A 71,571-nucleotide genomic window follows, 5' to 3' on the forward strand; every position below is an offset into this window, starting at 1 on the left:
CTGTCAAAATTTTTATAAATGTTTGGAGCACAGAGAAGTGGGAAACAGAGAGAGTCCATGGGGTAGTAGGAATAGAACCAAGGCACCCAGTCTCTACTTTTCTGCACTAGTTAGGTAGATGCAGTCCTTCCATTTAATGTTTTAAACTATGGGCATAACCTCAACCTGATGCACCAGTGAGATAGGACAAGAGGGAGAAAAGTTCCTCTTCTGCCTGTTTAAGCAGAAAGGCAGGATCCTCTTGTTAGGACTTGAGAGACCCAGGGGTTGGGTCCATTTGTACCACATCCCTATATACCACATCCTTTGGCATGTGGTTTGAAGGGCAAGGATACCATCTGTGTTCCCCAGCCAGCTTGGTTTGTGAGTAGATTGTGTTCTCTGGCAACAGCCAGAAGCAGGCAAACTGCTCCTGCACAGAGGAGCTGTAAAAGTACCCAGCAGGGTGTAACAGACCATGGCCTGCCCTGAGCTGGGTCAATGAGGCATTCCTATGCCAGGCACGTAGCCTGCTGCTGTAACAGCACCACTCTCCTTCCTCTCTGCATGGCTTCTTCAGCAGAGGGCAGGATTTTGCACTAACACTTTAAGACACCGCTACAGTGAGCCTCGTCATAGGCAGACCTCACTGGGTCCAGGTTTGATACACAAACCATCTTGATCTGAAAAGTTCACAGCCAAATTCAGATACATTTGGTGGTACCACAGGAAAGTAATTTCTGAGGATGGCTGGATAGCAGGTGTATCATGATGACTGCTACCCATTTGATGTACACTGTGCACATGTTGGTCTGTGCTGAAAACTTCATATGATCATTATTCCTCCATCCCACAACAAAACCTGGCATCATTCTCATTTTGACTTTGGGGGAAAGAGCTTACATCAGTTCTTTGAAGCTAAAAGTCAGCTTCTGCTTTATCCTTTTGTGGGTGCACAGTAAAGGATGAAAAAGCCAGTGAGCTTTTTTTGCTTGCCCAGCCCAGACTTCAGAAAGCCGGAGAAAATTTCGTTACCTGTGTGCTGAGATGTGAATGTCATCCTTGTGCATGGAGCCAATGCAAACACTGACAATGTTTGAATTCAGTTTAATTTTCCAAATAGGGTGTAAGGGATACATGGGCCTTTTGCTGGGCTGGCCTTCTGCTCAGCGGGGTGAACTTTGTAGTGGTGACATGGCAAGAAGCCAATTTAGTTCTCAAGATAGGGCCAAAGTGCTATATAGCTCTGATGCTGGGCTGAGTTCTGCATAGTGTGAAATTTGCCCTTTACATCTATGCATTTCTTTGGTTTGTTTTTTTAAAATTGAAGGGCAGTCACTTTTTTCAGGGGAGGCTCTTGCCAGAAGTTGGTTTGAGGAGCAGTGGGAATGAACTAAGGGTGCATTCCGGGCACATGGTTAAAGCTTAAGGATAATAAGCCAGTGATGTTTATACCTAAAAATAATTCACCTTTGAGAGGAGAGTTTGAGTAGAAACTACTAATGCAAAACCCCAGATGATATTTTAATATTTTATTTCAAAATTTGATTTAGGGTAAAGTTCTATGCTTCTGCCAAGAACTAAAAAATATAGGGTGAATCCTACAGAGTGAAAGATACTCATGAAAACCAATTGTTCTAACAGCTATTGATAGGAGTGACCATGAGGTATTGCTTTGGCACAAAGATTGCTGTTGTGTCTGGGACTGACCTTCAGTAGTTCCAATTGCTCCTGGAAGATAGGAGCCAGCTGGTGTTTCTGCATCACCAGTGAGACATATGGTGTGTAATATCCTTTGTTCAACTCAATAAATAATTTCTGACTTAATCTCAGGTAATCAGTGTCCTGATGATGCACATCTAGATGTCTCCTGAGTTGGCAAACTTGATGGGTGCCTGGAGAATATCTGAACAATTCCTCCATCAGAGCTCTATCTCATTCCCAGTCTTGAGAAGCCAGAAGCCTTGCTGGCTGTCACTGCTATGAGAGGGCTCTTATTTCTGTACTTTGTAGAAGTAAGGTTATTGGTGTATGGTCTCTATGTTATTTCAAGTCACGTGTTGGATATACTGAAATATTATTGTTTGCTTTTTCATGTGAACATGTTGTTCAGGTTACACCCTTACTTTATCCTATAAAACTTTTGCAATATCAACAGAGAAAACTTCCTCCTAGGTTAGGAGTTCTCCAACACCTGCTGCCTGTGTCAAAAGGACAGACCATCTATTCTATGGACAAGATTTTGCCCACTTTGCTTTCACTACCTGGCTGCAGACACGCTGCTGGAATTTTAACCTTCTGATTTTTAAAGCCCTGAATGGTACAGAACTTGCTTCTGTATAAGACTGTCTATTTCAGACACATGCTTATGGATACTTTGACTCTCACCTCACATGCATCTAGGAATTTCCATCACAACTCTGCACAAGGAGACAGGCTACACTTCTGCTGTGTGAGAGGGTGAATGAAGACCTCACTTCCTCTCTTCAGCCATCCCCCCCTTTCTTAGAACAGGCAACTGAAAGTGAAGCTCTGTCAAAGGTGCATATTCACTGATAACCCTTAATGGCTAGGTACAGGCATTCAAAAATCCTGAGGCGGAAGTTATGTGATTTTCTGTAAGTGGCATAGTTTAGATCGGTAGCGGGTTGAGGGGGGCATGTAAATCTTAGATGAGGTTCTGCCATTTTTAAACCAGTCTATGTGTGCTGAACTTCTGTTCTGTTCTAGGTACAGACCAATTTCTGATTACTCGTACTGGTAAATGTGTAATTTCTGTACCTGGCCTTACAGTAGCATAATGGGGACTGGGGGTTGACTTGCGCCCAAGCCCTGGGCACTGAACCCAGTGGTGGGGATTGTAAAAATAGCAGCAGCTGCATTGCTGACCTGGTCACTGTTGCTGCTACCAATAGCACAGCTCTTGATGCTGCCCTGTGCACAGCTGATGCCCAGGACACTCAAGCATCTAGTCATGCCTCTGCCTTTTTAGATAATGCTTTCCCATTGTCCTCCCCCCCACAGTATCTCATCCATTCTCTATACTATCTTGCCCTGATGCCCAGGACACTCAAGCATCTAGTCATGCCTCTGCCTTTTTAGATAATGCTTTCCCATTGTTCCCCCTCAACAGTATCTCATCCATTCTCTATACTATCTTTATTGTGCTTTATAACTTGTAGTAATGCACCCTAAGCATAAGATGCTTAAGGAGGAAGGACACTTTAAAAATACAATTATTATTGCATTGGAGTCATCTTTGGAGACACATCTAAACCAGAACCCTAGATCCATACATTTCTGACAATGTCTCTGTCAGTAGTGGGCTATATCAGAAATCCAAGTCCATATTTTCTGCTCAGGTCACCTTTAACTATACTGTTGTTCAGCTCTGAGTTACTATTTACATTTAGTCATATAGGGGTGAGTGTGTGTGTGCGCACGCATGTGCGTGCACACACACACACAGACACACACACATGGGCTCCTAGCTCACTTATTTAAGATTTGACAATGTTACATGGAAACTTTCCTCTCAACCACAAGTTATTGGGCTGGATACAAAAACAACTGGCACTGACAGATTAAGGCACAGGCATTGAGGACCCTTGCTAAACACCAGTGCTGGACGTCATGCAATTGGAACTCATCTTTTTGGAAAAGTAAGATTCTAGCTGTCATGGCTATGAAGAAAACATCGAGAAGGTGGTTGGAATGTAGCTAGACTGGTGATGCTGCCTGTGTCTGTATACAACCTGAAACAATAGGTCTGTGCAAGGTGAACCATCTCATGGGGGTGCTCGGCTCTGAAGCCTTCCACTCTGGAGTATCACACCAACCATCCCAGCACATACACCTTGGCTGTACCCAATTTCTGCTACTCCTACCACTGTGGTGGGGAGAGTCAGCCCTTGCTAACCTCCAAGGTAAGAGTTATAGGGCATAACCCTAGAGGGGTGGCTTATGTCATGGCATGCTTACAGTCCTGGATGGCTTTAATTTAATCCTAGTCTGTGGCCTGTGTCATACAGAAAGTTAGGCGTAATAAGTTCAGTGGTCTTTCTGCCCCAGGATTCACATCAAAGCAGAGAGAACGATGCTGCTACCCCCTGCACCCCCTGCTGCTGGTGAAGCCTGTTAGATGCACGTACCTAGGAGAGCAGTTGAACAGCAGCACGGGAACTCAAAACAAATGCTTCCAGGAGCCCACCCCCACGCAGAGGTGTTCATGTAGGAAGAATAAGCTTGCCTAGGCAATAACAGTAACCATGACAATGTCAGCAACATGGCCTTAGCTTCAGTGAAGTGTTAGCAAGGATGAATGTGTTTCTGTCTCAAGAGTATTTATCGACAGTCTCTGAAAGGGCTGATGATATGTTAATAAACTCATCCTTCTTTTATCTAGTTCTTCAAAGATTGGTATAAGGCACGACCTATTTTCTTTGGCAAACACTTGAGGGAAAAATTGTCTGTAAAAACCCAGGAAGGTTTGCTAGAGGAAGAACTGTCTCAATGTGCTTGTATAAAACAAAGAGACAGCACATGCACCCCGCATGGCCTGATCTTAGTTGGGACCACCAGATGCTGCTGCTTCATCATGGCCAGAAAACATCTTATCCTCTACTGAGTATATATGAAGAAGCCTTAGCTCCATTAGCACATTGCTAATTATAACTCAGTCTTTCTCCAGCAGATGCCTGCCTGTTTTGCTGAGAAGCAAGATTCAAATGTAATTCATTTAAAAAAAAAAAAATATGTGTTTTACCTCACACCCCAGGGTCTGGCTGCAACATGTGAAGAAAATATCAGGGAGAGTCTTGCCCTGTGCCTGCATGTGTCATACCTATGCCACATGAAAAAAGAGGACCTCATTTTCAAGAGTTGCCAGCTTGACATCTTTTATGAGCCCTACTGTAGATTATAGATGATGATCAAAAGGAAGCGTGCAGAGGGGTAGAGGTGCTGTCTGATAGATGCTCATATAGTTAGAAATTATTGAAGGGAAGGTAGAAGCATTTGGGAACAAAAATAATAAAGTTAAATTAAAATCCAGGGGGCTGTAGGCCTAGATGAACTAGGAGATGCCATGAGGTCAGCCTGCCTGCTCTGGAAGGAAATGACTATCAGGAGATTGGGTCTGACAAATTTCATGTTTGAGGGAGTCTCAGACCAGCAGAGACTCCTTGTGCCTGAAGATGGGTGACTGCATCTGAAAGCTTGCTAAAAACTGTTTTCCAACTACTCAGTTGGTCTAATAAAATATATCACATCTATTCAAAGAACCTTGCCTGCCTACATCCTTAGACCAACACGGCTACAACCAAAAACCCATGTTTGAGGGATACTCTCTCAGTGGAGGCTCCAAGAGGAGATTGGACAGATTAACAACAGACATGGTCCTCACAAGCAAAAAGGGATAGTAAAAACGGCTTGGAAATTTAAGGAAAAGGCCTGAGAAGTGGTGAGTTAAGGGCAGAGAAGATGAAATACAACCCATGGAGGGAGGACAAGAAAGGGATGGAGGAATTGAGGGGAGGGGATTGTTGACTAGAGAGAAGGAAGGAAGTAAGGAATTGGCTGAGTAGAAAAGTCCTTTCTCTGTGTTCCTGCATGGTATTCAATACCTCATGCTGACGTTAGACTAGGGGGATGTTTTCTTTTAAATTAATAGAGTTCATCTTTATTGTTTGCTTGTAATGTGGAATAATGGGTCAATACAGATGGAGTTGCATCAGTCTTTGACTCTAACGAGTATGTTCTTTTGAAACTGATGGCATTACAGTAACCACAGACACAAAGATTACGCTATACTGTTAGGCATTTAGATTGCTCTTAGTTACCAGCCAATATTTAACTTTCCAGGAGAGATTAGATTTAACATTTTATTTAATATAAACATAGGACACAGAGTACAGTACAGTTATTTGGCTGACAAATGTTTATAACCCATTGCAAAATGAAGTTCCTTGAAGTTTAAGGTTTCTCTGTTCCTTTTAAGAGAATAACAATATTATCCAGTGGAGTTCTAAAATCTCAGTCATTGCAGTGATTTTCATTCCACAAGAGCACAGATAAGGTAGGTTTTTTCTGACAGTTCTTCATCATGTATAGAAAAATCACACCTTGTATTTTAAATAATTTCTGCCAAATAGCAAAAATTGTGAGGCAAATGGAATTTTCACAGAAATTTTTAAGATTTAAAAAATGTTTACTTCTCAGCACCAAAAATCAATAGCATTTTCTTAATTCCATGCAATTGTGCAAGCATGACTATAAACACATAAACACGTGTATACATACATACATTTATGTGTTTATACTCATGCTCGCACAATGCATTTGATATGTGTGCATGTTTATAGATATAAATATATCTATGTATGTCATGCTCACACTATTGCACAGGATTAAGAGAATGCTATTGTTTTTTAGTGCTGATAAATATATATGCATAGATCTTTCTCTCTTGCTCTCTTTCTCTCTCTGTCTCTCTCTCACTATATATATAGACTTCTTCCTTGCATCTCTAGAGCCTATTTTAATAACACTTGCAGCAGCAGGACACATACCACTATTGTTCCTTGGCTTTACTTATAGTAGGTTAGGGTCCTATGCCTTGTAGTTATGCAACAAGGTTGACTGTGTAGATTTAGTAATAAATGTAGGTTAGGCGAGGATTTGCTTGGGATAGTTTGGATAGGGATTATCCTGCTTCAGGCATGGCGTTCAACTACATGGCCTCCAAAGGTCCCTTCCAGCCCTACTTTTTTATGATTATGATTCATATATACATGATTGTATATATAATATATGCATATATATGTATATATGTATGTATGTATATGTATGTATGTATGTGTGTGTGTGTGTGCGTGTGTGTATGGATCTCCCAAATAATGAAATACATAACTCTATATACTGAAGAAGCAAATAATTGATGTTAGGAAGTGATTTAATTCATGATAAAAAGGTATAACAAGAATGAGGAGCTGAAAGATGGAGAATTCAAATTGGAAATAAAGTGCAAATTTTTATCAGGAAGGACAATTCAGCTTTGCAGCTGCTCACCAAGCAATATAGTGAATTTATTATCCCTTGAAGCCTTTACATTGAGACTGAGCGGTTTTCTAAAAAATAGATCTACATAGCTCAAACACAGGGTATTGGGCTTGATAGTTTTTGCTCGCATGGCATCAGAAAATAATTTCTTGCACTGAAGGAATCATTGCAGGAAATTCAATCATCTGAAGGTCATGCTGGAGGTTAAACTGGAAGATCATACTTGTCCCGTCTAGACTTAAAAACCTACAGCTGACTAATCCAATCAGAGGTTTTACTTTTATTTTAAATAAGCAAATTCTAGGAAATAAAATGCAGAGATTGAATTGGGTTTTGATTAGCCTTCCTAGAGTTGGTGTGTACTGCAGCAGTCTGCTTGAGGTAGCACACCTCAGTTACCCCACTCAATTTAGTTTAGCTTCAGTGACAGAGACCCTACTGAAAAACAACACTGGAGTTTTGTAATGGTGTTTTAATAGTGTCACAGGAAAACTGACTCCTCAGAGCAATTGATTTAACTATTGCTGAATAGCCATAATGCAAGCAGCCATGTTCCCACTGAACTAGACTGTTAATATCCCTCCCTCTCCCCCCTCTCCCCCCAAAACCATGGGCAGCTAGCCTGCAATTAAAGCCCCTCTTGATTTGTGTGTGGATGGAAGCCAGGTAAGGGGAAAAATGTAGGCTTTATCTCGAGCTAACAATGCAGTGAAACAGGACTTTAGACAAAGGAAATCTAAATGTATGGCTCTGTCTAATCCTGATACAACTGAAATGCACAGATAGAAATGCATTAAACCCAGTGTATTACTCAGTGGTGCCAAATATTACTTAAGCAAAGGGAGGCAAATCCAGCCCCTGACTTGATGACTGCCAAGGCTCTGCTGGTAAGAGAACTGTGGTAATACTAGCATGTAACCGGGGGAGAATTTTACAGGGAGTATCTTTAAAGGTGTGCAACCCATAGTCTTGGTCAGCTGTGCAGCAAGGAAGGGGCAAGTGGGGTTCAGCACAAGAGCAAACTTGAGGATAGTTGGGCTAGAACCAGAAAATATGTTGGTGCACAGATGCTGTTTCCATTTTGTCCCTGCTACTCATGGGAGTTCAAAGACCAGAGAAGCTAGTCCAGATGCTGGGAGGCAATGCCTTCCACTGAGTGCTTTTGTAGATACTTCCTAGCATGGGGATAGGATTCCCTCCTCCTGCCCCTTGCCCATCTTCCTGGCAGTCAGCTACCACTTAGGAGTTGTATGTTTGAATACTATGCACTGGCCCAGGGGTGTCAAACATATGGCCTGCCCACAGAGTCGTGTCATTCTGGTCAGTGAGGCTCCCAGAAACTTGGGGGGAGGCAAGTGGGAGTGGGGCCTCTGCCAAAATCTGGGCCATGAGACCTTACTGGTGATACATATCAGTAGTGGGGGGTCAAGCAATAGCTGTGTTAACTGTTGTCCAAATCCAGTCCACAAAAAGTCCCATGGATCTGACCCGGTGGTGGGGTGCATTTATCACCCCTGCTCTAGCAAATGTGAGTGTGTGTGTATGTACGACTGTGTTTGTGAGTGCATATCCTAAGTTTTTTTTAATGAAGCAAGAACTGCAGGGCCAAATTCTGTGCCAAAACCTGGTGCAATCTCACTGATGTGAATGGGGGCCACTCAATGCATAATCTCACTATTCATATTGGGCCTAGCCCTGAGTGTCTTATTATGTATTAAGTCCTCTCATCAGCAAAGCTCCCACTCTCTTCCTTGAGAGTTTGCCTAAGTACAGAAATTGGTCTGCCTTAGTCACAGTGGACAGATGGGCCATTTCAACTCAGGTGGACTTTTGATCTCAACTGAGCTGAATTAAGAGTTGCGAAAGGACCTCCTTTGTCCTTTGAATATATTGTAAAATTCAGGAACTTGAGGTCAGATCTTCAGGTGGTCTGAACTGGCACTTCATTTTCTATTAGCTGAGCATGTGAATCTTTTCATCATTATGGTAAAGAAATTAAAACAAAAAATCCTTTCATCTTCAGTAGCAGTGAACTGGAAACATGGGTGATATACGAAACTTCACACAGGCATTGGAAAACGTTTTCAAAGAGATATTTCTTAACTACATGAATGGCTGGAGGAACAACATGACAGAAGAACAAGATGCACTACAAGAACGAGTCAACGCTGAAAACTTCAACTATGTTATCTTGTACCTGATGGTGATGATTGGCATGTTCTCCTTCATTATTGTGGCTATCCTGGTCAGCACGGTTAAGTCAAAGAGGCAAGAGCACTCTGATGATCCATATCATCAGTACATTGTGGATGACTGGGGAGAAAAGTATAAGAGCCAGATCCAGAATAGAGAAAACTTTAAGTGTACAATCCATGAAAACCTTGGTGCAAGGGAGAAAATGAGCTCACCTTGACTTATTTGAGACTGTAACAGTGGACAAATCATAAAGTACTGCCTATTGATTTTGTAAGGATTTTAGTTGCCTTTACACTATTAGCTGTGTATACAAAGATATAAAGGCATAAATTGTTCCAGGAAAATAAAGTTTACTGCTGCACTGGGAGATCTTTGGGTGAGACTGCTTAGTGGGTTGTCCAGGAAAGATTCTGTTTTAGATTTCTATTCTGCTTGGTTTAAAGAGGCACTGAAGGCACAATTCCAATGAAAAACTCCCCCAAACTGGAGTGGATTTGAAATCCAGATAAGGATCTGGATCTGAATGGTTTAAATCTAAGTCAGGAGTGTTAAATATTACAGCTTGTGGGCTGGGTCAAGCCTGTGAAACCCTGTCCTTAGGTCTGAGCAGGCCCACATGGGGCATAGGTCTGGCCCATGGACCCCCTTCACTGTCCCTTCTCCCAACATACCAGATCTGGCAGTCACTCCAGCCATTCTGGGACCTGCACTGCATGTGGTACAGATCCCGGAGCAGCCAGAAGCAGCTGTGCATGTAGCACAGTCTAGCCAGGGGTGAATAGTGCAGATCCCAGACTGGCTGGAGCAGGCACCATACTACAGGCAGGGTCTTCTCTGCCTGAACTGAGTTACATGTTGCCTACTCTGGAATACATACTACACAAGGTGCCCACCTTGGCAGCTCCAAGACTGCACTGTGTATGATATTGTTCCCAGATTGGGCACTGTGTGTGGCAGTCTGGCTGGGATGGGCACCATGTGTAGCAGGATGCCCACTCTGGCTGGCCTGGGATCTGTGTTATATGCTTCTGACAGGACTATACCACATGCAGCACCTGTTCTGGCTACTCCAGGTTCTGTGCCACACACAGTGTGGGTACCAGACCAGCTGCAGCAGCTACCAGGTCATATTTCCTGGGGAAAGGGGCAGGGGACTGGGTCTGTGGGCCTGAACTGTCCTGTGGACCCACCCTGTGCCACTTATCTGGCCTGTGGGACCAGAGTTGTTTGACATTCGTGGTCTAAATCCTTAGACCTGAATGCATATGAACTTTGAGGTGATTAAAATTTGGATCATGATCCAAATAGTGTAGTTTGATCCCACCTTTAAAAAACATATGCAAATAAAAATATAAGTATATACACACATGTTTTTAATAATTATTTTACATGTTAAATCATAGCAGGTCATTCATTACACCTATATCCATTAAATATAAATGCTGGCTTTACTGCATATGTTTCCATTAGCTTTTATTTTGTTCTTGTTCCAGATCAACAGCAAGGATTTAAGATATAGCACCTCAAAGGAGTCCAGTTTTAAATGTAACAACAGTACTTTAAAAGTCACCACTGTGACTTAAGTTGGTAGAGAGTGAAACCTTTTCTGATGTGATTTTTGAAATGTAAAACTCTTACCTCTTGAAGATATTCTGCTGGCTAATCCCTCCTTTCTTTTTTTGTCCAGTGGAGAAGTCTGGGATTTGGACACCTGGGATATACTTACCCTGCAATTTGTATATGGCTATTAGGACCCTGGGCACCAATAACATCTGTGTGTGTGTGTGTGTGTGTGTGTGTGTGTGTGTGTGTGCAGGAGATGGTGGAAGGAAGCCAGTATCCTACACATAGGATCCATGCTTCCTGCCTGCCATACAGGTGTGCTTTTTCTTGTCTCAAGTGTAGGCTTCTGCCAATGGGAATGGGTGTTTTTGAGGTCTTGAAGTCGAGGCTGTATCTTCTCCTGTGTTAGTGAAGCACCACAACATGTGCCTAGGTAATACTGGTAATTATAAGCAGAGCTTCTAGGATCATCTGTAGGTCATGTTTCCTGAAGCGTCTCATCTGTTCTCTTACAGTGCCAAGCTTTAACCATTCAAGCTGAAACTGGCCATGCCAGGTGTCTGCCTCAGGGGGATTTTCTTCTTCAGATTTTTCAGGCAAGACCTATCCATTATTTTTGATAAATTTATGCTGAGGGTCAGAGTTTACTGATGTGTGCTCAATTCAACACTAGGGCAGCAAAGCTTTATCCAAGCCAGGTGCACACTCAGTGGGCATGTATACATGTGCAACGGATGCAACTGAATCGACTGTGGAGCAATTTGTACTGCAGTAAACTACTCCCACAGCATTTGCACGTGTGCCCTGGACAGCAGCAAATTGAGCTGGAGAGGAGCAGATTAGGTCATGACTGCTCTTGCCCTGTTTGGTTCTCTCGCCAGTCCTTCCTGCAGCAGCCAGAGGGAGCTCCAGGCTCCAGTCAGAAATGCCTGAGTGCCAGCACTGGGCTGACAGAGAGCATGAATGTGAGCCCCAGGCTCTGGCTGGCTGCAGCAGTGTGGTCCAGGGTCTGGGGGCAAACCTGGGCTGGCAAGGGGCACAGGGGTCATGGGTGACACAGGTGGCTGCATCAGGTGGCAGAGGAGCTGGCTAGGTAATGAGGCTCCTGCAGCTGCTGACCCATGTGGCTAAGCAGCAGGCAGGAGTGTGGATCCTGCTGGCTGTGCTGACTGGGCACAATTTACATCCAGGTCAGCATCTACACATACATTGCTGCACAATAAATAACAAATAGCTCCACAGTAGGACGTTGTTTATATTTATTACAAGTTTACTAGCTTCTGCAACCTAATAGCCCTGCATGTGTAGTTGCAAGATGTTTACCCTGGAGCTAATTAGACAACTCCACAGTAAACACTTCATGTAGATATGCCCAGTATGGTGCTGCCTGGCGCTGTAACTGAGCATTATGGGCATGCCCTCCCATTTAGCCTGAATGTAAGGGCTCATCTCACTCTAATGCAATAGGATTCAGCCCAACAATCCATAATCATAATAAGTTTCATAATTAAAGGGTTTTCCTTTTTCTGGCCTCTCTGAGAACAGGCCCCAGGAGTTGCACCTTTAACTCTCTTGAGGTGGAATTCTACAGTTCTTCTAACACAAGGCTCAAAGTAGAGTATCCTGGGCATGTCTATACGTGCAATTAATGCACATGAATAAACTCCAGAGCTTGTTGCTCCAGAGTTTTTTGCTCCAGATGCACTGTTTGAACATGCACCCAGGAGCAATAAGCTTCGGAGCAATTAGCTCCAGAGTTTATTTGTGCATAGCACATGGAGCCTGGTGGGAGCAATGGCACATTAATGCACATGTAGACACTCCCACTGTGTTTAAAGGAATACTGTTTGGCTGAAACTCAACATATTTAAAATAATATCCCCACTGTGGCACATAACACCAGTTTTATTCACAATGACCTGGGGAAGGGAGGTTATTTATTTATTTATTTATTGAATTCATATCCTATCCTGTACAAAAGGCTCAGAGCGGCTTACAATAAAACAAAACAACCAACCTAAATGAAAAAACAATTCCAGGTGCTTTTTGAAATGGAGAGACAAAGCCATCAACTGGCACAGCTAGAGTAAGTGTAAGTTACTGAGCTCAGTGAAGTTGTGCCCTTTTACTCCACCAAACATCAGGTCGTATCTGCCCAGGCCAATAGCATGGAATTTCTATTAGAGCAAGGACTTAAAAGCTTTTTGAAAAAAAGAAAGAAAGCTGCCTGGATCTTCCTTATGATCAGTTTGTCCTGGATTCATTCTCATCGTTTTCCTCATGCTAAGAAATGGGGTAGGTTTCTGTCTTCTCCCCTAGAGTGATGTTCCAGTGCACTGGACTGGGGCTCAGGAGACAAGGGCTCAATTTCCTGCTCGGTCACCCCCCTGTAGTCACCTGATATGCACTTAGTGGCCACCCAGATTTAAGGAGGGCTATTAGCTTTACTTGGTGGACAAGAGCCCATGCTCTCACTGCACATCAGACAGGCCTGCTCAGTTACACACTTCCCATGTGACCGTGGGCAAATTAACCAGCACCATTTCAGCTTCCCAGTTGTGAGATGGATGTGCTACTTCATCGGGTATTGTAAGGATAAAAAACCACTAAGGATTAGGAGGTGCCCAGATCCCGCAGTTTTTTAAGAAATCAGAGAGTGCTAAACAGGATATTTTTTGGTCTTTTCTTGTTATTCCTGATGTGGGGGAGAGAGAGCAATGAGACAAGTGAGGAACTCAGACCTAGAGTGTTCTTAAATGTCACATGACCTTGGTTTTTAAGGCTCAAAAAGCAGACAGCAGAAACACTTGTAAAAAGGCATTTGTCTTCCTTATTGAGAGGATACACAGGGCTGTTATTAGATTTCATAGACATTCGGGCTGGAAGGGACCCCAGAGGATCATCCAGTCCAGCTCCCTGCCCCAGGGGCAGAAAGTCAGGGGGGATCATAGGATCCCAGCAAGATAAGCAAAGGTTAGAAAGATGTCTGTCTGAAGTGGCTTAAACAGGAGATGTTGTGGGTTTCCTTTCTTTTCAAGAGCCAGAGCCTGAGCTCTATGAGCAACACCTCATCAGTTGTCACTCCATAGGACCAGTCACTCACTGGGTTTGTCTGCGGTGAAACCTGCCCGTGCTCCCAGCCTGCCACTGCTTGCGCTGGAAAGGGAGCTGGGGAATGAAGAGTTACCAGCCTGACTGCGGCCTTCTGGGAGCTGTAGTTTGCACGCCATGAGGCTGCTGGGAACTGTAGTGTGGTTTCGCTTGCCCTGCCTGCGTAATGGCTGCTTACTGGAAGGTATTGTATCGATCTGTTCCTTCGGAAATCTGTGGGGTTTTTGAAATCAGCAAATGACTCAGCAGCCTGGGGTCATCTGGGACTGGATGCTGGCCTCTGAACTGACAGTGCAAGCTCAAAAAGAAGTGTGTTTCGAGGAGAGAGAGTCACTGCTGCTCCTAGGGCAGAATGGGAAACAGGCTGAGCTCCACAATCTGTCACACAAGGAAACAAAGCACCAGTCCCCTCCCTCCCCCATCTGGCAACTGCTAAACAAAGTCGGCTGTCGTTTTAAAATTCAGTGGGAGCCCATTTGGTTGATTTTTTTTCACCCCTCTGCACTGCCAGCAAACCCAGACGGTGCTACCAAGTTCTGGTGCCTGAGACCCTAACCTGACATTGGCCAGAGCCTGCATAGTTTCACTTTTGCTTGGTTTCCCTGGAAGTTGAAGAAGGAAATAAATAGCAGAAATTAGGATTTTAAATGACCGTGTATTGGAGGAAAAAAAAAAGCAGTGTCCCAAACGGTGTGCGTAGAATTCAGAGGGGTGTCCCTACGTGATGAGGAAGGAGGGTGGCTAGGATACAGAGATCTGGGGTTGGGGAGGGAGGGAGGGTTTAAAGTAGGGAGTCCAAGGTGGCCATGGCAGGATAAAACAGCAGAGTAGGTGTGGGTAAGGTAGTCAGTGAGTAGAGGAAATACAAGCAGACTCCTGGAGTCTTAATATCACTGGGAAGATGTGGGAAGCTGGTGGGTGGTAAGAGGACAGGTAGGCCCACAAGACTACGTGATGTGTGCTGTTGCCTTTTGAAGAATGCTGGCTCTCAGTCTCAGCCTCTGTGTCTCTGTCTGACTCTTGGGATATGACAGGCTACTGGGTTTGTATCAGGCAAAAGCAATCTGGCATATGATTGTGAAGCGGTGCCCTGGGACACAGAGGTTAATAAGCTAAAGGGCTACAGGTTTTTGTTGTATGATTTTGACCCAGTTGCCAACTCTTTATATTGCCCTTTGCTCTTTGTTTAATTTCCAGAGCAGGAAATAAAGATCTGCCAGATGGACTTTTATTTCTGCAATTCCAGGTATGCAGATCTTGGTGGTGCTTTATGATGCGAGTAATCCGTTAACATTGACTTTAGGTTAGGGATTATGGGACACATCTGTCAGTTGCATTGCTGTGAACTGGAAGGCCTCCACTGACCTCCCAGTGGAGCGGCACAGCCTAGAGCAGGATGTGCACCTGTGTTTGAGCTGTGGATATATAGAGAGCTGGCTGTCCTGAAGTCTGTCCTCCTGTGTGATACGTGCTTTTGCCTTTTGGTTCACAGTTTCATTGTGTCTCTGTCTGACTCTTGGGATATGACAGGCTTCTGGGTTTGTATCTGGCCACAAGACCCACTGTAGGGTGTCTTGTGATGCATGGTGCAACAAGTGAGCCACAGCAGTGGGTACTTTACCTACTCAACTGATACAAAATATATCAATTGTCTCTTTAAATACATGAATCAGGGAAAGGAGGGGGAGAGGCAAGGACAAAATATGTTTCTGCCCAGATGTAAGGAGGATACACATTGTTCTAGTACAGGTTGTAGCCTGCCATCTTCTAGCTCCTAATACAGCCATATGGAAATGTATTTTGCATTTCTAGAAGCCTGCTGATAATCTTATATGAGCCTTAATGAACAAGTCTTAAAACCCCTTCTGCCTTATAGGTACAGTATGATCAATCCTGTATTTTACTGCTGAATAAGTAGAGGTATCAGCAGGCCAAGCTATTTTCCCCAACCAGGATGACTCAAAATGCTGGTATTTCTGTGCTGCCTTGTATCATGTGTATTTATGTAAATGTGTACACAGCAGGTGTAATGCTTTCTTACTCAGGGAGTGAGCAGATAATGATTTGGCTGTGAAGGTAGACAAGAAGGACAGTCTATTGGATCAGGCCTAGGACTTGAGACACTGACATTGAATTATTTGCGCTGCCACAGACTTCCTGTGGGGACTTGGGCAAATGTTTTAGCCTGTCTGTGCTTCAGTTTATGATATGTAAATGGGGTGGGCAGGACAGAGTCATCTTGCCTCAATGAAAAGTTGCGGGGATAAATTATGTTGAGATGCTGCTGCAGTGATGGAGGCCATATGAGCACCTACGATTTTAAGCCTGCTATGCACTTGTGCATTTTAAGCCTGCTATGCACTTGTGTCAACAAATACCCAAGGTGCACAGCAGTGGAGAGCGTGGCCCAGGTGGTGTTCAGGGTGGAACCTGCTCTCCCCTGCATGCCTTAAGGCAAGACCTTCACAAGTGAAGGTAATGGTGACTTTCCTTATGCTGGGCCCAGGTCTCCTTTTGTTATTGCTGTATTAGTCAAGGGAATTTACGTTTTGAGGGCAACGAATAATCTCTGGGCATAGATGTTTTTAAACTCCGAGCTTTTCCTTATCTGCCTTTGAAAAGGCAAACATGAAACTTTGGCTGTTTACTTGACTGCACACTTTAAAGATACCACAACCTTGAAAGCAGAGTAAGTGAACTTTATTTTTTTTCAGCCAATGAAGTCGTGCTAATAAATGCTTCTTTTGAAAAGAGCAAAAGTGAATCCTCCTTTTCTCTCTCTCTCTCTCTCTCAAACACATATACACATACTCCTTTTTTTTTTCTGCCTGTGGATGCAGCCAACATTCACAAAGTCTGGCTCAAGATAAAGAAAGAGGAGAACCCAAAGGGAGATCAGTGGAGCCACTAGAGAGAATTGGTGTGCGCACTGACATATAGTGATGGCTTCAAAGCTAGTTTGCAACAGGGAATGAAGGTGAGATTCCAAGTAGGAGAGATCCCTGGACATGTGAGTTTCCCTCTCCCCATACACATACTTGCCCTATATGTGACTTCAGTGCAGTTACATTTACATCATTTTGTAAGGAGAATGGACTTTAAACAGTGCAAAAACACCTTGCACTTTATGATATATCACTCAGGCTCCCTACCCAAAAATTCTTCCTGTACCCAGAAATAACTAGATCCCTGCTGCCTAATTGTCTTCAGAATTCAGGGAATTTTTAGAACCTCCAAATTTAGCCCCCTCTCTAGAATATTTAAAAAAAAAAGAAAACCCAAGCTATTGTACTTTAAGTAATTCATGATTATGATGAGGTTAATGTCTGACAAATGCCATCCTGGCCCTGCCGCCATTTTTAAGTGCGGGGATACTGAATGCGCGAGACGCTGTGGGTGCTTTAATTAGAGCGGCTGTCAGGCCACTCTAATTAAAGCACCCCTCTGCCCATCCCCAGAGCAAGTGTAAAGATGCCCTAGCATTTTAAGGTAGACCTCTCTTAATATTCTTTTTTGTGACATGGAGACTTCTTCATTCACAACTGCTACGATACTTTATTAAAGGTAGGAAATATGAAGGGGACACCAGAAATCCTAGCCTGCATACAATACGTGCATGTAGATTGTCAGAAAGGCAGGTCAGGACTGGTATAGCTGGATAACAGAACAGATGGGAAACCAGATATATACTAGAAGCCACTCTCTCCCTTTTTATCTCTGGATTGCTTGTGTCAATCATGTGTCCTGGTCAGTGGAGTGGTTCTGCTCTTCATCACACTGTATAAATTACAATCCTCAGAAATGGGGCCCAATGGAGAAGGCATTTCTTGACCAATCTGAATGGACGAGGGGCTTAGGTATAACAGGCATGCTTATTTTTCCCAACAGTCCAAGTTGTATCAGAGGCAGTCTGGTCTCTCCAGGGCATGACAGCTCAAGCCCCTTGCTACAGAAGGATCTTCTGTGGGAGTTTATCAGTGGTCCATTCCTGCAGCACAGCCAGTGTCCCAGCATCGGTGGTGGGAAGAGAGCAGGCCTTCCTTTTGGTAGGGAAAACTAGGACATTTCTGCAGCTGGGAGGAAGGCAGTTGGCAAGACACTTGGCTCCTTTGTCTTACAGTAAGATCTGAATGGCTGCTGTCAGGAGCTTGTTGTTGTTATTTGTATAGCACTGCAAGAGTACACAGCCCCCTCATAAAGTTCTGACGAAGCTATGGTCTTTTTCCTGAAGATCACACAGTGAGTCTATTGTTGCACAGGCAGACAGCTCAGGGATGGGCAGGGCTTGGGTGGAGAAAGCTGTTTAATGTGGAAGTTTCACAACCAGTGGGAAAGCAGAGGCAGAAACCAAAGTGCAGTATTTCATCTATATGCAGCTGCTTCATGGTCATGTGTGTCCTCTCGGGCATTTCTCAGCCTCAGAGCTGAGCGCTGAGAGTCAAACCAGGCACCTTGGGGAATCATGGCAATTAGTTCTGTTTTCTCCTGCTTTATAACCTTATTCTTATATGGCTTTTTTATTGTCAAAAGAGCCATAGCCACATTTTCATTTCCCCCCAGTTGATACTAAAGACAAGAGACATCCTAGTTTTGGGTATTCAAACTCTGAAAAGGACTGCTTGGATTGGGAACCACGACTGTGCTTTTGATGGGGCTGGTTTTCTCAGCTATAACTCAAGCGTGCAATGAGGCTGCTTAATCTGCACACGTGTGCAGACCTCATGCCTACAAAAGCAACCTGCATCATGTATAATTAGACAGAACAGCTGCAAGGATCCACTGTGCCGAGAAGAGACAGGGCCTCCCACTTGCAAGCATACAACACCTGTTCCAGGCCTGTCAACCTTCTGCTCTGTGCAGCACTGCTACTGGGTGCTGTTCCTGTCACTCGAGCAGCTATGAAATAACCCACTCGCTGCAAGAACCTTCCCGAATGTTTTGGGACTCCTGTAGCAGTAGGCTAATCAGCATGACGGGCTAATGAGCTTGTCAGATGTCTGGACTGTGGATGTGTCAAATGCAAGTGGATTGGCTAAACTGTACTTTTTTTTATATCCTCAGATGAATCCACCCCTATTGGTTTCTTACAGATCTGACAAGCATCTGTAGTGACCTGTGAATTCATCAGTGAAGCAAGATGGTGGCCTTTAACTGGAGGGTGAGGACATTTTTACTTGAAAAACTGTTGTTGTTAGAGAGGGGGGTGTTATGATATAATTGGATGTATTGTATGCCAGTGTGTGTGTTCAGGTTTGAGGAGATTTAACCACAGCTCCATGCCCCTGGAGCATGTACAGCTAATGTTGTTTTCTTTCATATACGTTCAGTGCTGTGCAAGCTTACTTTTTGGGAGTATTGGGAGTGAGGACTGCTGCTATGGGAATCAGAATAATCCAGGACGCAGGCTGTGTCTTGCTTCCGCAGTCACCCACTCCACGTGGTGCTTCTGTTCCCAGGCTCTGCATCTACTCTTTTGTCCATAGGCACCTTTTATCTCTGCACAGCAGATGCCCCACCCTGTTTGTCTGGTTACCTGGGCTATAAATGCTCTGGGTTGGGGACTGGCTTCCCATCTCAATCATATACCTCCATTCATCCTCTGTGTAACAGGTGACATCATGCATAAGTTTGACTCAGTAATTGATCCACATGCACATAGGTACAGCCCAGCACAAAGTATGTTAACAGTTGCAATGTAGGCAATCAAATTATATTTAGCAAAACAGCAGTTCTAACCACCAGGAACATTTATATCTTTATGGACGTTATATAGCTACAGTTTAAACAGTAGCAAAACTTAGGGAGGGCAGTGGGTAAGCAGTGGAGCAGTGACGATGTGTAGGGGGTGCACGTGCACCCCCTGAGAGCACTGGTGCACCCCCTCACAGCAGCGTTCCTGGACGGGGGGGCAGGTGAGAGCACTGGTGCCCCCCTGACAGTGCCAGCTGGGGAGTGCGCCAAGAGAAGCGGTCCCCACGCAGTTGATCCTGCTGATTTGGAAGTGCCAGTGGTACGCTGCTGCCAGTTGTGGATCGGCAGAATCGGTCAGCAGGGGACCCCTGCCACCTCCCCGGTTGCTGACTGCCTGCAAGTTCCCACCCCCCCAACCTGACTCAGGAGGCACCAGTCGCTCATGTGGTGGAGGGTGGGGACAGGGTGATGACCACAGTTACACCACGTTATACCTCTGGGTTTAAAGACAGTATGACTTCTTACAGTTTGGGAGAATAATAGAGGATGAAATTCTTGGTGGGCTTGGGCTGCAGTTGTAGATTGATAGTCTAATTTCAGAGGTAGTATGTGCCACGGAAACTGGTTGGTATTATGAGAATCTTAAACTTGAGCGCTTCCCAGTTCGTACCTTTCTAAATAGCTAACCTTAATGGAATAGTACTATAAGAGTATTTTTGGTATTTAATATTCAGATATTAGCAGTGCTGATTTTCGAGGGACTAGCATTTCCAGTAGGTCTTAACTGTCAAGTTACTTGGCACTGGGGAGCGGAAAGAAAGCACCAATTACATAGGCCTGTTAATGCTTGAAAATAGCAGGCAGGAAATTCTAGCATCCACAATACATTTCTCAAATTGAAATCTCTGTTATTGGTTGTCCAGTCCTCTGCCTTTGTGATTGTTTTAAAGTTCTTTGTTACACAACTCTGTAACATCATTTTTTAATTAGGCTGAAGCGGATGTCAGGTATTGCTGATCCCAACCTCAAAAGTGAATAATGAGCCTGGCTACAAAACAGTCCTGAAATTTAGAGCATGAGATTTTCATGTAAGAAGAGAATTTGGGTTTTTATTTGCATTCTGGTTTCTGAACCTTTCACTTTACTCTTTGAGAAAACTCACTCATACTCTGACTTAGGCAGCTGACTTTTCTTTAAAAATGAAGCCTGAGATTTCCACAGGGTCACATGACTCTAGGAGTTTGGACTTTGAATGAAACATCAGCTAGTGCAAGGCTCACTCATTATCTGTGCCTTGCGGAGGAGGATTTTCCACAAACATTTGTGCACGTGCAGAATATTTGCAGGATTCTGGACTTAATTTGGTTTCCTCTCAAAAATCGAATACTGACCCGTCGCAGAGATTTGATTAAATATCGTTCATTTTTTTACTGTCCCTAGTTATGTAAACTTTTCTTACCTAGGCCCTGTTTCCCTTTGAAGAACAACACATTTTCTGGGAACACAGTTAGTGTTAGTAATATCATGCTGAACCAAGCTGGGCTTTGCCTACACTTGCAGTTATGCTTAGGGCCAGTTCAGGTACACTCACTGCTGAAAATCATCTCACCTTTTCTAGTGTAAACCCACATCTTTAGGGAATTAAAGAGCCAATCCCATATGGTATCCATGTTTTACTGACTTTCAGTGGTAGGCGATGTTGACTAGAGCATTACTGTATTTACTAGAATCCAAGACCATTCAGAATTTAAGACAACCCCTTGAGAATTAGATTTTACACATAGGAAGTTTATAACTTTGTTATAATCTTCCATGTATGAAATCTAATTATTGGAGGATTGTCTTATATTTATCACCCCCACCATGGTAGGCAGGCAATGGAAGAATCAAACAGCCTGACCTCTACCCCTTGTCCCCCTTCATCTTGCCCTCGGTTGCCTGTCCCTCAATCCACTTGCTCCCTTCCGCCTGCACCCCCTTGCTTCTGAACCCACCGTGCGATGCTTGTACCCCATCATACCTGCTGCCCCACCACTTGCTCCCCTGCCAATACCTGCCTTCCACAGTGCCTATGCTCTTGTGGTGCCTGCCTCACTGTCCCTTGCTCCCCTGCTGCTGACCCCCATGCCTATGCTCCCCTGCCACCTGCTCTTCCCTGCTGTTTGTCCCCTCCTTGCAATCTTCCTTCCGCCCCTGCCACTCCTACTCTTAGAGCTGGCCCCGGTCCCAGCCCGAGGTACTAAGCACATACTGGCTCCAGCCCTGGCCTGGCCAGGGAGCAGCAGTTGTGGGGAGGCATAGGTGGCTAGTGGGTGGTGAGAGGCAGGGTGCAGACAGCAGGGGGGAGGCACCTGGGCAGACATAGCCAGGGGGAGGTGGCAGGGGCAGGTAGGGCATGTGCTGGGGGTGGGGCTGTGGCTGTGGGTCTAACCCTGAGTCTGAGTCTGAGTTGGGGTCACACTGCAGCTGCCTGTTCCCAACCAACCTTGTACTAGAATCCAAGATCCATCACATCCTGAAAGGGGAAAACCCAAGTCCTGAAAGGGGAAAAAATAATGTCTTGGATTCTAGTAAATATTGTAGTAATAAGCAACCACTAACTAATTCTATAATGTTTTGCTTGTTTTTCTGTTTTCCAAGATTCAAACATAAGTCAAAATGATTGGCCAGGCAGTTTTTTGTGGAGATAACATATGGTCTGTATCTTATTAACAAGCAGCTCATTGGGAATATTTTGCAATAAAGTTTTGAACTCTTTTGGCTGGAAACAGAGGTCATTGTAACCTGAGGAGGCAGTCCAACACAGAAACATAAGGTTGTTTGGCAGGCTCTTCTTTTATGGAAAACTGTATTTTAGTCACAGAAAAGCAATTAAAAATAATCAGAATGTATTGAAGGTATTTCCCGGCTCATCTTTATTACCAGTGTAGGGCAGCAATAATAGGCTTATCCCAGGTAAAATAAAACATAATATAGCCATTGTTTGGCATATTCCCAGAGTGTCTCCAATACTGCTCTCAGTCTTGGGTGTGTTTATTGGTATCCACCCAATGGTACTCCTCTAGCAGCTATATTACATATTTTTAGCATGTACAGAACAGAAACAAGTGGGCAAGGTATATTGTCCCATCAGCGTAGTCTGAGGTAATATGGGCATATCCATCATAGCTCCTTTCTGGAATGCCTGCAAGGAAATGAGATGAAAACTCTTCAGGGTTGGGTGATCTCTGCCCCTTGTCATAGAGAGGAAGGATGGAGTAATTTTTTCATTTTCTTTTTGGGATCACGATTTCTGCATGGTAGTCAGAAAGGCCTATTCCTTCTCATGAGAAAATTAAATATACATCTACCTGTGTTTCAGTGACTGACCTATCATATCCATGTTATCAAAAGCCTAACAACTCTTATTGCAGGCCTTTGAAAACATAGCTTTGAGTGACCCCAAAGTGCTATTTACCTTCCTTATAAAACTCCAGTATCTACAGGTTCCAGTCACCATCCAAGACACTTTATGAGAAGACGGTGTCTGTGATTTATCAAACACAGGCATACAATCCACAAGCTAAAACCACTGACTCAACCCTTGAGTTCATCAGTTTCACACGTGGATATCCGTCTGCAGTTCCTGATTTGCCTTCACACTACAATTACAGCAAATTAACATATATAAAGACCTTGGCCTGAAACCAACATTAGCCATTTCTTGGTGAGCTCACCTTTGATACTGTTGAGCAGCTACCTACTATCAGGCCCTGATAAGATGGTCATCAATACATATAAAATGCTCCAAGGATGAGTAGACACTAGTGTAACTCAAGGAATGGGCTACAAGGAAGGTACATGACATAGACTCTATCTAGAGTTATAATCTATAAATATTTCCAGCAAATAATTATATCTTCAGGATCACAGGGTAAATCCTAGCTCCATTGGAAACAATGCCATATCTTCTGTAGAGTACATTAACTTCGAGGAAAGCAGATACTCCTGAGTACTGCTCAGGATGGCAGACTTGCTCATGTCCAATGTCAGAATCTGAACTGAGCGCAAGAGTTAGGTTTCAGCTCTGAACACTCACAGTTATCACTCAGTGAGCACATCTACACGGTGCCCTATGGCACGCTACGTGGCTGTACGACGCGCTATGGTGACATAGTGATTACGTGAGTCTCCACATGATTGCTAGCTACATTGCCATAGTGGCATGCTCCCCACTTATCGTGTGCTGCTATGGCAGGGAACTGGGCAAATTGAAGCATGTGTTGCCTGTATGCTGCAGTACGGGCAGTTCCTGTGCTGTGCTTTAGTACTTCCAAAAGGCAGTAGTAACAATGGTGCAGCAACAACGTCACCATACAGTGACGTGTAGACATGCCCAGTGGTCACTTTTTGCAAGTATCCTAAAGTAGTAACTTAAAATGTGTTCTTTTCCTCCACAGCAGTCTTGCCATCATTTTCTATAAAGCATAGGGATATTGAAGGGAGGGATATTTTTTTGGGGGGGGAAGGGTATCTCTCATTGGATGAGAAGAAGATTACTTTAGGTTCAAAAGCTTATCTAAAATCCCTCCCAACCATGTAGTCACTCCATAACACATAATTCCCCCACAATATCCTTGCCTCTCACATGTTTCCTGGACCATTGTGGCTTCAAGATCTCTCCAGCACTACCACAAGGGATATGAACACAGTTAAAGCAAATTCACACAATCCTAGGGAAGTAATTTTGAATGCTGATCTACATAGTCTAAAATTTCCCATGGGAAAAAAGTATCAGTTGCATTATCATAGCCTTAAACAACAGCACTGTCAGGGCTGCTAGTATCTCATGGATCTGCTTTAAATGTCACAGTTGCTCAAGTGTTCTAGTAACTTTGTGTAAACATCCTGTATTATATTTCAGGCTTTGGAGAATTTCCCCCTGTTGATGTACATTTTAGCTGCTAAAACATTAATTCTTTGCTTGGCTTTTGCTGGTGTAAAAATATACCAGAGAAAAAAGATTGAAGAGAGAATGAAAAAAGAACGTGAGGAAAAGCTGAAAAAGGAAGCAGACAAGAAGGAAAGTTGAAACTTTACATGAGGTATAACATTACTTGATGTATTAATGTGGAGTTATGACATTATCTTTTTAAAGCCCATTATACTGTGGCTCAGATACAGTCTGATTCCAGTGTTATAGCTATCATCACCATTTATGTTGTAGCCGCAAACAGTTCTTGCAATACTTTAGCACAGGGTTATCTAGCTGCTGACCTGTAGGCTGCATGGGACCTGCAAGAGATTAAGTTGTAGCCCTCAGACTCCTGCTGGGCAGCAGCGGTGGTGTTGGAAGGGGTGGCTACAGAGAGCGGTTACAGCCACCCCATAATTTGCTGTAGTTCCCCCTCCCAGCACCGCCGCCCGACCCACCTGGCTCCTCCCCCTTGGTGGAAAGAGCCTGACGCAAGCCTGGCTTCAGCCTGCAGCAGCAGCCTGCCCTTGCCCCGCACACAGATGTGGGGGACATGTGCCCCCCATGCCTCCACCAGGGGTGCACGCAGTGGTGGGAACTGCCTTCCCCCACTACAACCCCTGGATGAGTTGCAGCTTCATGCCCTGCCCTGCCACACCCTGGCTGGGCAGAGCCTGCCCTGCCCCAGCCCCACTCCCTCCCTCACCACAGGGGCCATGATCTCCCCCCCTCCCCCCCTCATGCCCCTTCCTTGCCCCACACCCCTTTCCCCCACAGACTTACCAGCCGGACACTGCTCTCCAAGTTACCAGGCTGTACTCCTGGTTGTGTACATGCTGTGGCTGTGCACGTGCACAGAGCATTTATCGGCAATATTATTGCCCACATCAGCCAAAAAAAGCTGATTGCTGATAATGTCAATTTTCCTTCTATTGGTGCTGATACAATATGGACCAATGTATCGCTGTACCTCTACTGGATGGATGTTGTATCAGAGTTAACTGATTTAGGTTAAATCAATTTATTGAACTCCTGTCCCAGAATCGATTCAGCTTCAGGCTTTTTGACTGTCTGTACTTAGCCCAAGAGACAACCTAAGATTGAATTTAACTTAAATATACTATGTGTTGCCAAGTGTGTTAGCTGGAACAGCCAACTCATCTCTCAAACTGTCCTCCCAGACAGACGTGTTAAACAAGTTATGCTACACAGTGGCTTTTGCATTTGACTGGAATGAAGCAGAACCATTCCTGGGAAGTTTTAGGAGTTCCCAGTTGTTAAAGGTCTGGACTGAGTTCTTAGAGATGGTGCACATTCTACTTCCCACTAGTTTAGGAGGGAAGTGAGGATGCTTGGTACTTTGCACAGTCAAACCCAGTATTGAGAATTTTAGTCATACTGGTAAAAGTATCAGAGTCTGTTATCTTGAGTCTAAGGCTAAGTACAGACAGTCAAGAAGCCCAAGGCTGAATTGATTCAATCTTCACAGGTTAGTCTAAGGTGCGTAGATTGAACCGATAAGCAAGTGAACGAACATTCACTTTGGATTCTGGAAATGCAGCCGCATGCCTTCAGTGCCCAAGCCAGAAGCTAGAGGATGCCTCCCTGCTCAGCTGAAGCTCGGCCCAAGGCTAGCCCACCCACCCTGCGAGAGGGAGTTTGCAGGGGAGGTGCAAAGCATCCTGGGATGCTGGGGGACTATGAGTTAACTTGAATCTGGAGGGGATCTGGGACAGAAGTTCAGTTAAGTCTAGGGATTCCTGATTTTCTCTGATTAAAAAATTGCAAATTATTTGATAAAAAAACCCAAATCCACAATTAAAATGAAACACCACTATGTATATAGGTATAAGTTGAACACAATGTTTTATTTATATATTTACAATTTTAAAGCAGTTTGGAAGCCTATCAGTGCCTCAATCACTATAATAAAATAAATTCTAAATACCTATGCATTTTGGCATTTGATTTGGGGGTTTTTAACATGGAAAATCAGAGCTCCACCTGCCCCCTTCACTCACCAGGATGCATGTCCAGGCTCCTCTCTCCCAAGCCACACTGGCCCTACTGTTGTCCCTCACCCCACTCACAGACTCCAGGGCCTGCTGGTCTCCCTCACTCCCCACCTGTAGGCCCCCGGCCCTGCTGGTGCCCCTCATCCTCCACCCACAGTGCCCTACACCACCCAGTCCTACTGTAGGGGGCCCCCAGCTGCCAGGTCTATAGGGCCAGGGATCCAGGTGCATAGCCCCCTGCTTCCCTCAGCAGTGCCTAAGCCCTGGCTGCTGCCTGTGGGAGGCAGTGGGTGCTGCGGCCCGAGTAGGGAGCCCGGCTTCCCCTTCCCCCGTGGGCGGCACGGCAACAGCGTGCCACCCTGCTGAAATGCCCCCTGCCCTCCTGGCAGCAGTGAAGGGCACAAACTGTACTGCTGCCCCTGCTGCTGCTGGGTGCCTTGCCAGGGCGTGGGGCTTACAGTGGCAAGGAGCTTCCTTGCCTGGCCCCGCTTTGCCCTGTCAAGCTGGGTCCTGCCCACTGGGCCATGGAGGCCCCAGGGGGAGGGCTTCAGGGCAGGGAGCCTGAGCTCAACAGAGCCTGTCCTTGCCCTGCACACAGATCTGGAGGGCACGTTCCCCCTTTGTCCCCTGCCCTGGGAGTGTGGGCAGCCAGCTTCTCTATATGCCGATTCATACCACTTAAGTTCAAGGTGTGATTTTTAAACCACTTTAGTTAGTCTGGTTTATTACAGGTCTAAGTCCATTAAAAACAGCTTTAAGCTAATTAGAAACAAGCCACCCAAACTGAAAAGAGAGTGGCTCCATAGGGGTTTGCAATTGCTTGACTAAAGCAATCCAAGTTATAGATTAGGCCTAAAGACAACAAAGAATGTAAGTGCAAATATAGCTTTTGGGATACAGTCTACACTGTCTCTGCTCTTGAGTTTGCCCCCCCTCAAAAAACAAGTGCCTCCTACCCATTCACCCACCCATTCTTGCTCACCATGTTCCAAGTTTAGCACTGAGGTGTTAAGGACTTTCCAGGGGAGCCCCCACCTTGACACTCCCACGAAGAGTGGTGGTGGGCACTGTTGTACTGTCCTCACCACTGCCTTTCTGGGTTTGGGGGCTGGAGCAGACAGGCAACACCTTTTCTTCAGGAACAACCTTAAAAGAGGCCACAGACCAAGCACACACACACACATACCTACAGGGACTCATCTGGAAACATTGTGGATTTGATAGAAATACCAGCATGATAGCTGTCAAAGTGGAGCAGGAAGGGAAAATCCCTGAGATACAGTGAGGAGAAAACAGTATAAACTACTTTGGATTAACTCCTCTCCCTCCAACAGGATTTTTACTGCTTGTTGAGCACTAATAACCAGCATAAGCATGGCAACCCCTGCTGTGTAGTGCTGTACTCTGGGGGGAGAATGGTTGTTGACAGAGACAGAAAGATAAAGTGGAAAGTGTTTTGAATTCCTTGTATGTGTGGTACTTTCAGTTGATGTCTGTGAACGATTGGTTTATATACCAGGAAGACAGGGAAGAACATTCTGTTTCACTGACTTAATAAAGATTTACTAAGTTCTGGGGAAAAGATTTCTTTTTATTATTAAACATAAATACATCTTCTCATCAAGGGCTGGTGGACAGAGGTGGCATACAGATGGAAGGGCTCTCCATGCAAACCATAGGGACACAGCACTAGTGAGGTGTGGGAAGTCTGGCTGTTGTGGTGGGTTGAGTTTACAAAAGCACGTCGTTTTCCACCTATAGGGTACATCTATAGGGCATGTTGCAGTTCTGTATAGACATCCCAGACTAGCTGTACAACAGCTGGCTGAAGTATCTCAACCTGATACTGCCTTGTGTCATGTAGACATACCCCGGTTAGCTCATGTTTAGACTGATCAGTACCACTTGGCTGCTTCCAAAACCCGTGGAGCTGTTGCCACAACCAAGTACAGACATTACACTGTTACTGGTTTAAGTAATTGGAAGCCAGTCTATACCTATAATAGAACAGAAGTTCGGCACGCATAGTTTGGTTTTAAAATGGTGGAACCCGGTCTAAGATCCTTCCCCACCCCCAGGGCAAACGTGTGTTTGGTTCACTACTGATCTAAACTATGCCGTTTACAGAAAACAGCATAACTTAGATCAACTCCAACTTGGGCTTTTTTAATGTCTGTACATAGAAGGAGATATCTTGGTGCAAAGGACAGATCTATTAGGGTTAAAGGCTTTGCATTGTCTGGCATCTTGGCTTGTCGGATTTGGAATGGGAACTACATCTTCCAGTCAGTGCTACTAGATAGGAGCAAACTTACTGGTGCTCAGCAAGTAGTAAAAATACTATTGGAGGGAACAGAGTTAAGCCAAAACAGCGGCATTCTCCACCTGTTCTTTGGTTCCAGAGCCTTGTTGCAGTGTTGCTTTCTGAAGGAACCATGCTATTGTGATAGATTAGGGAAGCCAAGGGACTACTGAGGGGGGAAAAAAGTACCATTATCTATGCTATGGTGCCATCAAGCTCTCCCCAGAAATACTGGGACACCTATAGGGTTGGAGAGCTAATGTCTTCACAAGGGGGCTTTGGGGGAGAAATGAACACTTCAACTCCCAAGATTGTTCTGTGTTATCCCCAAGGTATCAAAGCTGCAGAGCATTGTGTCTTGCTTCAGCCCTGATTTTTTCCACATGGAAAGGTAGATTTGGCTCATGCAACATACCATGTAACCTTTTGCTTTTCTCACTAGCTTGCCCATTGGTAATTATTTTTCTCTTCTCTCTCTCTTCAGACTTCTTGACACTTGGCAGCTTGCTTGGACTGTGCCTGGGAGAACTGAATGATGTGTGCGAAGGAATAAAACACTCCACAAAGTAATTCTTTCTTGAGCTGGATATTGATTTTTTATACACACAAAAGGCATATTTAGGGCTTTATTTATGCAATAAAGATTCCTTTGTCAAAGTGGCCTTGGTCTCTGTTTACTAGAAATATTCCACTTAAGATAGCTGCTGTGAGAGAGGCTGTTTTTAAGAGTCAGCTGACAAGTGCAGGAAGGCTGTCCCTTTTAAAGAAGAAAACACTTGAAATCCATCACAGGTGCATAGCAGCTGGATGGGGCATGTAGAGGACAGACAATAGCAAGATCCAGAATCTTCTTGCTACTTCCATAAAGGGACCAGCTACAAGGGAGGACATGGGAGTAAATCAGAGACTCCCCCAAGGCTAAGTCCTATTTTGTTTTTATGCACCTACAAAAGAAGAACCTGAGTGCTACTTACCTAGCCATCTAAGTTCCATTTTGGGCAGGTACGCAGATTTTAGATCCTATCTCCACTCTTGTAGCTATACTTGCTTTTTTACATGCTCAAAAGGCCCCGCTATAGCCACATAGCAGAATAAGATTTCCTAAGAACATGTGTTTTTGAATGTGTGATTGGAGAAAAACCTGACTGGTAACTGGAAGAAGAAGAAGGCACTCTCACTCTTGGTCCAGTAGCAGAGTGATTGAAGAACTTCTGTAGACAGCATAGGCCCAGTTTTCAGGCCCACTGCCCTTACTCGAAGGGGAAAGCGTACAGGCCTGCATCTACTTTCCAGCAATGAGGAAGACACCATCCTATAAAATACTGTCTAGCATTTTATCCAATTAATATTAAATGCAAGGTGCAGAAAAAGCGTTGGGGGTAGGGGGCAGAACTCAAAGCAACTTCCCTTTCACTAATCCATGATCATGCTGATGGCTTCCTCATGGTCCAGTTCAAGAGGAGGCTGAAGAATGCTCCTGGCAATGCCTAGCCCATGGCCTGGTGGTTAGAGTGCTTTCCTAGGAAGCTGGTTCAAACTCTCTCTACATTAGGGGAGCTTACCTGAGTCTCCCACTTTGTGGGCAAGTGCCCTAACTAATAGGCTAAAAGGTAGAAAAGCCCCTTCTCTCCACCCCCTCCCCATACATCATGGGTTTTCTTTCAGGAGTTGCACACTGGTAAAAATAGAACCTAAAATCTCTGCAAGGGCCATTAATGTTATTGCATCTGAACACAAACGTGATATGGCTTTTGGCTACTAACCTCTCCACCAAACCTAGAGTAGCAGCTCTAGAGAGCAGTTCTATGTCATCCTTGAGCCATCCTGCATTCAGCACACTGGGTTCATTTCTTGCAGTAATGCAGATAAAATGGTACTATTGAATCTCAGTGGACTTTGCCCTGTTAACAACCTGGAGCTTTTGCTACACAGAGCAAGATTTGAATGCAAAAATGTCTCTTTGAACCTTATATAGTTCTGTACCTCACACACACATGCAATATTGTCAGCCTGTCCTTAAAACAGAGACTTCTTATTTACTAGAATTCCTGTATGAGCATTAGCTAAATAATTGATCGTAGGTTAATCATTTTTTGTAGATTAGTACAGCAGTAGAGGCCATGGAATACACACCAAAGCTGCCTGTGCCCTGCTAATTCCTCACAGTTTTAGTTGAAATTTAGGAGTGAAAAAGAAAAATCAGGTTTGTGGCTCTGCTGACAGGATTTGAGTCCCACTAGTGCATAGAAGACCACAGTGGCTCACTGCTGCCCTCTGTAACTTCAGCCTGTTATTGTTGGTGTAACCGGAAAAGCAAAATACAGTTATCTGAGAGTGTAGCTATCGTGGTCTCATTTTGTTGACTTCATGGAACTGAGATGAATCTCTAGGGAAGATGCCCAGGAAGCTTTCAGGACTGTAAAGTTACTAAAGTAATTATTAACCACAGTCATTTATAACCTAGCAGTAAACCAAAAACTTTGCAAAAGTCAAATCCTCTCAGAGGAGAAACAGGAGTCCTGCATCCTTGTTGTGCAAGGGATGCCATTACATTTTGTGGGGCCCAGGTGACAAAAACAAAAAATAAGGAGGACAAGGCAAATAATAGCATAGGGCACAAGTAGCTTCCTTATCTTTTTCCTGGGATGGGACAAGGAGGAATAAGGAATTTAGTGGGATGTCCCTCACTTACATGTCTGCATCTGTTATCTAAATGGGAGGACCATGAACATGGTGTGCAAGTCAGAAGCTGGGAGAGAGGGCCAAGAGAGAGGAAGGAGGGGGCATTTGGTTCAGTACTGTCCTGAAATGAAGTAAAGCAAAGCAAACCCCCGCAGACGTTAGGTCAGCAAGGGGACCACAGCAGTCCCCTTGCTGCCCTAACAGCAAGGGGTGTCACAGCAGGCTGGTTGCAGGGCTTTCAGAATTACTCTCAAAAGTTTCTGTGCATGTGCACATTATGCACATCTTGCACTTTATGCACATTATGAGACATTATGCACATCTTGCACTTTTTCAGAGAAATGCCAATGGCTAAACTTTAGAAATCAGCTGGAGACGGGGTGGGAAAGACTGCAAGTTTTTCTATGAAGCATTCTGCAAGGTAGCGTTGTGGCAGAATTCATCCACATTTAACATCTTTGAGTGTGTACAGAAGCTGCTTTTTCTGCCATTTAAAGCTCTTTATTGCCGTAACTTAACAGAAGTGTATGGCTTTACAGCACTTTAAAAATGGGGAGAGTGCTTTAAATTAACCATTGTTAAATTAACTATGTATTTTAGAATACTTTAGCAACCTACAGTGCTCTGTACGCTCGTCAAATTTCTTATGATTCCCCAAGTACTCCATGGGCTTTGCAAGCTTTGTTAATGCTCTGTTCCCAGTGAGGTGGGGGGGGAGGGGCAGGATGAGAGGGATATGCCACAGATGGGACACACACACACACATGCACGTATGCATGCGTGCATGCACACGCACACGCACACACACACACACACACATGCACACACACATGAACACATGCACACTTCCCCCTCCTCCTCTCCCCCTGCATGGCTTAGAGGCTTAGAGAAGGGCTGGGCAAGAGCTGCTGCCCAGCCTTATGGCAGACATAGTGCCCACTCCCAGTGATCGGGGGACATGCCACAGATGAGACACACACACACACACACACCCCCCCCCCCCCCCTAGTTGGACAGAATTCAGCTAGATCTAGACAGGTTACAGAGGTGGGTGGATGAGAATAGGATGGAATTCAATGCAGACAAGTGCAAGGTACTGCATCTAGGGAGAAGGAACCAGCAACATACCTATAGGCTGGGGAACACTGTTCTCAACAATACAGTGGCAGAAAGGGATCTTGGAGTCATTGTTGGCTCCAGGATGGACAGGAACTGCCAATGCGAGGAAGCTGTCAGTAAGGCTAACTGCACCTTGTCGTGCATCTACAGATGCATCACAAGCAGGTCCAGGAAGGTGATCCTTCCCCTCTATGCAGTGCTGGTCAGGCCATACTTCAAGAGGGATGTGGCTAGCACTGAGAGGGTCCAGAGGAGGGCCACCCTCATGGTCAGGGGGCAGGAGGCCAGGCCCTACGAAGATAGATTAAAGGGCCTGAATCTATTCAGCCTCCACAAGAGAAGACTGAGAGGGGATTTGGTGGCTGTCTATAAACTCACCAAGGGCGACCAGCGGAAAATAGGTGAGGCTCTGTTCCCCAGGGCACCACCTGGGATAACAAGGAATAACGGCCGCAAGCTGATTGACAGCAGGTTCAGCCTTGATATCAGGAGGCATTACTTTATGGTTAGGGCTGCCAGGCTCTGGAATGGGCTCCCAAGGGAGGTGGTGCTCTCCCCTACCCTGGGGGTCTTCAAGAGGAGGTTGGATAGATATCTGGCTGGGGTATTATGATCCCAGCACTTGTTCCTGCCCAGGGCAGTGGGTTGGACTTGATGATCTGTTCAGGTCCCTTCTGACCCTAGAAACTATGAAACTATGAAACTACTACACACACACACACACACACACACACACACACACACACACACACACACACACACACACCCTGAGACCCTGCATGGCTGGGGACCAGACGCTTGGAGCTGGGCTGCCGGCCTGGGTGAGATCTGCTGCCCAGCCTGTGGCAGAAGCGGTGCCAACTGAGTGACAGCTTCTCATCCCAGCTCCACCGTTTTCACTTGTCTGCCATTGTTTGCAGCCTCCTCCAGCTAAATTTCTGTGAATCTGTGTGAATCGGTGAGGCTGTAGAGCGCCCCCCTGCTGCCTAGCCTGGAAAGTGCAGGGAGGTTCAGAGGCGCCCACCCCCCACAATAGAGATGCAAATTGATAGTGCTACCAAAAGTGGTCTAAATTACAGTGCTGCAAAACATGCATGAAGAACTTCTGCACACACCCATAATTCACACACACACTGAAAAAATCACACTGAACAAAGACATATGGTGACACTGGGGGGAGACAGCATCTCATTTTTAATTTTACCTTCCTGTTAAAGCCAAAGGGTTTCTGAATAGACCTTCCCCCATCCCCACCCCAGTTAAAAGAACCTGTTGAAAAGTCTCAAAGTATCCACATCCTGCAAACTGGTTCTTTACTCTTACGTACTGGCCAGCATTGCCAAGTTGGGAATGTGAAAAACTTGCTTTTTCTTTTACACACACACACACACACACACACACACACACACACACACACACACACACACACAAATATAACTATATATAAAAGAAAGGGCTATGTTTTTCACATTCCTGAAGCATAGACTTTAAGAACAATGCCAAAAATCATGAGAGTTGGCAACATTGCCAAGTGCACAAAACCCAGCCCCTTAAGAAACAAAAGACCAAAAAAGGAGTTAAGTACCTGAGATGTAAATCTGTTTTCCACACTCGTGAAAAATCCCCTTGTTGTGATATGAAGGTAGAGAGGGCCTCATGTAGTCACACAACTCTGACAATTAAATAAATAAATACCACCCTTGGGGAGATTCATCAGTGACGTCACAAGGATTATTGATGTGCATAGTGATTGCTCATACAGGGAGCTCTTCCACTCAGGGAAAGTACAGTACCAAAGGGGAAATCAAGAATTGAGCTGGAATGGCATTAGAGAGATGAAGCAAATGCAACAGAATTATACATTTGGGAAAAATTGCATTCAGCAAGGAAGATAGGGGCTGGTCCTGGAGCCGTAGAGTCTACCACTGATGGATTAGGACTTCAGCTTTAGGTTTCATCTGAAATGTAGGACCCCTTACTACTGTAGGAGTTAAGCTTTTCATGGGCATCATGCAAGGGATGGGACATTACAATCCCAAGTAGCATTTGGGACCAGTACTGGTTTAGGGGCTGCATACATCTTATACTCTGAATCATCAGGATTCTCAGGGCTGGTGCCGGACAGTGGTTAAAGCCCTGTTTACACGTATTGATGCTGCTTCCAGAAGTTCTGTCATCAGACAGCAACTATACCTACCAAATTGCCAGATTTAGGTGCAGCTCCTTCAAAGGCTTAAGCAGCACATCACAACAAATACTCCATTTCAGCATCTTCTACAACTCAAACGGCTCCTCTTCAATCACTTTTGTCAACTCTGCACCCATCCCTTCCCTGCTCTTCCCAGGAAGATTGTCACAAGCTGTCTCCCCAATAGAAATTGTTCAGACTTGGGATTTGTTGTTTCATAGTAATTTCTAACTCCAGCTTAGATAAGTCAGTGAGTAATATCCTCTGGTTTCTGGCTATTAACTCAAGTCTCTGGCCCAGGGGTAGCCATCAAACAATTGTTTTTTGCGCTTGTCTCCTAATTTTCTCCAGTCTTCCAGTTCAGCAACATGAGGAAAATCAGGAAACCAGGCCTGTTGTCACTCCCATGTGATTTCACAAACCCTGGCTCAGAACAGGATAAACCAAGACTTTAACTACTTTCTACAGATGTGTAGACGAAATGGGGGCCCTAAATTGAACCGGTGGGTTTTAAAAAACACTATTTCAATTTAGGGCTGATTAAACTCCTGTGTAATGCTGGCATACCTGCCTGTCTGGAGGTGGGGAGGGGAGGGTAAGCTGCAGGTGGGCAGAGCAGTCCCTGGGCTGGGGGAGCTAGTGCTTCCCTCTGCAGCAGCAGTGCCCTCCCTTCCTCTGGCCACAGGCAGCCAACTTGTGTGGTCCTAGGGGGCACCGTAGTTGCGGAGGGAAGCACTGGGCCCCTGTGCAGCTCAGGCAGACTCCAGGGGGAAAAAAAAATCAGGCTTTTCTTGGGCAGAGCCTGCCTTCCCGGGCTGCTGCAAGGCTGCCTGCAGGGCTTCCTGCAGAGCCATGGAGCTGCACAGAGCTTCGCTCCACAGCTGTAGGGGCAGCGAACTAAAACTCCTCAAAGGAGTTTTAGTTTGCTGCACCCCACATCATTTAAGGCGCATTTTGCTGCTGAATTTCCTACAGCAGCTGGAATTAATGCATAATACGCAGATGAGGTCTGCAAACATTGAGACCATTAAAGTGGTGCAAAAGCATTTAGCCTGCTTTATAAACATTCACTCATACACATTCATATATAGATAAAGTGAGAGAGGGAGAGTATATATGGTGTGTATGTACATACACACATGCACTCACAGATGGAGAGAAAAGATATAACTGAGGTAAAACCTATGCCTTTTTCAGCAGATAACATTAATATTTCCAGTTGCCAGAATATTAATTCCCGTAATGATGGAAATGTCATAGGTAACCTCAGTGAAAAGGTTGTTGCCTGAATAAATGAGCATATATTGGTCTCTGCTTCCATAAGTAATCAACCTTTTCCAATAAAATATACAGTGCAAGCATCTCTTTGTAGCAACATCACAGGTTGTACCTCACTGGGAGGCTGTGAATCTATGGAAATGCCTATAAAGTGCTTGAAGATTCATAGATGGAAGGGTAAATCCTAGGATTTATAATTATTTCTATTCATTGACAGACAGCAGAGTAGAGATGCACCTAACAGAATCAGAGATACATATAACACAGCTACCTCTTTACTTATTGATTATCAGAATCAAAGCATGTATGACCATTTTTTTTTACTTGTTTCTTCCAATTTTAAGCCTTCCTTCTTTATGTTTTCCCCTCTTTTCTTTTCTAATCATCTTTCCTTTGTTTTTAATTCATTGTCTGTATCTTTCAAAACCCTACTTCTTTTTGTACTCCCTCTGGATTTGTTTCCCTTCCTCACTCCACACACGGGCTTATTCTTTCTTACTTCCTGTGGTATTTCTTTCCTTTCCTCATAGCACCTGGTTAAATGCTGCCATCACCTCCACCCCACCTACTTTGTTATAGGTGTCATTGGAGCAAGGAGGTGCAGCTAAGTTCTCTGGGCTGTGAAGTACACCCGTGGCTTCACTTTCCTGCTCTGTTTGCACGGGAAACGGGGGAGGAAAAACGTGCAGGTAGCTGTTTACGCTGACTCACTCTGCAGCCCATCCTTATTTATAATTGCACTGCCAATTTTCTGTCGTAAACTGATGATTGCCTAAGCCTCACTTTAATGGCATTGTAATCTCAGCACGTGTGAGGATGGTGGCAGAAGCACTTGATTTAAAAATACCATGGGGAAACAGCACCATACTTCCCTCTCAAACAGCCATCTCTGGCCAACACACACTACGTGGCATCAATGGACTCAGAGAGAGTGCTGCACACAAAGCCTATTGGGCCTTATTTGGGGCAGAACAGGAAAATTGGGACTGCTAAAGGGCTCCTCCCCTACAAAAAATCCATTGCTGTCCTAGTGGAAAGGGCTGAGAGGAAAGGAGTGGATGTGTATGTCAATTTATTTACATTGGCATATGGTACACGGAGAGGTTCCTAGTACTTAAAATTGGTCATAATACTATAGACCGCTTTACACACTTGGTTGTTATTCTGTAGGCTGAGTGCACTGCACACCCAAAGACCTCTTTGCTTCCCTTTATTCCCCACCCCCACCATGTGTGCTGCTACTCACCCTCCACTCCAGGGACTCCCCTCTCCCACTTCTGTCCCTTGCAACAAGGGCTCTCTTTCTCTACTCTCCTGCTCTCTTCCCTCTCCTGTCACATGCCAGGGACTCTGTGTGCTCCTCCCATCCCCCACTTCCCATCTTTCCCTCCTGTTTCCTCTTCTATCCCATACAAGTGTCCACCCCCAATGTTCTCCCTCTTAGAGCTCTAATCCCACATTCTTCCCCTTCCATGCCAGGCTGTGTGGACTTCCATTCCTAGTCTACTCTCCCTCCCTCCCTCCCTCCTCTTCTCTCATACTCCCTTCACCCACTGGCATCTCCCATTCTACTTCCATGCCAGGGCTGTGTATCTCACAAGTCCTCTCTTCCCATTTCTCACAGCCCTCCCTACTGCAGAGGCTCATTGTTTTTTTTCCCCACATTCTCCACCTTCCTTCAACCATTCTTGGTTTCTCTTTCCTTCTCTTTCTAGCTGTCAGCAAGTAAAGATGGATTGGGAGGATAGACAGAGCTAGAATGAGAGGGGCTGTGAAGTTGGAATGGGTTAATGGTGCCCATCAGCAACAAGGACAGAAGTGGTTGGATCTAGTTTCTCTGCTACCATATGCCAGAATATATGTGTGTCCTATTTCCCCATTTCAGGTGTTTCAAATTTAAGCAAAATCAACAAGAGTTCAGCCCAGCAGTGTGTAAAACAGTCCTTGAAATGTTAGAAATCAGCAGTAATGGTGCATGAAAGCAAACACGTTACCTAGAGACAAGCAGACAAAGAGAAATGCCATCCCATTGAATGGAGAACTTCACAAGCTCAGCCAATAAAAGCACTGGATTTCAGGCAGATGACCCAGGAGATCTAGAAGTTAACACCTGAGATCAGTGGGAGCCAACATTTTTGGCAGGCATGCCACAAATTAAACATAGTACCCTTCCTGAGTCCTACTCCAATCCCCTTCCCTCAGCTGCTCTACTTCTCCTCCTTGTGCTGTCTGCTGCTGTGCTGCCTGACTCCTCTCCCATCTGCCATGTCCCACACAAAGGTTTTCTTTGCCACTTGAGTCATCAGGAGGCCACCCCTGCCTTACAGAATGCATGTAAATATACACTGGGTTTCAAAATAGCAGGTAAAGATGATACATGTTCTCCTTCTCTCAATTCTGTCCTAATCCCCTACCATTTATACAAAAATGTCAAGCATTTCGGATATGGTTTTAAAACGGAAGGCTATAATTTATGGTAAGAAGTCAGACATCCATTTAATACAACCCTGCTTCATGAACTGGAGGAAAATAATGCTTTTGCTGACTCTTGCAACAAAAAGGGTTTTCCCTTTGGATGTGATTAGCCAATGAGATGCTATGCAAATTCAGCCAATTTGCATTCTGGCTAGCCTAGAGTACTTCAGACACCTGCTAGAGCTCCTTCATCAAAATTAAAATTTGTATCTACTTTTCCCTTTCATGCAAAGTCACTTTAATTATGCTCTTCCACTTGTGCATGTTGATCACACAAGAGAGGAACAGGAATAAAGATCTATTTTTTTGACAATTGGCAATGGTCAATTATGTCTATACTGCAAGAGTTGCTGCTAATGAAATTGCAGCAATTTAAAAACTATGTATGTATTAGTTCCTAAATGTTAGGAGATGCTGGTTTCTAGGAATTAGATACTCGTTGTTTGATGATAACATCTTATTATAAATGTTTAGTCTTGTAGTATAAGAGCTGCTTGTCCTCTTAAGTTGATGGCCGAGTCAGGACTACGTTAGCCACAGTATAAATTGATTGCAAAGTGCTTCAGAAAATGGGTTGCAATTGACTTTGTACAGCTGAAAGGGAGGAAAAACAAAGAAAAGAGAAATCAGCAGCACTCTCTTCAGAGGGGTTAATAGAAAATAGCCCCTATAGCGAGTGGCTGAAAGCCCAGAGGTCCAGATTTTGAGACCATAGCAGAAGCACTCATGGTGCAGCCCAGTCAGATTCCAGTGAATCTGCAAATCCTGCTAAATACCTTGTCACATGAGAAAAGAAAGGAATAGAAAATAGCAATGATTCATTTTAATCAGAGACAACTACCAGCAAGGGCTTTTTCATGTAACAGCAGTCCTTTTTCCATTCAGACTCTGCCTTATCACAGGTCCAAGTGATCCTTGTCTTTCAGCCTACAATTCCAAACAACAAGATGTAACAGAATAGAGCCAGGGCTTCCTTAACCAGAGCCCCATGCAAAGAAGGGAATCAATCCCTTTCCCTGCTGTTGAGGGTCTTCTCCAGCCAGTTCATCTCTTAGTTCTGGCTCTGCAATGGCTTTTACTGCATCAGAGGCCTCTCTGATATAAAAAACCACTCAAGATGCAAAAGCTCTTGCCTCTTTCAAGCTTTTAAAAGGCTTGTGTGTTATTAGGGTAGAAATTGCTTCCATTGCATGTACGCTACTGCTAAGATTGAAGACTGTAATGAGGAATTTCATGTGATGTCAGAAGGTCATCTTTATCTGATAGCATATACACACATTGAGTAATGGCTGAATCTGCAAATAGACCTGATCATTAGGATTACTCATGGTGTAGGACAGTCCTCTGTTTGGGCAGAGGTGTTACAATCTAGCACTAAAGAAAACATAGCTGTGGAAGTCAAAGACATCTGAGATTGGTAGGAAAGTATGATGATCCTGTTTTTTCATGTGTTTGGTTCAGATTCTGGTCTCACTTCCACTGCTGTAAATCTGATGTATAGCAGTGAAGCTATTATATTTAAATTGGTTTAACTAAAGGCCTGGATATGTGATACGTTTATACTGGTATAATTCCCATTGGTTTTGGTCACCAGTGTAAATGACACCAGGATCCATTGCAGTGATGCAGGTTAGTTACTCATTGTAGGCATTACTGCAATGCCTTGCTTCTAGGTGGGGAAGTAGGTAACTACTGTTTGCATTGAGCAAATATGCCAGGATGGAAGTCAACAGACAATACCTAAACCAGTATAACTTATACTAAGGGTACCTCTACTTTGGATTATGGTAAAATATACTGGTATAGAGGTTTACACCAATAGTGTGCTCCTTGTTTACACAGGTGTAAACTTTGGTTATACCAGTTTAAACATCTGCTCTATGACCGAAGATCAGAATCTGAAGCACTGTTTGTTGCTTCCCATAGTTTTATTCTGGCATGTAGTTTAGTATAATCATATATAAGTCAAACAAGATTCAACAAAGTGGTGACAGAAATGTGCTGTGAACCAATCAGATTTTTTGAATACTAGGCAGTTTGTGGATTGTGTTTGTTCTTCATGTACTCATTTTGAGTTCCTCTCACAATGACTTTTAACTGCATTACTTTGGTGGAGTTACTGCTGATTAAGTATGAAATCAGAATCAGGCCAATCAGATCATTCTCTCTCATGTTTTCTTGCATTCTTTCACAGCATATTTGCAGCTTTTAATTTTCTAATCCCTGCCACCTTCCCTTTTCCCCCCAAGCAAGAGTAGAATTTTTTTACTTTTAAGCACAAAGCTGAGAAAAGATAATTAGCTGCAAGTATTCTCATGAAAATGCTAGAAACTATACTAGTAGGGAATGATACCTGAGTGACTCTACTCTTATTCTGCAAAACGATGGATTAGATTCTCTCATTTGGGGGGGGGGGGGGGGGGTTCACCTCTGAATTCTGTATTCTATTCCAAATTTTCCACTCATGGCAAATAATACCAATCGTGTTCATTGTTTCAAGGTGTTTAAACAAACATGGCAATCATCATGTGAACTATCTGTTTTCTTGAAGAGTTGACTTTTTGTCCTTGTCTGTGTAAGGGATATGTAGTAGAAGTATATAATATTACACACATTTAAACTAGCTAGGAGGAAATACTTATTATCACAACTCATGAATAACTTGTGGAACTCACTGCTATAAGATAGTGTCTGAGAGCCTACTAGGATTCCAGACAGGATTGATCATTTACATGGACACACCCAGTTAAATTAGGTTTTGTTACAATACTAAGTAGTTTAAACCTTCAGCCCTGTGCACTGGCTCCAGAGAGGGTACAAAAATAGGAGTAGGTCTGTTGCTGGCCCAGCCACCATTGTGCCACTAGTAGTGGAGCCATTGACACTACCCCATGTGACACTGCTGCCTCTGACTCTATGTCATTTCATATATCTTCCTCTGAAACAGAACACTGGAGGGGATGGCTTATTGGCCTATCAATACCTATGTTATGTTACACTCAGTACCTTAGCTTTAATTCTGCTGACTTGTTTAAAACTGTTTTGGATATTCCATTTGACATGTATTTAATTTGTAAGCAAACCTACCAAAAGGATCAGGGATGTGCCTGAGCCCAACTCACATTTCCCTTAAGTTTAGATGTGTTTAGGTCTGAGGTCTTGACTTTGGCTTACTACAACAAGTGAAGAGAAAGCAATACAATTTACTGGTGATCAGTATCCAAACTCTTCTAAAAATCAAATTATTTGGATCTTTTGAGCTCAGTTCCATGATTAAGCTTGTCCACCAATCTATCCAGAATTTATACAACATTCACCACTTGAATAATGGAGCCATTCAGATTATAATGATCTAATTTAGTAACTTTATTGGCACACTTATTTTAGGATGTCTGCAGAAAGAAATCTTTAAGAAAATGTGTCAAGATAGTAGTTCTCCCATCGCCTCACTTTGCTAGTTGCTATCTTCCATTTGCTTGGAGTCATGGTCTCTATTCCTTTCATAATCAAGTCACTGAAAAGTATACACCTGTAGGTGTAAGTCCTTTCAATGGACCTCAGAGAAAACTCTTTCCTGTTGTTTATAATAAACCATTTCAAAGAAGACCATGCAGCATCCATAGGGTGCAGATAGTTGTAGGGTGAAGGCACAAAGAGAAGCTCATGGCCATTTGCCTTAGCAATTTCAGGACAGCAGTCAGTGCTGGATATGTAAATCACTGATGGGACCTGAGATATTGTTTTCTCTTGATTAGTATGTTCTTTTGTCTTCACCAAAGTCAGCTGCCTTTTCTCTTTGACTATAATGACACATTTCCCATAGGACTTATTCAGAGAATCACAGAATTCCTGAAAAATATCTTCATGTTGGTTCCTGCATAGTTCATTCCTTAACAATACTCTGTACCTCCAAGGCACCCAACCTTGACTACTTCCAGCATGAAGCAGGGTCCATGTTGGCCAGTTTGGGTTGTCTTCCTGAGATATCTTCTCTCCTGTTATGAGACTTTCTGAAACATCAGTTTCTCCTAAAAAGATAGTATTGAAACCATTAAATTGCAGAGTCCTCAGGGCTCTTAAATACTGAAGGCACTGCTTCTTTGTAGCAGCATCAAAGTAAATCCGGTGAATGATATGCTTGAAAAGAGGATTTATGAAGTGGTACATGCTGGTACCGCTCAAGTGCTTTGAAATACAAGAAGGTTCTGAGGATACAGTGAGGTTCGGAGTGTAGTAGGGCAGTGAGCTCATAATGAGCCTTATTATGTTTGTGCTGTTTAATTGCATCATAACATGTAGTTGTATTCAGTTGCATCATAACATCCAGTATTCCCAAATGGCTGATCAAAATTCACAGCTTCACCATAGAAAATAATAGCTCTGCCCCCTCAGTCTCCCAGTATTTATTAATTTATTAATGATCCTTTGGCAACATGGCTGCTGCTAGTGGTGCCACCTCCTTTATCCTAGTAATTAGAGCGCTTGGCAGAGGAGCTTGACTTTCCGGTCCTGTACCTAGGACACTTAGTGCTTGGTTCCTGCTCTGGCTCCCAGGACTCCTTAGATGTTTTATCCTGTCCCGGAAGCAAGCACTGGAAGCTAGGACTGCCCCTTTAATCCTTGGGTTACAGAATAATGCTCCTACTTGCTTTATCTCCTTGAGCTAGTAAATCTTGAATTCTTTTCTGCACAGTTGAAGCTTCAACAGGGGATGCCAGAAGTGCCCCTGCACAAAATAACCTATGGTTAGGAACACTTTCTGGGTAGTGGGAGATGTGGATTTGAATCGCCCTCAGGCTAGGAGAGAATTGAATTCAGGTCTTCTTCCATTTACTGGGTGAGTGCTCTAACCACAGGGCACGGCGGGTACCAGCCCCAGGCCATCTTCTAAAGAAAGCAGCAGCTGTAACCGTACTTGATGAGAGCTGCATCCTGTAGGCTTGCATTAGTTGTTCTCAGAGCATGTTTGCTGGACTAGCCCGTCAGGGCCTCAGGCAGGAGTACCTTGCTTCTGGAGGCTGACAGAACTTAGACGTGAGCTAGATGCCAAACTATTCAACCTGTTAGGACTTTAGCCATTCAGAACATGCATGGGGGTATAACTCCAGGCAACTGAGGAACTTTTATATATTACTTTTTTATTTTAATGTTCAAAGAGAGCCAAGTACAATTTCTACATCTTACAGAGGAGTTCCAGAAATGTAATTACAATGGCACTGACGTCAGCAGTACTTGATTTACAAGAAAGCTTTACTTTCTTCCCTTAGGAAGCCTTAATACCGTGAAAATAATTGAAACGGTAACTGTTTGACTGTTGCTTTCAATTTAGGGAGCCATATTCTCATTTAGCACTTCAAACATAATAAACAGAACTGGTGTGAGATGTGAATTAGAGTAGTGGATTCACACTGTACTGTGGACTGTCTTCATTAAAGTCTTAAGAACATATAAGAACATGTGGAGCATGTACACTTTACATGTCCCCTCTTCTATTATGGCAGCTGTGACAGGATCCTGAGTCAGCCAAGGCCCTGAGGGTACAAACTCCCCATATGGTGAGATACTCAGTTACAGGACAGCTAAATTTAGGGGTAACCCCCCGCCCCCAACTTTAATAATTAGAGAAAACACTCAGCAGAATGAGGGAAGATAGAATATAACATAAAGGTTTAAAACATACTATCTTCTAGCACCTTTCACACTTACCCATGGCTAGGTCTTACTTTACACTCCACATCTGTTTTCAGCAGCAGGCAGGAATCATCACTGTCTCTGCAGCAAAATCCTCCTTGCCCTCAGAGGTTTTGGCTTCTCTGCTTACAGCAGCAGGTTGCTTTTGCCCTATGAGGCTGAAGTTTCATAGATTTTCATAGATTTCATAGACATTAGGGCTGGAAGGGACCTCGGAAGATCATCGAGTCCAGCCCCCCACCCAAAGGGCAGGAAGTCAGCTGGGGTCATAGGATCCCAGCAAGATAAGCATCCAGTTTCATCTTGAAGGTGTTCAATGAAGGCGCTTGAACCACCTCCGGTGGCAGGCTGTTCCAGACCTTGGGGGCTCGGACAGTAAAGAAATTCTTCCTTATGTCCAGCCTGAAACGATCTTGTAGTAGTTTGTGACCATTCGACCTCGTCATCCCTTGGGGCGCTCTGGTGAACAAATGTTCCCCCAGATAACGGTGATCACCCCTGATAAACTTATAGGTGGCCATCAGATCACCCCTAAGCCTGTGCTTTTCCAGGCTAAAGAGCCCCAGGGCTCTCAGCCTGTCATCGTAGGGTCTGCTTCCCTGGCCCCTGATCATGCGCGTGGCTCTTCTCTGGACTCTCTCAAGCTTCTCCACATCCTTTTTGAATTGTGGAGCCCAAAACTGGATGCAGTACTCCAGCTGCGGCCTCACGAAGGCTGAGTACAAGGGGAGAATGACGTCCTGGGATTTGCTTGAGAAGCATCTATGGATGCAAGCCAGCGTTTTGGTCGCTTTACTAGCCGCAGCATCGCATTGCAGGCTCATGTTCATCTTGTGGTCAATGATGACCCCCAAGTCTCTTTCTTCCATAGTGCTAGCCAACATAGCACTGCCGAGCCTATAAGGATGCTGCGGGTTTTTTTTCCCAAGGTGGAGAACCTTGCATTTATCGGCATTGAACACCATCAGATTCTCATCTGCCCACTTGCTGAGCCTGTCCAGGTCAGCCTGGATCATCCGCCTGTCTTCTGGTGTGGATGCTTTGCCCCAAAGTTTGGTGTCATCTGCGAACTTGGCCAGTCCGCTTTTGACTCCAGTGTCCACATCATTAATGAAGAGGTTGAACAGTATGGGTCCAAGGACAGAGCCCTGGGGGACCCCACTGGTCACAGGACACCACGATGAGTGACTTCCATCAATTACTACCCTCTGGGTCCGACCCCGGAGCCAATTTTCCAGCCAGTGGATCATGGAGGACCCAAGGCGACAATTGGCCAGTTTCTCCAAGAGACGATCATGGGACACCAGATCGAAGGCTTTTTTGAAGTCAAGATATATGACATCAATCTCTTCTCCCTTGTCCAGGTGATAGGTCACCTGGTCGTAGAAGAAAATGAGATTGGTCAAGCAAGACCTACCCGCAACAAACCCATGCTGGCTATCCCTTAAGATGTTGGCGTCGGCCAGTCCATTAAGGATGGCCTCTTTAATAAACTTTTCTAAGATCTTCCCCTGGATAGAAGTCAGGCTGATGGGCCTATAGTTAGCCGGATCCACTTTCCTCCCTTTCTTGAAGATAGGCACCACATTGGCTTTCTTCCAGTCTTCGGGCACTTCACCAGAGTGCCAAGAGTTTTCAAAGATCCGCGCTAGAGGCTGGGCTATGATGCTCGCCAGCTCCTTGAGTACCCTGGGGTGAAGATTGTCAGGGCCGGCTGACTTGAAGGTATCCAGCTTCTCAAGATGTTCCTTCACGAAGTCAGCATTAATGGAGGGCAGGAGATCACCCTCACCCGGACTTCCCGGCCCTGTAGCGGGCATGGGCGTCCCATGGGGCTGATGAAAGACTGACGCAAAGTACCTATTTAATAGGTTGGCTTTTTACTGGGTGTCAGTTGTCAGTTGCCCCATCTGGTTCAGCAGGGGTCCAACGTTGCCCCTGCTTTTCCTCCGGCTCACCACATATCTGAAAAAGGACTTTTTATTGTCCTTGATGCTCAAAGCTAGCTGGAGTTCAGTTGCAGCCTTGGCTTTCCTGGTCTGCTCCCTACAGGACTGGACCAGTGCAGAATAATCCTCCTTGGAGGTGACTCCCATCCTCCATCCTTTGTAGGCCTTTCTTTTTAGCCTCAGGAGATCTGCTAGGTCCCTGGAGAGCCAGGGGGGCTGCTGTGCCCTCTTGCTGCCTTTCCTCCGAGATGGAATAGACTTAGTCTGTGCATTGAGGATCGCTCCCTTGAGGAGCAACCACTCTTCTTGAACTCCCCTCTCCCTGTGGTCACAGTCCCTTAGGGCCTCACTGACAAGCCTCCTGAGCTTGTCAAAGTCGGCTTTCCTAAAGTCAAGGACTTCCGTGTTGCTGACTGACTTGCTAGCTTTTCTGCGGATGGTGAAGGTGATCAGCTCGTGGTCGCTGTCACCCAGCTTCCCATCGATCACTAGCTCACCGACTAGGTCATCCCCAGTAGCCAGTACCAGGTCGAGCAGCGCTTTGCCTCTTGTTGGCCCATAGACTTCTTGAGTCAGGTAGAGGTCATCCACGCACGAGAGGAAGCTCTGCGACCGCTCAGATTTTGCTAAGCAATCCTCCCACGAGATGTCTGGGTAATTGAAGTTACCCATGACAACCATGGTCCTGGAGCAAGCTGCCTCAGCCAGTTCCTGGGCAAACTCCTGGTCAAGCTTAGGACTTTGGGTGGGAGGTCTGTAATAGACTCCCACCATTGTGTCCCCTGTGCCGTGTTCCCCACGGATTTTAACCCAGAGGGTCTCCAGCCGTCCACCCTGGTCGCCAATATCGGCTTGCAGGGACGCATAGCTTTCCTTAACATAGAGAGCTACACCCCCGCCCCTTTTCTCTACACGATCCCTCCTGTACAGGGTATAGCCGTCTATACCCGTGGTCCAGTCATGGGTGGAGTCCCACCAGGTCTCCGTTATCCCTATGACATCGTAATTGGTTGTAATAAATTGATTCCTTATTGCCAATTTCTTATTCCTGGTTCCTTTTTAAAAGCTAATCATTACACAAATAATGGTTGTTAGTAATGAATAAGACAAGCTAAAATGTTCAGATTTCATTAAAAACATATATTTACTAATTAAAATGTAAAATAGTATCAAGTACATATCCCTGAAAAAAGACCTGAGATTAGGCTGGGATTATGGGGCAAATTCTTTTTGGGTCACCCCAAGACACATGTCTTTATAATCAGGAGGCTCTCCTGAAAAAGCCTGAGCAGAAGCCTGCCTGACCTGAAGCTCATTTACTATGTGCTAGGCTTCCTACTGATAGCCCCTCAGGCCTGAATAAGGAGCTGGGTTTGGGCTGGGATTACAAGTGAAAATCCCCTTTGGGTCACCCAAGACCACACATCTCTGCCATCAGAAGACTCTCCTGAAGAAGCCTGGAAAGGCCCCTGTCTGAACCAAAGTTCAGCTTCTGCATAACAGGCAGGACCCCTGGCCTCTGTACTAAAAGCTTAGCCCCAAATAAAGAGCTGGGTTTGAGCTGGGATTACAGGTGGGAATCTTTTTTGGGTCACCCCACACCACATGTCTCTGCTATCGTGGGACTCTCCCAAAGAAGCCTGGGCAGGCCCCACCCAAAGCTTGGTTTTTGTGTGCCAGGTTGCCTACTGACAGGCCCCCAGTCCTGAATAAGGAGCTGGGTTTGGGCTGGGATTATGGGTGCAAATCTTTTATGGGTCACCCCAAAACACATCTCCTCCACCAGGGGACTCTTCTGAAGAAGCCTGGGTCGATCCCTGCTTGATCTGAAGCTTGGATTTTGAGAGCCAGCTTGCCACTTGACACCCAACCTATAAAGCCTGTATGTTGCTGTTCTGCCAAGTGCTGGATGGCATTATGAATGGTTGCATACAAATACAGTGGAGTCGCATTTTATGCGGGGGTTAGGTTTTGAAGTCAGCGCATAAGGTGAAAATTGCGTAAGGTGAAAATTGGTGACTATACACGGGGTGGGAGGGGAGGTGGGGCTTGAGTTTGCATGCGGCGCCATGCTTAGAGCTGTGTGGCTGGTGGCAGCAGTGCAGCACGGGGTGGTGGAGGGGATGGCTGCGTGCCGCCCGGCTACCACCACGCTGCCGCTGCTGCCCGGAGGCCAGCCACACGGCTCTGGGCACAGCACCATGGCAACAGTGGGAGGTTTTGGAGGTAGTGGCCATCACCACCATAATGGGCCTCCAGGTAAGCGGCAGCGCCACGTGCAAACCCAAGCCCTGCCCCCCCCCCCCCCCCGCACGCATAGTTGAATTCGCGCAAGTTAAATGCGCATAAGATGTGACTCCACTGTATAGGGGTTTTACATCAACTTTTCAAATTTACCTCAAGTCCCCAACCAGAAACTCGGTAAAGTAACTTTGAACTTGGTGTTTTAATGTGAACAAACCTGCCCACTCATAAGCAAATGTTAAATTAAAACAGGTTTATTAAAAGGGAATAGTGGAGCAATGGTACATCCTAAGTAAAACCTTAACTATTAACCTTTAACTGTAGTTTAATATTGATCACAGTCATAGTCAGCAGCAAACCAACCTGGGAAACTACCACTTAGCTCAGTCACTGGGGAAGGGAATCTCACCCAGGGCTTGCATCCAGGGGCTCTGCCACCTGTACCAGCTTAGTAGTAAGTGCTGGGTTAGAGAGGCCTACCCTCCAAATCGATTTGGAAAGATTTGGTGATTCAGACATAGACATAGATTTAAATGTTTTTTCTACGTACCTCTAGGTAGGAGGTGGCTCATGAATGCTGCGATGCTGGGGTACATGGAGTGTCCCACAGAAGCACGGAGGGCTCTCCAGCATGCTCAGCAGCAGACCCAGAAGTGGACCAGAAGCACTTCCGGCCCACTTCCAGATCTACCAGAGAGCACACAGGGGGCTCCCCCATGTCCCTCCGGCTCAGCAATTAGTGCCTCCTGTGTATGGGGGGGCACCCGGGGTCCTCCCACAACCAATCACCAAGCTGGGAGGGTGCAGGGGGGCCCTCAGTCCACTTCTGGGTTCACTGCTGGACACATGGAAGCCCTGCCCCTCCCCCCCCCCCAGCCGCACTCCAGCGGGACGCTTTATCCTCCCCAGCATCACAGCATTCACAAGCTATGCTGGTACCTCAAGGTATGTAGAAAATACTTTAAAAGCTGTGTCTATGTCCGAATCACTGATTCTCCAAATCAACATCGAATCTTCAGATTCGGATTTGGCCAAATCCAATCAGGGACAGTGATCCGAATCAATGAATCAAATCACTGTCCCTGATTTGAGTTGAATCTGAATCCAAATCAAAGAGGGCCCGCTTCGCACACCCCTGCTGGGGAATAGAGGGGAGCAGTTTGTTTGCTGCTGTGATGATTATGTGGTTGTATTGTATGTTGAAAAGGTGTTTTTGGATAGGTTTTGTTTTGGTAGGTAATTGGCACTCTGTCCTCTGGATGGCTCTGGAAGGATCCTGTTCCTGAGAAATCTTGCTATTTCTAGAAGCTGGGAGGAAGAGAGGAGGGGGAAAAGGAAGGAGCTGACCTGTGCATGCCTGCAGGTGCCTGTGTGAGAGCTTGCTAGCCTGCAGCCTGCTGGAGTCCATAGAAGCCTGCTCCTGTCAAGCCCCAGTGTGTGGAGACAGAGGATGTGTGCCACGTAGGGATAGCAACTAAAATCATGGAGCAGTGGGGCAGAGATGAGGCTGAAGTTGGTGCCTTATTCCCAGTTCCATATTCCCAGTTCCTTATTCCTGGTTTCTTTTTCAAAGCTAGTCTTTCCAGAGTTAATGGTTGTTAGTAATGAATTACACAAGCTAAAGAGTTAAGATTTCACGAAAAATATATATTTATTAATTAAAATGTAAAATAATATCATGTATTAAGTACATAGCCCTGAATAAAGAGCTGAGATTAGGCTGGGATTATGGGGCAAAATCCTTTCGGGGTTCACCCCAAACCACATGTCTCTGCAATCAGGGGACATTTCTGAATAAGTCTGAGTAGGGCTCTGCCAGACCTGAAGCTCAGTTTTTGCATGCCAGCCTGTCCATGGATGACCCGCGGGCCTGAAAAAGGAGCTGGGTTTGGGCTGGGATTATGGGTGGAAATCTTATTTGGGTTCCCCAAAACATACATCTTTGCTATCAGGAAACTCTTCTGAAGAAGCCTGTGCAGGCCCCTGCCTGACCTGAAGTTTGGTTTTTGCATGCCAGGTTTTCAACTCACGGGCCCCAAGACCTGAATTAGAGAATGTGAGAACAGGAAACAGGGAAACACAATAATGTTATTAATGGAGGATTTGATTCTGAGAGATTAAAGGGGCCTCTGGTTCAATCTGGATTTGGAGATTCGGCCATCAAATCAGGCCAAATCTCTGCTGAATGGAACCAGGGAGCGAAGCTTCACACAGCCCTACTATTTGGCACTGGTGAGGTCACATCTGCAGTACTGTGCACTACAGAACGAATGTGGACAAATTAGAGAGAGTCCAGTGGAGGGCAACAAAGATGTTTCAGGGGCTGGGGCACATGACTTATGAGGAGAGGCTAAGGGAACTGGACGTATTTAGTCTAGAGAAGAGGAGACTGAGAGGAAATTTAATAGCAGCCTTCAACTAACTGAAGGGAGGCTCGAAAGAGGATGTAACTAGATTGTTCTCAGTGGTGACAGATGACAGAACAAGGAGAACCAGTCTAAGTTGCAGCAAGGGAAGTTTAGGTTAGAGATTAGGAAGAATTTTCTCACTAGCAGGGTAGTAAAACACTAGAACAGGTTACTCAGACAGGTGGTGGAATCTCCATCCTTGGAGGCTTTCAAGACATGACTAGACAAAGCTTTGGCTGGGATGATCTAGTTGGGGATGGTCCTTCTGTGAGCAGGGGGTTGAACTAGATGACCTCCAGAGGTCCCTTCCAACCCTAACTTTCTATGATTCTATGATCTAAACTACTGATACTGTATTTTCTTACATCTTGATGAGATGGATGTATGTTTTATTTAACAATTTTGCTGATTGAGAAAACATCATGAGATGCAAATCTTGTTTTATGGAGGCCGTGGCTGTACTATGTTACCATAGTGAGATTTTACTGCATAACTACAACTGTATGAAATGTCTGGATTTTTGGTTGCTACACAGATCAGGCATCCTGATCTCTGTGAACCTGAACCTCTGTCTCTCACACTGAACAACTAATGTGGACACTCCTAAAAATGTTGATCTAATTGCACAGTGCTGTGTACGTTTACTGTGTCAACCATATAAATAGTAGTGATAACCTTCTGCTCTTAATCACACACAAAGTCTGTTTGCAAGTGCATGCTCCTATGAAGATGAAAAGCCCCATGGATGAAAGAGAATCAGAAGTGATAACTTCAATAATCTCATAAATTAGCAACTGTTTCCAAATTGCTCCTTTCTCTGTGACACCTCTGCAGGGGCCAGATTCCCTTGCATTCATGTAAGAATGTCATGGAGGTCTTGGAACATGAGGTGAAATAGCAGGCTTGATCTACCTGGGCACTGATACACAGATTGAGTCTGCTAGAGCAGAGGGAAGCCCATAACTGTCCTTTCTGTAATAACTGTTTAGGTGATTGGGCCTAGGGCAGGGGTGGGCAAAATACGGCACACAGTCATAATCCATCCTGCCAGGCCATTTTATCCAACCCATGGGGCCCCTAACAAATTTAGAAAATTAATATTTATCTTCCCCTGGCTGCCTGTCAAAGATGACAGGAGCCAAGGGCAGTAGGACCCAGAGGAAGCCACAGCAGGACCCTGTAGCAGCAAGGCCTACCCGGATCTGCCCAGCCCCACCCTCCCCAGCCAGAAGCCACTGTCTAGCAGAGGCTTCTGGCCTGGAACCATGGGACTGTTTATGCTTTTCTATGCCAGAGCAGGAAATTCAGGTAAGAATGGGGGGTGGGGGAAGGGCAGGGAGGCAGGGGAGACCGCAGGTGATCATCCAGTCCTCGGGGTCAGGCTGGTTCCTGCTGAGTCCTGCCATTGTGGCCATGCTGCCAGGATCCATGTGGTGCAGAGCAGCTGGTGGGGTGGGCAGGAAAGTGGGGAAAGCGGTGGTGGGGGCAGGGGAAGTGGAAGCGAGCAGGTGTGTGGGAGCACAGGGCCCATGCTAGCACCCTGGGGCCAGCGCTAGTGGGGCCCAGAGCAGGGCAGCAGGAGCATGGGCTAGCAGGGGTCTATGGAGCCGAGATGGGCTGTGCCAGCAGGGAGAGAGGGAAGCTGGCCTGGCTCGATAGAGGCCCTGCCAACCAGGACCCTGTGCTCCTGCTACCTCACTCTGGGCCCTGCTGGCACTGGCATGGGCCCTGTGCTCCTGTCCGGCTCCTGCACACCCGCTCACTCCCAGTCCCCACCTCCCCAGCCCTGTGGTATAGGCAGGGACCAGCACACGCAGCCCCAACCCCACGCACCTCACACTTGTCTGTCTGGGCTGAGCAGTGGCAGTGAAGGACAAATTGGTGTTCATTGTGAGGGGAAAGCAGCCCCTCCCCCTCCCACTGCCAGCGCTTCCTGGTGCAGCCACTTGGAGCCTGAGTGTGGCTGTCCTATGTCTCCACTGCATCACCACTGCCTCTGGGCTGCCCCATGGGGCAGCAGTGGCAGTGCAGAGCAGACACAGGGCAGCCCTTCATTGGCTCCCAGCTGCTGCACCAGAAAGCACTGGCAGTGGGAGTGGGAGGGACCGCTTTTCTCCTGCACTGAACAGCAGCTTGTCCCGTACCACTGCTGCTGAGCCTGGGCCCCGTGCCAGGCTCTGGGGCTGAACAGTGGCAGCAGCAGCTGGGCAGAAACTGCTGCTCAGTGTGGGGAAAGCAGCCCCTTCCCATTGCTGCAGATGGACAGTTTTTGCTGTGGCTGCCTGGACCCCATGCTGCACTAGGCTGTGGTACGGCTCCTTCACTGCCACCTGTGAACTGCCCTGTGGCTGCTCCATATTGTCACTGCTACCACGCTGGGCAGTCCAGAGGTGGTGGTGAAGGAGCTGCACTGCAGGCTAGCACGGCACAGACTCCAGGTGGCTGCAGCAAAAACTGCCTGGCGGTAGCGAGGGGGAGAGGCTGCTTTCCCTGTGCTGAGCAGCAGTTTCTGCCTGGTTTCTGCTGCCACTGCTGCTGCTGCTCAGCCCCAATGGATAAGCCTGGAGCTGGCGTGGGGCATGCAGGATCACAGCTGCACACTCTGGTCCGAGCCGCTACCACTTGCGTGTAGCTGGATGGTACAGACTGAGTGCAGGGCGCACTGGGGCTTCATGCTGTTGGCAGTGGCCGGGAGGCACCTCAGGGTGCTTGGGCTCTGGGCTGTTGTGGGGTGGGGGCAAGTGCTGACTGGCTTAGGGGGGATTCTCTGTTCTGTTACAGGTTTAAACCAGTTTCTGATCACTTAAACCAGTTTATGTGTAATGTCTGTCCCTAGCCTTGACGACTGTTATTAAATCTCTCCTCAGGCTTCTATTCTCCAGAATAATTAACCGTAGCCCTTTTAGCCTTTCCTCATAAGTCTTGCTTCCCAGGCCTCTAATAACTTTTGCTGTTCTCTGCTGAACTCAGCTCTGTCCAGTCTGTCCACATGCTTTTTGAAATGAGGGGCCCAAAACTGGACAGAGTATTGCATTTGAGGCCTTACCAGTGCTGACCAAAGCAGAAGCAGCACTTCCCTTAATTTGCACTTCCTGTTAACACAACCGACTAAGCTGTTGAACTTTGTTGCAACAAGAGCTGTCAGATTTTCATTATACTTTTATAGAGGATTGGTGGGTTGTGTAAGCTTTACCCAGACACACTCAAAGCCCATTTAGTGGTTAAGAAACTGGGCTGAAAACTAGAAAGACTGCCCTCCCTTTGTTTGTCCCTTTGTTTCTGAAAGCTAGAAAGACTGCCCTCTTTCCCCTCTCCTCCTAGCTGTTCAGTGACCAGTTTCAAGAGAAGGCTGGAGAATGCTCTGATCACTGCTTACTCCATGACTTAGTGGTTAGAGAAGTTTGCTGGGAAATGGGGGCTGAAATTCAAAGCTCTTCTGGCAAAAGTGGCCTGAGAACCTGGGTTTCCTGTTCCCTGGGCTAGTGCCCTAATTGCCAGGCTACTTGGATGGCAAATCTCTCCCTGTCCCACACTTTTTTCATAATTTTTCTGCAATGAAAATTCTGTGTTTTACCCAGCATGATGCATATTCCATTCCAGAACCTATTGCTCGATCAGAGAATAGTTAATTGCCATCCTCTTTGCATACCTGAAGTGAAGTGCATCTGCTATCAAACTGCCACCTGAGTCCTCTTCAGACTAAAAAAGGATTGTTATAGTCCAGGTGAAGCACTGAAATCAACAGACATCAAGTGCTCAGAAAGGGCATGTGTAGACAAAATGGGGGCCCTAAATTGAAGCGCTGGGTTTTAAAAAACATCACTTCAAGTTAGGGCTGATTAAACTCCCGAGTTGTGCACACACACTGCTGACTTACCTACCACTCTGGCGGGGAGGGGAGGGTGAGCTGCCAGTGGGCAGAGCAGTCTCTGGGCTGTGGGGGGGCTGGTGCTTCCCTCCACAGCAGCAAAAGCAACAGCCCCCCCCACACACACACAGGTGGTACCCACCTGCAGGCACCTGGCTCAGGCACTCCCAGGGGGCATCGCAGCCACAGAGGGAAGCACCAGACCCCCATGCAGCTTAGGCAGGCTCAGGGTGGGGAGCAGGGGTGGAGAACATCATGTTCGCTGCTTTTCTTGGGTGGAACCTGCCTTCCCAGGCTGCTGCCAGGCTGCCTGCAGCGCTTCCTGCAGAGCTGCGAAGTTGCACGGAGCACAGTGCTTTTCTCTGCAGCTGTAGGTGCAGCAAACTGAAACTCCTCAAAGGAATTTTAGTTTGCTGTGCCCCAAGTCATTTAAGGTGCATCATGACACCGAATTTCCTACAGCGGCTGGAATTAATGTGCAATACGCCACTGAGGCATGCAAACACCGACACCATTACACCAACACCATTAAAGTGATACAAAAACATTTCACTCACTTTAAAGTGTTGTGCACACATGCCTCTCATTTCATCTACACACGGCTGAAGAGAGGAAGCTCCAAATGAATGTACATGGAAGACAAGAGTATTGACAGTGCTCCTCACTATAAGCTGGGGCCAGGTTATCAGATGCCCTTACCTGAAAGTTAGACACCAAATAACTGGCTAGATTTTCAAAAGTGTTCAGCACCCGTAAGCTCTGGGTGTACCAAGGTATTTCCCATGCAAGAGCTGAGCTCATTTGCCACTCTGGCGCACAGATCTCAGTGACTGTCCCAAAACCACACAAGACATACAAGAGTGAATGAAAATACAGGGACCAAAGCACATGAGACTCCCTCTTTTTGGCCTCTAGACATATATTTCAGGCTGTCTCTCATGAGATGGGATCCACAAAGGATTGCTAATTTACCAAGCAGGTTTGTTTTGCGAGGTTTTTTGTCTTCAGAACTGTATAAAGCAACTTGGTCTTAGTAGGAGACCAAGCTCCAGCCCTTTGAGCTTAATTATTTTGTTTTTAATGTGGTCTGAGACCTGAAGACATGCACACCTATAAATGCACACTAGATGTATTATAGGATGAGGGCAAAGGTGCCATAGTCAGGAATGCCTTGCTCTAGGTTAGCAATGACTAGGTAGATGCAGTTTTGATGACAGTATGTGGCAATAGAAGCCTCTAATGGGTCTGGAGCAAAGCAGGAGCTCTGGTGTACAAGTGGAGCATGTTTAATATCTGTTTTTAAATTCTCAACCTATATCACAGCTAGATCCTTAAATCTGCAACTCCAGAATGAACTGCAAGGGGTCAAGGCTAATTTCTGGTTTCCTTTGGAAATTTGTTCACAAATCATTTTTCCTATGAAGATAAATATCTTTGTAGTTTAAAGCATTCCACATATTGAGAAGAATGAGTCTGTTTTTTGATGACAGCCAATGTATTACTGATCAATTGAGAAGGCAATGGAGTATAACGATGGATGATTCTATGATTCTATGATAACAAAAATCCACCCATCATTGGAAAAAGTAGCATGGTAAAAGGTAGGAAGACTGCCCTCCTTCTCCATCCTACTATTCACAGGTATATGCATACTTGGGTGATCCTATTCCATCACAGGTGGAAATAGAATGCAAACCATGTATAAGCATCTAATACTGTTTTTATATGGCTACAAAAGTACCCCTTAACCATGTAAAGGTGCAACTGGACTCCTTAAGTCTTCATCAGGCTCCTTAGTAACCTTAATAGGATAGGATGAGCTCTGCATCTTATAGCGAACCTGATGGGTCGGAGGGCTACCTAGCCAGCTTCCGTATGGTTCAATTGACTGAGCTGCCCACTGCCCACCTTTTCTGCCCCCTCCTACCCCCTTCCCTTCCCCTCCCCACTCCTGCTTCAGGTTTTTTTTTTTAAGTTTATACTGTTTTTTGTTTTACTTTACCTTATATTATTTTTACCTTAATTTTTAAATTATACCACTTATATTAGGAAATTACCCGGTACTGATAATCAATTACAAATATCGAGTATAGTAAGGTAGATTACCAATGAGCAAAACAAGCCCCAGTTACCAAGCCAATTAGAACACCAGCTACAAAACCTATTAAAATTTGAATAATAATTACCAATTATCAGTTAGAATACCAGGGACCACTTGTTTCAATTAATTTTACATTGTACTTTAAAAGCAAGTACTAAAGTAATAATAGCAGTTACTTTAATAAAATAATTCTTTTTTCTAAATGAAATTGTAGAATCATTTTCCTTAGAAAATTATGAATTTTCCTTCTAATTTGGAACAACACAAATACAATTTTGAAAATCTAGAATTTCCTGTAAAAATGGGAATTTGATGTATCCTCTCTTTCTCCTCCTAATGGCAACAATCTGAGGTCCTGAAAACTGACTAACCACTCAGGGCAGAGGGACAAAACTGATGCAGAATAGGGCTTCCAAGGAGATAAATTGTGAGTTGATGTCTATGTTGAAACAAGTTGGAGGTGCTCTCACCAATCAAAGATGGCCAAGGAAATATAACCCAAAGGGTAGAGACTTTGCAAGATAACAAATAATAACTGTGCCTGGAGAAACATCTTACAAATTAAGTCTGTGGAAATGTTCCTTAATGATGTGGCCCAGAGGAAGCAAATTGGTAGGCAACTGGTTTAAGCAGAGGCATAAACCATAATTATAGTTACCTGAGGTAGTAGCTGTCCAGAAAGAAAGGATGGGAAGTGATTGCCACCTGCTCTGGGACTGAGGGTCCTGGGGAAATCTTAGGTAAAGCTCTTGTGGCTCTGAAGCAAACACATACCCTGGCTCATTCAGTGGATATTTCTGACAAACTTCAGAGTCAAATAGAGATACAGTATTAAAACACTAGTCAAGGTGTGTGGTAAATGCTTGTAGAAGAGAAAACTAAACAGGAGAAAGGGCTGAAGGTGAGCGGCTAGAGTTTAGAGATGGAGCTGGTCCAAAAAACGGTATCCTTCCTAACGCACACCTCAGGCTGTGGTCAGGACAGGATCCTTACAATGTTTCTTCAGGTTGGTGTAGGCAACCACTGGCACAGGTGCCCAAGCATGGCACGCAAAGGCACTTTGTGGTAGACAGCAAGGAAAGGGATGAGGCTGCACTGTCACGACAAGGATCAAGCCCCTCATGGCTTCCACACCATCTGCCCCTGGTGCACCAACATTTTACAGGTTGAGGTTATAGTGTTTTTTGGCACTCTGGCCAAATGTTGCGACCCCACTTTAGGTTGAGTAATTCAGAAAGAGAACTTGCTCAGTGTTTGGAGAAACCCTAATGTTATACACATGGCTGGCACACACAGTAGTGCTGCTGCCTTGTTCATGTAGCTATATTAGGGGGCTAATTGCAAACACTGTTCTTTCTCAGGATAATGAAAATGCTCAGAAGAGATGGCTATCTCTTCTCTTCCCATAATTTCCAAAAGCGTATTATTTCCTGATTTATCTACTGAGTTCATTGATTAGGGTTTGCAAGAATGTACTCCAGAGCAACCAAATGCTTCCAGAAAATAGGACTGTGATCTTCAATCAGTGTGTGATTGGAAAAATTAATAATCAAATAAACATTCCCTCAGAATAACACAGGAAAGCTTTCTGGTCACAACGGAGAAAACCTGGAATTTAAAGATGGAAGATTGTATAGGAGGTGGGGAAAACTAGCAGCTAAAGAGTAAAATTATCATCAGACACAATGAGAAAAGATAGTTTCCCCAAATTACATAATGATTTTAAAACTGCTGGAAGTTTTGGTATTGCCCAAATCTTAGCCAAAGATTAGACAATTTCTGGTAGGTAAATTCAGGCAGAGAAATGGTGCAGGAAATGTACAACTTATATTTCAAAGAAGGGTCCCTTAAGACAAAGAGAGCCACAGTGCAGCAATATCCAGCTGGATAGCTTTGTAGAACATGTCCCATTACTATTGATGTGCTCTGGCAGTTAATGAAAGTACAAAAAGTTCCTCAGTGCTCTTCATGTACAACTATGACCCAAATAATTGAGATGATGCATAGAATACAATGGAATGCCAGAATTAAACCCCAAGTTAAGGGCCCATATTAGAAGGACAGACACTCAACTTGCATGCAGATACTGGAGAAAGGCAATTGTTTCGTGAGCTCAGTGCACGTGGGGTGAAAAGGTAGTGGGCAGAGAGAAACTGTTGTGAATGAGGCCCTCAGGAGGTTTTTCCACCACCGACTGGAGGGGAAGACTTGAAACAGTGAGCAGGGAATTGCTTCTTGCAGTTTGCTTCTATTGTGTTCAGGGAGAGAGGACTTACTGCCCATTCTTTGTAAAGAAACAAGGCTGTGCCAGAAAAATACCGGATTTGTATTGTCCATTTCTCCTACTTATGAAAGTTACCCATAAGGCTCTGAAGACTGGCCAGCTGCTCCAGCCAAATGGAGCATCAGTAGGTACTGCCGATAATGTTGTGACTTTTGTGGGTTGGATCCATCCTCCCTTGCTGAAAAATGTCCAATGGGAATTGAGGAAAACGTGACTAATATTGACATTTGGGGGGTTCCAGGAGTCCCGTCCTCTCAGTGAAGGAGCAGAGGAAGTTTGGGGTCCAGATGAGATGGCCACGAACATTTGCTCCCTATCTTCATGAATATTATAGTACCTGGTGTATCTACAGTGGGCCAGCCCCTCTATTTGCTATTTGTTGGGCCACCCTTCATGACAGATGGCACTTCCTAGAGTTTTAGTTTCCCAGGATTCCCTTTGCTTAGTCCCTATTTCCTGCATTCTGTGACTGGATGCATGACATATTGAAAGAATTTTCCAAGGAAATTCTGCAGGGGTTTTTGGGGAATGATGCCATAAACATTGCCAAGAACCCGTCTGCCTTGCCACACCCTTGTAGCACTACTCTCTATGAGGAAACTCCAATTCATTTAAATAGGCTTTGCAGTAAGCCCTCAGGGATGGGGGGAATTATGCCAAACACCTTAGGTCCATTTGCCAATGAACACCCTCTCCATATTCAAGTCTCACATTGTCCTTAAAGCCCTTACAAACAGAACTGGTTGAATTTATCCAAAAAAAAAAAAAAGGGAAAGCAAAGGATGAACAAATGAATTGAGCACACTAAGCATACTCTTTGCCCCTGCCCCAGGATTTAACTAGTTGGTTGGTCCCACCTCAGGACATAAACAACACTTGCCAACGGCTACTGACTGCCTTTATTTTTGTGCATTGTACAATCATGAGCATTTTTTCAGATATCACGAAATATTAATAAATAAATATAAAAAATAATATCATCAAAGCCACAGCTAGAAAAATGCTAGCTAGCCAATGTAATTAGTCAATAGACACATTGGGAGGAGAACCTTTTGCTACTTTGAGAGGCACCATATAAAAAATACACTATGAAAGGTAACACAAAGAGACACAGTAGTTTGGACTCAGTTTCCAGCCTCTTCTCCAAAGGCCTGGGGTTGGAATAACAAGAGTACTGTGTTGCATGTCAGGTGCATTATGTCAGGTGCATTGTGTCAGGTGCATTGAGTTGTGCAAGGGAAGCTTGTACAATTCCACTGTGCACTGTCTCCCAGCACCAGCTAGTGCTAGTAATGCTAGTAGTCACTTACTTCCATGACCAGAATCACTTTTGGATTCTTTTAAAAAAAAATAAGTTCCAGGAAATACACTTTCATACATTTTGGAAAGATGTGTCTGTGCTCGGCGTCTCAGGAATATTGTTGTTATTGTCGTGCTTTTCAGATTCCAATGCGGCTTTGTTGCAAATAGTTACCACCATGTCTTGGCTTTCTTTCCTTGGAAGTATTTCCTCCTTTCCCTGTCCATTAAACTTCTCAGAAAAGACATAATCAACATAGTTTTCACGTTTGCTGGAAATTATATTGCTGATCATCATGGTGAAGAGAAGAAAGCCAAAAAACCCAATGATAATAAGGATAAAAAAGGAGGCTGTTATCTCCTCTTGTTCCTTCAAGGCTGGACTGGTGTAGTTATTGAACTGATGTCTTTTCTTGTGGTCCACATATATATGGAGCAAGCTGCGCAGGACAGATATTATTTCTGTGTGGTTGTGGAAATGCATGTTATGTGTCAACTCTGGCTGCAAAAGAGGAAAGCACCTTTGTTTTAGATTTGCTGCTTGTCCAAAGACAGTCTCTGCATCAACATTGAACTGGCACATACTAGCCTAATTCCCCCTCCCTCTCAAACAAAATAAGTAATAAACATTCCAGGTATGTGTAGACCATATTCTACCAACACCCATGCACAGAGCTTCCTCTAAAATCAGTGAGAGGCCTGTATAAAAACTGAGACTCAAATATAACTGCTATTTGTAACAAACTCATGAAACATTCTTCACAGTACTGGGGATAAGAACTAGCTCTTGCAATAAGCAGCATCACATTACTGAAACATTCATGTCTTGTTACCTCGGTGTATAATACCCATCACAATGAGGCCTGGATTGTGGTTCTTAGGCAAAATCACAGGTCCCCAAAAGCCAGTTGCTGATAGTGATAGCATCCTTATAATGATGCATCCTTATAAAACTTCCTGTAGCTAATGGCACACAAAGGAGTGATGTGAATACTGTTATCTCCAGTCACCACTAAGTCCCATCCTGAATAACTAGGTACCCATTTACAACTGGATTGGCAAAGGGCAGCCTCTTGGACAGATCTGGAGTGGGGCTAAAACTTACACCTCTGGAGCCCTGGCAAAACACTTTAAGCACTCTGCTTCACTAACATTATACACAATAGGAAGAAATCACACTCCCCCCCCTTCTATTACTGGAGGAGAATCACCCCTCTATTATATTACTGTTTCAGGAGTGGAGATGCTATTGATTCCACATTACTTACAGAGAGAGCTTGGCAAATCATTTATTTTTCAGTTTGGATGCCAAACTGAAAAAAAAGTGGGAAAAAATATAGTTTCAGGTTGATCCAAAATGAAAAAAGTTTTGTTGTCTGGCTGAAATGAACAAAACTGCATGCATGTGTGTTTTAAAATTAAACATGTTTAAAATAGCTTTGAGTTTAATTGGTGCTGAATCATTTTTTCAAAATGAAAAAATTAAATGTTTCAGTTTGCAAATGTTTAAAGGAAATATTTAGACATTTCCAAGTTCCACCCCTCCCCATCTTTTTATTTTTGGGGGGATTAAACTATTGACTGCATTCAATACTTAGGTTTAGTTGCCCCGAAACAGCATTTTTGGTTCAATATACTATTTGTCAGAAAAATGTTTGCCATCCCTGTTTTGAAGTTCTTATGTCTGCACTATATCCACAGACCCCTCTGATATCTTTTATGAATAGACGTTACCCTAGCTATCTTTTATACAATCAGTAACTCAGGGGGGATCAATGAGAGCCACTTCCATGTAGTGATCCCTGGTAACGTCTCTGACAGCCAAGAATTCCCAAATCAACAAAAATACCAAAGCGCACAAAGATAAAGATATGGACACCATTTTTGTCATATGAAAGAAGTAACTCAGGAGCTATTTATTTCCCTTTTTTTTCCTGTTTCTCTTAAGGTATTATGGTCATCAAGAGGTATTTCTTAAACCTGTGGTGCTCCAATGACTTCAGTGAAGTCATGCTGTTTTATGCCAACTCAGGATTTGGCCCTATATGTTGTTTTTTGCCAGCAAAGAACAGTTTGAACCCATCACATAAAACAAATAATTTAAAGACTACACGAAGAAGAGTACTGACATAAAAAGTTATTAAACATCCGTCATTTGAGAAGAGGACTAAAATAATCTCCTTCAAACAAGCCCTCTCTCTGAGCTGTAGCAGAGACATTCAGCAAAGTTAAACATGGAAGAGTTGAGAACCCACCTCAGGGCAGGCTGTATCTTCATTTGGAAGCTTCCTTTTCTTTTGCATCCAGCTTGCCCTGTCTGAAAGGCTCTGGTCCCTGAAAGCTGTTTTATGTCATCTCCTCACACTGTGATGGTGCTACTACTACTAAAGAGAATGACACATTTCCTCTGCAATCCCTTATATGATGGGTTATTGACAGCCTGTCAGCTGAAGGGAAGTGATTGAATGCATGAAGCTGCAAGAATGTCATGGATGACTAAGGTTAACTATACCTGGATAGTCCTTCCTCTTCCTCCTTGGTACTATTATCTTTAATGGCTGTGTTTACCTTACTGTAAGGATTGTGACTGGTCCGGCTGGAATGCTAAGGTCTACTAACATTCAATTAGCCCCTGTGATCTGGGAGTTGAGTGCATGATTTCTCCACTTTGCAGCAGACACATGCACAAAGACAATCACAGCTTTACAAACATAAATGCCCCTGTACTGAAAACACCTCACGTGGAGAGTAATAAATCTCAACATCAGTGAGTGTTCAGAATAAAAGTCAATAGGGAGTCAGAGCCTTTAATTACTTATTCATTTAGATTTATACACAAAAATACAACACAAATACAATTAAACTGCCAACAGATCACGGAACTCTTCCCTCCACCCACGCCTGGTAAGATTACCTGAGACTGGTTGTGGGAGGGATCTGTGCTCATGTTCTCCAGAAGTAAGAGGTGCCTTTGCATTCCACTGTTTTTAGAGAAAAGGCAGTTAATAAGGAACAAACTGCAGCTGAAAGCTATCAACCTAAAAGAGACTGTCCAAAAGGAAATACAATAACCTAGGAATTTTCTTTTTGTTCCAGGAAAGCTAATAGGCACATCTCTATATACACTTTATACCCCAAAAGGACCAGCTCTTTCCCCATACATTCAGGCACAGGGAACAACTCTGCACATTGTACAATGTTTTTAGCAGATGTGTAACTCCGTTAGTGGTGTGAGTGGCTGTGAAATAAAAGGGTCTGGGTTTGATCCCAGGTGATGGTGCCAGATTCCACTAATTGGATGCGTCCAGACGAGTATGGTCGTGCGGTATGTAGTGCTGCAAGCATGTTTGCAGCATCTCATACTGCACAGTCCAGTGTTCTCCATGCAGCAAGGGCACGCTGCCCGAAGCAGCTCACGCTTGGGCAGCATGCGCTTCTAAAAAGCAGAGCTGGGCTGCTCAGTGCCACGCTGTGGCTGCTGGTCAAGCACCGCTTGGCAGGATGGCCGCGGCTGCAGCCCCGAGAAGTCCCCAGGACCCCAGGTAAGGCTGCTGGGGCCAGCACAGTGCTAGCCCCAGCTTCCCCTACTGCCCCCAGGGCAATTGCCACACACCAAAGCGAACATGACACAGACGTTCCCCATGAACAAGTAGCTGCGGCGCCAGGTGCACCGCTGTTCCTTGTCCCTAGGGAACCAAACGTCCATGCATGTCTGGATGCGCCCATTGTTTCTACTTTCTGAGCAAATCTTAAAGCCTACCCACTCTCCTGTCCAATGGGTGCCAAGAGCTATCTTGGGGTAAAAGGCACTCAGAGTGGTGCTGACCACATCACCTCCTCCTTGTGCCAAGGTTAAAAGGAACAGGGGAGCCATCAGTGGTCCATAAATGGGATACCTTTACCATACTTTTAACAGTTATATGGTGGCTGCTATGGCAGCCTGGGGTAGCCAGATGTCAGCAGGTTTGCCCTCTACCCTTGGTATAATACCCTTGGCATTATACTCTCTAATTCATTCCATCAGAGGGGATCATTTAAACTAATTTCACAGTTTCTTAACATCTACAAGAGAGGGGCTGAGGAACTGGTCCTAAATTTACATACATGTTACTTTCAAATATACATATGGTTCTAGAGACACTGCTCACTAGCAAGTCAATTGTTTTTTATGCTGTAGAAATTCAAAGGGTTAGACAATGCCATGACACAAAGAAGGGAAATGTCCAACAGACGTGGTAATCTCTAACTCACATAATAGTGGATTTCAGTGAAAGATTATGTGGATGGTGAGTTTGGAAACTGCATATATAAAAGAAATTGGCTGTATTTTGAAGGCTATATGTTACCTGAAGCAGCCTTAGATCATATGAATGGCCATATGCTTAATAAATTTGACAGAAAAATGACAGTACACATTCCATGTCTACAGAATATAATCAGGAACATAACATAAGAAATGCCATACTAGGTCAGATCATCAGTCCATTTAGCACAGTATCCTATGATGGACAGTGGGAGAAGTGGATGCTATAGAGGGAGAGCCCTGAACCAGATTATCTCTAGAGTGATCATTCACTTATTCCCCTTTTTTCCCCTAGCATTACATCCAGCATTTATTAGTTTAGAGATTCCAGAAGAAACATCTCCAACCATACTGTTCAATAGCTATTAATAATAAGAATAATTACATTAACGATGAGAATACAAAATACACAGTTGATGCAGATAACATGAGAAGAGCAGAAAGGGTTATGTACCACAGAGAGGCATAACTTATAACAGGTCAAGCAAACGACATGCTTTGGATTTAATCTATCAGCCTCTTCAAGTAAAGGTAGAACAATCAGCACAATTATAATACTTGAGAACATGCACACTAAGATGCGAAGGAATGGGCACATGTGGCTTAATCCTGTACACAATGACATCCATGGTAAAATTCCCCTTGACATTAATGATTCAGGATCAGGCACCACCAATTTTTGTTTCAAGCTATTTTGAAGGGAAAGAAAAAAGGGGATTTTGGGCATAGTACTTGTAGCAGCAGCTTGCATTTTTGTATGCGCATCTACAGATGATGCAACATGTGTTTGTGTAAACATGTACATTACAACAATGCATGCACATTATATATACATACATATTTGTAAAACACACAAGCACACCTATACAAATGAGGCACACATGTATACACACACTTGCATGCACATATATATGTATATATGTGCATATATACCCACGTGTGTATTTGTGTATACATACATGTGCACCCCCTCCACAGATGTATGAACACACTAAGTAAACATTTATGTGGTGCATGCATGCGCATGGGCGCACACACACACACATAAACCCCTCTATCAATCTAGCTAGCTAGCGGCCAATTTTTCAAGAATGACTAGTGATTTGGGAACCTTACCGTTTTTATTGCCCAGTCAGACAAATTTCACAGGGCATCATTTTCAGAGACAATTGCTCACCATATTGTGAAAAATCAGATACAATTTACGATGTCTGAAATGAGGTGCCCTAAAACGGAGGCTCTCAAAGACAGTCACTTTTGAAAACCGCGGCTATATATCACTAGGCAATGAGAGATTCAGATAGAAAGGGTATTGTAAACAACATTTAAAAAAATATATACTTATTTTGGTTGGTTACTTACATTGTAGACTTGGTTATGTCCTAGGAGCAGCTTGGCTTTTGAATGGTAAACCAGCTCCAAACTGACCGCTGCATTTAACAATTTAAAGAACTGAAGAAGAGAGGAGTGGCTTCTGCTTCTTTCCTTTAGCAAATAGCCACAAGCGTTCTATGCATGACAGAGTCATTTAAGGAAATGTGCTAACAGGATATTAATGGAATTTTAATGTTGTATCATAGAGGCAGCTCTCAAGTTACCATTTATACCTCTTCTTGGGAAGGATGTGGCTTTATTTCCTCAGTTCCAGTCAGAGGGAAAAGTAATGTATGCAATTTTAGATGGATACTTGTTACCACTACCAGCTAAAGAATATAAGTAAACAAAGTATGTGCTTTGGCTTGATTTCTGATGGATGGTCTGTGAATTAAAGCTAATCTGCTTAAAAAAATAAACAACTTTCACAAAGCAGGATGGAAAATACTTGTGTCTAAAAGTTCACAATAATACTGCCTTTTTTAATTCAACAAAAAAGTGACATTTCTTGTTCAATGTAAATCTTGTTCAGTAAATGTTTTGCCTTCAACCCCAGGCAAAAGAGTGGGGAATGAACATAAACTGGAAAAGGGAAAGAGGATAAGCAGCCTCTCTGTATAGTAAAGCAGCCGCCTGCTCTCCTGTTATTACTAGTTCCATCCTATTCAGCTGGCTGAGAATATGTGTTTCATTCCTTCAGTTTGTACTGTAAATAACAAAGCAATTTACACCACTTTCCATCTACACCCATTTCATGCCCAACACATAAATCACAATGTAATTTGCGAAATTGTTTAATTTAGACATGGAACTGATGTGGGAGGTACACCAACCAGGTGGGGCAGCTTAATTAGCACTCAAATATACTGGTGCAAAGACTGAGTAGGTTAGCTGAGTCCAGATTGTCAAGTCTTAGAAAATCCTAGGGCATATGATTTTTTTTTAATTGAAATTTTAAGTTTAATAGAAAAACAGACAGAATAATGTCAGTGTCAATTTTTACACACACCTCATCCTATTGTTTGATCAGCTATAGAATGGATAGAAAAATGTTGACAAAACCAAAATTTTAATTAGAATGTCAAAGTACAAATAAAAATATCATAAACAATATCACCCCAATTATTACCTGTTTTTCAACCAACCTTCTAACCAAACTAATTTATCTGCCCATCGTATTACTTAGAGAAAAACTGGTCCACTTACTCCAGGCTCCCTGTAGCACTTAGTGCCCTATCCTTTTGCATCACAGTTGTGTTGTGTTTTGGGTGTGCAGTCTGTGTAAGTGGGTGGAGGCTTCCCGGAAATTATAGAATTATTAATAAATGGGAAATTATGAGGGATGTTGAACTAAAAGATCTGGAGGCATGGGCAGATCCAGCATTTTAAAAAGAGGGGTGTGGGAGCAGTCACTGACACTGCAAAGATGGCTGCACACTCCACTACTAACCTCTCCCCACCTCTCCCTTCTCCTCTCTCCCTCACCTTATCTACTTATACCTCTGCGTGCAGGAAAGAGTCAGAAAGATCTCCCTGCTGTCATTGCCCCATCTACTCCTACCTACCCAACCAGGGCTGCAGGGAGAGGTTGTGCAAGAAACCAGGCTTGCCTGGGGACAGTAGCAGCAGTGGTGATGGCAGGTCTAGCTCCCTTTCTGCACGTGCTCCCAGGCTGGTGGGGAACACTTAGGACTCCCAGCCAAGGAGACCTTGCAGGGAGAAGGCTCTTCCTGTTGTTGTGACTGCTGCTGTCTTTGGCTGAGCCCAGCTTCCTGTGTAGTCTGGCTGGAGTAGACCGGAGTGACTCTGGGCCTCGCCCTGCCCTGGGTCAGCTAAGGACACAGGCAGGAATGGGCAGGAGAGGGGGCAATAGGAGAGGAGGGAATGTGCCACTGAGCACAAAGGGCAATGGAAGGGGTGCTGAGAGAAGAGGGGTGAGATTCTTACCTGATTCTGGGACTTAAAGTCTCTGCATGCTTCTCCTGCAGTGTGGTCTGGAAGGAGGTACAGGGGCAAGTGCATAACTATACCCTTTCTGGATCTGCCCCTGCCTGGAGGATATCATTAGTGCATTGGCAGCATTTTGGGAGGGGATCTGGAAAGCAGTATCATTGGCCAAGTTGCCACATTTGTGTGTGCAGGGAGACAGGTCCTTACCTGGGTCTTTTTTAACTCATTGGTGCAGATGAGAAAGAGCTAAGGTTCAAGATGTAACCAGTTGGCTCATCCATATTTTTATTATCTGGTGTTATCAGGGCCTCAGTGCCAGATTCCTTGTTGAGTTTGCTTCTGTACACAGAGCAACAGCAATGGTCCCAGTTCTGAGTAATTCTTCCTACATGACGTTTGTTAAAAATATTGCTACCTTAGAGACAGAATGTTGGGTGGCTTATGGGCTAATGTCCTAAAAGCTGATCATAACCAATGCAATGCTATACAACATGACTATTCGAAACTGAATATTTCTTATGCCTTATAAAATTTTTTATTCATCTTCGACAAACATCAACTTCAACTGAAGCATGTAGGGCATTATTGAGAAAGCTGGCAAATTCCTTAAAATTTTTAGCAATGGAAGTAGAACAATATGGACATTTCATATGTTGCTGAAGTTTCTGAACAACATCCAGAATTTCATGGGCCATATATTGTTTGAAATTATAGCCACTCACATTAATGCTTTCTTTAGTAGCATACTAACTTGTTTTCTGTAAGTTAATTTCTGCATTATGTTAGATGGATAGATTCACAAAGATATTTCCCGATCACCGCAGAAGGAGAGGGAAAAAAGAATGTCTGGACCTACATAAAACAGCCAATGGAGAGTTACTATGTTAAGTACTGTATATATAGAGAACCCTTTGCCGTTGAATCAGACCATAAAAGTTTACAGAGACTACAAAATATGAAGGATCAAAATTCCAGGATAATCAGGATGTATCTTATCCTTACAGCCACAAAACTTCACCATTCAGCACAAGCTTGAGCATAAAAATAGTACTTGCAGATTGCTTCTGTTTACTCTTACGCCGTTCCTTAAAGGAGTTGGGGGCAAAGTATGATAGAACAAGACTTCTGCCACTGTTTGGTAGCTGAGAAAGCCTGCTTTGTCATGCCAATGCCTTCTTCCCACTTGAGCGATTTCTTTAGTGCCTTCCCAGAGTACAATTTGTACCCTGTTGACACAGCTGCTACTGTGGAAGGATGCTAAACTGCTTGGTGGGCATAGCCAAAGCCTTAGAAAACTGGGATGTAGAGAAGAGAACTGCAAGAAGGGGAGGCAAACCTGTTGGGGAAAAAAAATTCTGAGGTTTCAGAGAGCTGGACATAGGCTAAGGCTTGCCTTCTTAGGTGACTTTGGACATGCTGGAGAAGTAAGAAAACACATGAGAAAATGAACCAGAAAACGTTTTGGATATAGGTGTTGATAACTAAATATTGATTCACCTTTTTTATGTCCTCTCTGGCTTCCTGCTCTTCCATCCAACCTTTCTATAGTGTTTTCCTTACCTCAACAGACAATGTCTTAATGACAAATGGTGTTAATATTTCCAGGCTGTAAGCTGCTGTCTCCTCCTGCTGATTGCTTCACTGATTGGCCAGCAAGTAGTGGCACTGGTGCACAAATAGTGCACATGGCCTGCTTCACAGGTCAAACATGTCAGAAGCACAACACCCCTGATTTTCAGTGGCTCGGGGGAACAGCCTGTGTGTTCTGTGGGACCTCTCATTATGTTATTACAGTAGTATGCCGTTGGGCTAGTCCTGTTCCTCACTGTTAGTCTTAGCGTAGGTGTGGGGGACAAAGTTAGTTTGAATCCTTGCTTGTGTGTGTTGGCACTCCTCCTGCCAGTCATTTTTAAGTGGTAACTGATCATTCAAGCAGGCCTAGCCAGTTTTTCAAAATAAAGCTTCAGTAACATATATAAAGGAGAAATTATTGCACATTGAATGGGTTGAATGAATGGCAAGAGCCCTTAACTTAGTGTGGAATTATGCTTACGTTATGCAAAACTAGTAATTAACTAGCCCTCAATTATATTACAATTGATGCCCGTGACTTGAGTCCCATGCTAGAATTCTCAGACACCTAAACATGATCATCTCCCTTTCTTAGGCTATTTTTACCTCCATCTTTTCCTTCCCTTCCCCAGCTGCTTGGCTTGAACAGAGCTAGCTATTCATCTAGTTGACTAAATGTTCAGCAGTACCAAATTTCCAAGCATTTTGCAGTTGTCCCATTATTCTGAGACTTCCTTTGCAATGAGTTCTCAACTCCTAATGTTGCATGGGTAGTTGCTTCATTGAGAGGCATTGGTTGTAGCAAGTTGGAAACTATCAGCTTGTAGTTATTTAAGAAGAGGACGTTGAAGAATGTTTCCCAGTCATCTAGGTTTCCTGATCTTGCTGCTTCTGGATCCAGTTAACATACAGATCTATTCAAAGGTGTAACCACAGCCACTTCAATGGTTTGCTGTCTGTGAGACACACCCAACTTCTGTTTCCATGTGACTCTTCCTTTGACATTATAGAACAGGTGATTGCCAGCCATATATAGATGAAATGCGAGGCATGTGTGCACAACACTTTAAAGTGGGCTAAATGCTTTTGCACCGTTTTAATGGTATCAGTGTTTGCACGCCTCGGTGGCGTATTGTGTGGTAATTCCAGACGCTGTAGGAAATTTGGTGGCGTAATGCGTCTTAAATAACTTGGGATGCAGGAATAATTTAGGGCCCCCACTTCATCTACACATGCCCTAATTGTGCTGTGGGTAGAAAAACAGAGATCTGCATTTATTGTGATCAGATATGCACATGTTGTGGTTCCTGTCCTACTGTGCACTATCAAATAGCAAAGCTCTACTGTGTTGTCCACCTGCCTCCAATACCAGCAACACGATTCATGTCCTGTGCTTCATATCCTGTTTCTACAGTAGGTTATACTCTAAAGGACATTTGAGCATGACAACATCCTCCTGAAACATTAATAGTGTTTAATGCAACATGTGACCACTAGATGGTACTCGTACAAGACAATAAGCAGTGCTCACCTACAGAATGAGCATAGCTAATGTAGGTTATTAAAGCATAATCAGCCTTAGGAAATCAGTGTTAACTGTGCTGAACTCCAGGATCACAAAATGCACAGCAACTGGCAAACGCTGCTTTCCTTGCATTTCATTTCTGTGCATTCATAGAAGTCTCATTGAGTTAATGAGAGTGACATGTAGTTTGCAAGACGGATTAGACAAGACCATCTGCCTTTGATTATATGTCTTTGGCCTGTTAAGTTAACAGCATTCATCATTTAGTCTTTGAATCTTCTTTGATACTGTCCCAAATTCACAAAAATCTGAATTAATATAGGATACCTTGGGACATTTCTAACGTTAGCTAGAAATTAAAAAAAAACCCCAAACACCTTAGATGAGGAAG

General features: G+C 44.5%; 3 protein-coding genes across 7 annotated transcripts; 2 read left to right on the forward strand and 1 right to left on the reverse strand.

Annotated features, from left to right (window-relative positions):
• The first annotated feature begins 4,339 nt into the window (after positions 1 to 4,339).
• Positions 4,340 to 9,601, forward strand: KCNE2 (potassium voltage-gated channel subfamily E regulatory subunit 2). Of its 2 annotated transcripts, XM_059720728.1 has the most exons (3): positions 4,340 to 5,440; positions 5,978 to 6,055; positions 9,062 to 9,601. In XM_059720728.1, the coding sequence occupies exon 3, from the start codon at positions 9,080 to 9,082 to the stop codon at positions 9,449 to 9,451; it is 372 nt and encodes a 123-aa protein (XP_059576711.1). In that variant the 5' UTR covers positions 4,340 to 5,440; positions 5,978 to 6,055; positions 9,062 to 9,079; the 3' UTR covers positions 9,452 to 9,601. The 2 variants fall into 2 exon arrangements, with proteins under 2 accessions (XP_059576711.1, XP_019332093.1); XM_019476548.2 differs by lacking the exon at positions 4,340 to 5,440 and having other exon boundaries at positions 5,674 to 6,055; positions 9,065 to 9,601.
• Positions 9,602 to 13,989: 4,388 nt separating this feature from the next.
• SMIM11 (small integral membrane protein 11) lies at positions 13,990 to 29,527 on the forward strand. 4 transcript variants are annotated; one of them, XM_014599031.3, is made up of 4 exons: positions 13,990 to 14,092; positions 18,970 to 19,066; positions 24,503 to 24,683; positions 29,355 to 29,527. In XM_014599031.3, exons 2-3 carry the CDS (start codon positions 19,046 to 19,048, stop codon positions 24,668 to 24,670), a joined length of 189 nt encoding a protein of 62 aa, XP_014454517.1. In that variant the 5' UTR covers positions 13,990 to 14,092; positions 18,970 to 19,045; the 3' UTR covers positions 24,671 to 24,683; positions 29,355 to 29,527. The 4 variants fall into 4 exon arrangements, with proteins under 4 accessions (XP_014454517.1, XP_019332096.1, XP_006260774.1 ...); XM_019476551.2 differs by having other exon boundaries at positions 14,060 to 14,092; positions 18,999 to 19,066; XM_006260712.4 differs by lacking the exon at positions 13,990 to 14,092 and adding an exon at positions 15,106 to 15,154.
• Positions 29,528 to 41,992: 12,465 nt separating this feature from the next.
• C1H21orf140 (chromosome 1 C21orf140 homolog) lies at positions 41,993 to 42,801 on the reverse strand. Its single transcript, XM_006260716.3, has one exon. It carries the CDS (start codon positions 42,777 to 42,779, stop codon positions 42,021 to 42,023), a length of 759 nt encoding a protein of 252 aa, XP_006260778.1. The 5' UTR covers positions 42,780 to 42,801; the 3' UTR covers positions 41,993 to 42,020.
• Positions 42,802 to 71,571: the final 28,770 nt, after the last annotated feature.

This window comes from Alligator mississippiensis, chromosome 1 (genome assembly GCF_030867095.1).
Source record: "Alligator mississippiensis isolate rAllMis1 chromosome 1, rAllMis1, whole genome shotgun sequence".
NCBI classification, from domain to species: Eukaryota; Metazoa; Chordata; order Crocodylia; family Alligatoridae; genus Alligator; species Alligator mississippiensis.

Excerpts from the sequence above, each read along its gene's own strand:
- KCNE2 (XM_059720728.1), top strand. The coding sequence starts at position 9,080 with ATGGGTGATATACGAAACTTCACACAGGCATTGGAAAACGTTTTCAAA.
- SMIM11 (XM_014599031.3), top strand. The coding sequence starts at position 19,046 with ATGGTGGCCTTTAACTGGAGG. Across the intron at positions 19,067-24,502 it reads TGGTGGCCTTTAACTGGAGG|GCTTTGGAGAATTTCCCCCT; the intron begins GTGAGGACATTT and ends ATTATATTTCAG.
- C1H21orf140 (XM_006260716.3), bottom strand. The coding sequence starts at position 42,779 with ATGTACCACTTCATAAATCCTCTTTTCAAGCATATCATTCACCGGATT.